Below are 59,150 nucleotides of genomic sequence, written 5' to 3' on the forward strand. Positions count from 1 at the left end.
AATTTTCACACAGTGCCAGGTAGGTTTGAATGTTATTTTTTTCCCTTAATAAATGAAAAAATAAATGGAATCATAGTTTAAAAAATTGCCTTCTGCATTCATACTCAGAGGAGCTTTTCTTAAAATCAAGGTTTGTTTAAAGAAACATTAAAGTGTTACAAATATACAAAAACGAAGAAATCAGGAAGTGAAAAATGTCTTATGAGCATATGGGCGCATATTTCGACCAATCTGAGAACTAAACATTAGGTTGTGTGTTGCTGCAAAACTTTTAGGTCATTTCAGTGGTCAAATCAATCTGTGGGCTGCATCTGACAATCATTGTTAAATTTCATTTGCTACGATTTCATTGTACCTGAAGGAAAATTCACTGATTAAAGTTTAAACTGTGGCTTCAGCAGTTTTGTGGTGCAGTTTGCTTTTTGTTTTTTTTGTTTTTTTTTTACCCTAGATTGGCTGGAAAATTCAGTGGGAAAAAAAAGGGAACTTGCATTGGGTTTTTTTAGGATCCAGTAATGAAATTTTCACTTTGAGCCAGGTTTGATGTCTTCTAAGCTTGGTTTCTTTTTGTTGAAGGAAAGTGTTTTCTGTGTGAGCAGCAGAGAGGCTTTCATCTGTTTTTCACTTACGACCAGGAAAAAATAGATTAGGTAAGTTACAAAGAGACAGCGACTTCTTTATTGACATTATGTTAATGATTGGAAGCATTTTGTTCTCCAGGTGACAAATGGAAGAAATTTGTTCTAAAGCTATTCACAAAGCTAATAATCTCAGATATCCCGAGAATCAAACAATGAAAGATGTTTTCTTTTCTTCAACCTAAAGTGCTTTTTTGCCTTCCCATACCTGGAAGCAGTATAACACAGAGTGGATGCTGTGGGAGAATTAATTAACTTTTTGGTGCACTATTTATAGCTGGGTAATTACAACAGTGTTCATCACATGGCCAGGTCAACCCAACAATCCGATCTATGACTGCATGACTGGAGCGTAAAGTGACATGGAGTTCTGCATGTGGAAGCTAAGAGGGAGCTTAGACAGAAAGCCTCTCGCTGGTGAAAAGGTCACGTCTCACATTTAACAGTAAACAGCCAAGATATTAAACTCTGTTATGAGTCACATTTGCAGTCTAGACACTTTTCATTAATTTGAATCGAAGTTTGAGACAAAACATTTGAATTTTTCGTCGTGCTATATTTGCAGCTCCAGAATTTATGAGAAACTGGAAGATTTAATCAAATAATGTAAGCCTTGAGATTTTATTATTGATACAGTTTATTTTGTTTTGTTTTGCCCCATAGTTAGCAGAAATTATTGGGAATAGAGCTGCGTGAATCTCAATTTTAAAACATCAAAATTGTCGAAAAAAAATAACAATAAATAAAAAATGACTGTTTAAAGCAAAACAGACCACATCTTTAATAAGAAGCATTCAGTATTTTGAGTCACTCATTTGTGGAATGAACTGTACTTTCACTCAAAGGGTACTCAAAACTGTAAACCTGGCAGGGAGTGTTGGTCTGCATGATCAGTGCCATTGTGGTCATAATTATTTTCACCTTTTTACAGAAAAACTACTCAATGTACAAAAGTGCAAAATCGGGCTCTGTTTCATGAAAAATAAACAGTTGTGAGTGTACACACTCTGAAGGTACACAGTAGTATTTTTTATTTAGTTTGTACTTTCCTCAGTCTTCAAAGAGACTACCCTCTACTGCACCATGGCATTTGTTTAAATGCTTCCGGTTTTTGTGAATGGGAAAAATGTATCAGGTGCACATTTGGAGCTGACAAGATACGTTCACAAAAACCCTCTGCTGAGGTGGGTGGTTGGCTTCCAAGTGTCAGACTTTAATGCCAGAGATACAGCTTTTCTGCTACTAGAAGCACATTTGGTTCTTTCACAGTCCTCGGGTAACCTCGTAACGATTTACAGGAGGAGACAACCCAAATCCAGGACACCAGGGGCAAGAAAAAGTCCAAAAATCCAAAGATTAATGATCACAGCAAGGGTCAAACACAAGATAACCAGAAGAGACAAGGGGAAAGCAGAAAGGGCACGTATTCTGAAAATCTGTGGACACAACAATGAAAACAAACTTGAAGGGGTTCTGGCTGAAGCATATAGGTCAGGGAGCTTGTATGTCCTTTTGCATGCAGATAAAGCCAAAAAAAAAAAAAAAAAAAAAACCCCAGAGAGAACCAAGAAATTACTAGAAGGCTTGAGTATAAGGAGTACAAGCATCTAGTTGGAGAGTCAGGTTTAAGTATACTGCCTTATAGTGACTCCATTACATAATAGGTTAAGGATGGTGTGCAAAAGTGACAGAAAACAAATCAGTTCAACTTAATTCAGTTGAATTCAATCTTCAGTTAGTTGTATTTATATAGTGCCAAATCACAGCTTCTCCTCAAGGTGCTTTATATTACAAGGTGAAGACAATAATGGAAAAAGTAAAGCAAAAACACATAAGAATTACAGATTTCAAAGTAAAACAGGAAATGATAACAGCAATCCAAAGCAAAAGTTAAACTTGGTTATGTCCAAACATTCCAGATTAAGCTCTGCATCATGTTAAAAAGTACCGACAGAGTTGTGTCCTTAGTGCTATTTAGAAACAAAAGCCAAAGGAGCCGACGTCATCACCGAGTCTAATTATTGTACGACATACAATCAGCTTTTCAGCTTCCTGCCCTGAAAACGTCCGTTTACTATTTGCATACAGAAAAAAGGGCTCTATGATACAAATATAAAACCAATAACTGAACCCAGTATTCTTCTTGCTGCTTTCTGTTCTGTTCTGTTTCTTTCCCTTCCATTCAAGTTTCACTCGCAACAACAGGTAACCTGGCTGTACATTTCATTCTAAATCTCTCCCACACACGCTACTTTGCATTTCAAACGCAGCGACTTTTTCCTCATAAATAAACACGACAGGTGGGTAGCAGGTGTGAAATGTCAGAGTAACAAGGCTCATGATCCGGTCAGTGCGGTGTGACGGCTGTCTTTCACGTGGAGGGATGAGCGGATCCGCGGCTCTGATTGGCCAGGCGCGCGCTCTCCAGAAGGCGCGCCGGGCTCTCTACTTGTCATTACGGTTGCACCGATTCACATGCCCACGAACACGGCTGGGCACGGCAGTGTGCCTATCTCCTCTCGGACTTGCACATTATTCAGACCAAAAGTGGCGGCTCGCACTATGGATGCTACTGTTTATGAGATCATATTTGGAGAGCTCGGGGACCTAAATTGTAGTTTAATAGAGGCTTTCCAGGACACTTTTTTGGCAAATGCTTCATTGTCATTGCTGAGCACTGATGGTAAGGCGGAATTGCTTCATTCTCCTTCCTCAGTATTGAGATGTTTTGCTGTTACATCTTAAAAATAGAAAGCTAAGCGTCGACCTTTATCTTTTATTTTATTTTCATTTATTATGTTTCCCCCCTAAAAGGTTTATATTGCAATGCCACAACCGATGAGATTGGAACCTGCTGGCCACGGAGCAGCACTGGCAGGATTGTAGAAAGACCTTGCCCTGAGTACATTAATGGGGTGAAGTACAACACAACGAGTAAGTCTTTCCATCGTGGAAAAAAGTTCCTTAACGTGTGGGAAACTGTGGAGCATTTTGTGGAAAATTATTTAGACAGTTGTGGAAAAAGAAATAGCGCAAAGCAAAAGAGCGCAACATTAGCAAGTGCGTTAATTACAGCAAGACTTCATGAAAAAAATGATTTGTGCTGCAAACAACCGCCCGTTAATATAAGCAATAACAAACAAATCCAGCAGCTTAATGATCTCTCATTTAGCCCACCGTCTTATGAATTTTCATTTCTACCCTAATTAGATAATTTTTCCACAGGCTTATTATTAGTACCCCCCCTGTGTTCACAAGTAAAGCGGCATAGACAGCGAATCAGTGATCATTATTAAACCTCCTGTTACAGGAACAGCTGCTTAAGAATGTGCGTGTGTGCTTTTCACTTAAAGGGCAAATACACCTAAGATCGCTCAAATCTCTGCTTCTGTAAGCTACTTACATGTATGTGAGGGCATCTCTTGGTTTGATTTTACTGGAGGGGGAATTTTGTTTGTTCCAATAGACAGCTGGACAATTTGGCATTGCACTGGTGTTCCAGTATCAGCAGAGAGAGTGTGTGTGCGAGAGAGCGAGCAAGGTGATCTGCTGTAAAATTGAGACTGACTGCCCATTAGAACTATTGTATAACTGTTATCATAGCAGCACCGTCTAGTGTCCAAAATAAGAGAGGATATGAAACAATGAAAGCCTCCATTGGGAGGAGGTTGCGGTGGATGGATGGGTCTACTAAACATTGGACCTTAATACTAGCCTGCTTTCTTTAAAAATCTCCTTATCTTAAACAGGTGTTCAGTATTCACATGCTCGACTTCTAACAGTTAGACTGGGGTTTGAGATTTGTCTGGTGTGACCAAACAATGGACTCTATGGACGCCTTCCACTTGGGCTGCATCATACAATATAAAACAGCATAATATACAAAACTTTTATGTGTAAAAAGTGTCATATTGTGATATCACTGCTATAGCAATGGTTATTGTGCAAATTCCTTATTGCGCAAAACAACAAGACACACCCAGACATTTAGTAAAAAGGGAGATATTTGAACATCTTCCAACAAAGCACAATACTTAGCAAAGTATTTTTCATCACTTGATGTGAAAACACACCATGAAATGCAAGGAGGCCCAAAAATGGTATAACTGAGCATCATTGTAGCACTCGCGGGCCTCACTCCCTATGACAGGAAGCACAAATGGTAGAAATTACCAGTGCTGCTTCATATTTTTTGGGCAAGTATATGTAATAATATGATGTCAATTGAAATGGTGGAAAAACAGGACATTAAGCAAATTGTTTGACCTAAGTAACAACATCCCAGGTAGAAAATGTTTTCAGCTTCAGTTTTATTGTGCTGGTTGCTGATTAGATACAAGTTACTTTAATAATTGCTTAAAAGTATCAAATAACTGTGTGTCCCCACAATCCAAATGCAAACCACCAAAATTTCCACTGAAACCACTAACCAGGCTCCTTTTACACTTACATTTGTCTTATGCTGCATCACTGAATATAATGCTGTGCCACTACTATTGCACTGTGATATTTCTGCTGCTGGGGGCACCTTGTTTCAGTAGAAGCACACTTTGAATGAGATCGTCTGTCATCGATGACAGCAGCTCATTGGAAATGAAGGACAGAAAATGTCCATTATTTTGTTTGCACAAATAAACAGTGCTGCAGGCAAGCTGCAATCTCAGATAAAACATTGTTGAGGATTATTTCTCTACATCATCAGAAATATAATTCTTGCAGATGTCTTTGAAATATCATGATACAATTTTTAGGCGCCCACCCCCGTCCCTACCTGCGTGTCACCCTGGATCACTCAGCTCCTGTAGGCTACTTATCTCCAAAATGCAACTCTAGTTCATAAGAGCTTGCGGAAATGACTTATCTGGTCAATTTCTTTGGGGGGAGGGTGGGTGTGGGATTTCAGAATAATACTTTTCATTTTGCTTCTGATTTCAACAATACGCTAAGAGGATGGTTTTAATCTGCTGGCTTGACAGGCTGAGCAGTTTCCAAACTAATCTGTGTCAGCCAACAGTTTAGCTAAGAGCTGAGAACAGCATATCACAACTCCGCCACCCAGCACTGTCACCTTATGTAACTCCTGTGTTAGTCATAAGGCTGATGAACTTGTTGCCGAGAAAACAGCACCATTCATTTCACAAAATAACCGACCTGCACCAAGTGTGAGTGTCCAGAGTGTCCATATCTGGACTTTTCATTTAACACTACTGTTATCTCTGTAATAGACTCAGGTGTAGTGTCATTACCCACCAAACCTCTGATACACACCCACAATCAACTGCTGTCTGATCACCTTTGATTCAACTTTGCTCTGCTGCTGCTTAGTATTAGCATTAAAGAAACTGATGGACATTATGAACAATGCTGGGCATCCTCTGCACACGGCCATAAACAATCAGAAGAGTCTGTTCAGTGACAGGTTGCTTCTCCCCAAGACAAGAACTAACAGACTTAAAAACTCCTTTGTCCCACACGCCATCAGACTGTTTAACTCCTCTCTGGAGGGGAGAGGGAGGGGAAACAGGAGGACAAAGGAGGGGGGAACAACTAAGCTGTAGTGCCTCTTCACCTCACTGTGCAATACCTTGTGCAATACTTTTTGTAAATAGTCAACAGTGCAATAGACTCAATACTTGAAATGTGCAATTCACTTGTATTTTTATTTTTTATTCCTATTTATTCTATTTATCCCCTTTGTATATTTTATTTTATTTATATTTGTCTCTGTATTTATATATGTGTGTGTGTGTGTGTGTGTGTATATATATATATATATATATATATATATATATATATATATATATAACAATTCTGTAACTGTAACTTCGGTCGTTGCTGTGCTTTTTGGAAGTCGAATTTCCCAGAGGAACCCACCCGAGGGATTAATAAAGTTCTATCTTATCTTATCTTATCTTATCTTAGCTGAACACGCCTGTTGGTTTGATCCACCAGTGTGAAAAGCATACCGAAAAGCATTGAGACACCTTGTCCAGTGAAGGTTTAGATAGCACCCTGGTGAGTCAATATTACATTTTTATCAGGCTCAGGTTTAGATATTGAGGCTGTAATATACTGACTGAACTGTGTGAAGAGTTTCCCGTTAGATAATAGGAGAAGTACAAAGAACTGTACAGCTGCAGTTTCCTGCATCACCCAGGAGTGAATGAATACAGCAATCAAACAGTAAATAAAATATTGTTTGAATGTTTGTCTCAAACATATGTGCAGTTCAGAAATTAGATAGAGGAGGTGACAGATTTTTCGCCCTTGCGCGAAAAAGTTGATGAGTAAGTTAATTACAGGGATTGGTTCTTGTGACAGCAGAGATTACAGGTTTTATTCTTTCACTGTCACCAACATTTGTAATTACATGGATTGTTATATTTTTAACACAGATCTGACATGTGACATGTGCAGCTAATACGCTTTGAAATGCTTGGATTATCTTAGCTATGTAAACAAATCTTTTTTTCTTCTTCCTGTCAAATCAGGAAATAGACTTTCAGTTTTTTAGGATGTCAAACATGCAACAATAAATGCATTGTTTTAAGTCAGACTATTAAAGAAGCCAAAGCAGAATATTTAACAAATTTCCCACGTGTGGGACTAATAAAGGTTATCTTATCTTAATAGATTGCGGTTCGACACAGCAGGGAGGCCATTACAAAACTCTTCACAACTGATAGCTTAACTGCAGGATTCTGCGTGTTTTCACAGCAAAGTGATGTGACACCAGAGACAATGTAGGTGATTATTCTCATCCTCCTAGGTCACATTAGCAGCCCTCATTTGCATTCAGGAAAAAAAATACAAATTTTAAACCACAAAATAGGTCAGACTAAGAATAGAAGTAGGCCCTAACATCCCATGAGCAGGTGTTAATTAAAACAATGCAAAAAAAAAAAAAAAAGAACTGTGAAAATGCAGCGCAGCAATTTGCAAACTGAAGCCAAACAAGATGTGTTTTAAGCCAATCACTTTGACCACATGCCTAGCAGCAGCCATTTGCCCAGCATATATCCAAGAGCCAGGTATTTCATGCTTCTATACAAGCCTGCATATTAGAAATGAATGACCCAGGATATTTTAAGGAGAATCCCTTGCGGTTTGTACTCCCAGTTGTTGAACAGTACAAGATATAAATGCCACATCTTGCTTGAAACCGTGTAGGTTTTCTGTGGTGCTTTCAAATGAGAAGCTGAGCAAGTGTAAAGTAAAAATGTTGCGATTCTTTTGCAAAAATTAGAAGTTTAAGAGGCTTAGCGGGGCAGTTCAGGTAAGTAGCTATAAATTCTTTTCCATTTCATCTGGCTTGTATAAATATTAATGTCTGCGCAGAGTGACTTAAGAGCATTTATGCATTTTTAAACTTTCCTCTGTTCATGTTTTTTTTCTTGCAGCGCATTTATTCGTTCCTCTGGTTTACATGAAATGAAAATCGCCACCGTTGGGCCACAGTTGTTAGATACGGTGTGCTTTCTAACGACTATATGATGTGCTCTCTATCAAGCCTCAGGCAAAACAAGCAGTCCAAAGCAGTACTGAAGAGTGGCACTAGTGCTGAAGTTTTAGTTTTGGAAGATAAATAAAAAATGTGTGACCTGTATGCTTTCTCTGTTCACCCAGAGCACAACTTTAATTATTCAGTGAATCGCTCATATTGTTCTTGTAAATTCACCTCCTCCCAGTGAGTGTGTGTTCATTCTCACATAGGCGACATCCTGTTAGCACATAATGTACCATCCTAGTCAACACAAATCAAAATCAGGGCAGCTGTTTCTACAATAGAGCTCTATTGATTCTCTTATCAGGATTAATAAAGTCTGAGACATATCAGTGCTGCTCTGTGTATCTGGTTCAGACTGACAGTGGAGAGAGTGAAGCTGATGTAGTGTTGCATGTTGGGGGATACAGCTTGTCTCTTTATTTTAAATCACAGCTAATTCTGTACCTCGCCTTCTGGAGGCAAACATGACACTAATATAAGGTGGTGGATAAATATAGACAGGCATTGTTAGTAATTGTGAAACTGGTATTAGCACAGTTTTTTTTGTAGATGTTCCCTATTAAAAATTGTTTAAGAGCCTATGGTGGACTGGTTGTGTGACGAGGAATGTGTAAAAGAAATCCTGCCTTATTTGTCAAAACCTTACTCACTGCACAGCATGACCAAATGACTCGCTGAAGTTTAATGACAGTTCAAATGGCTATAATGGCTGTTTTGCATCTTCTTGTCTGTGAGCTGTCATGTCCCCACTCAGAGGAGAATTAATATGAAACTCATTTTCCTTCCTCCTAAAGCTCTGAGAAGAAATTGGAGAAAATTACATGTAGACAGTCAACGCTCATTGTTGCATTCACTTGTTTAGGTGTTCCCAAATCACAAAATGTCTTATTGTGACACTTATCTTACTGATGCAATCTACCTCATGTGCATTTTCTAATGCCGAGAAACATGCACATGCGTCTGCCACAACTTGTGCTATTTTTTCTTTGCTCGATCTAATGACGGCACCACAGGTCTCTGCAAAATACCTCTCCTACTGCGAATTCTAGCCCTTTGAAACCTTTGATCCCCTTCTCCACGGTGAGACTGAGTAAGAGGTTCAATCAGCAAATTCAGGACAGTATGTGTTGCAAACATTTCACTAGCCATTGCACACCAAGACCCAGAGGGGGTCCAATCAGCACCAGCCTTCGCTGGCTGCACTCACCACAGATGACACACTAAAGTACCGGAGACATTTTGAAGCTACCAAATAACACAAATATCTGCAAAGCATGTCATGATTATTTATTATGGTTTATTTTCTTTTCATTCCTACTTCTGTGTTCACTCGTAAATCCAAGTCCTCCTTCCAAACATTTTCATTTTATCATTTCAGACCAAATGACACATTTACATCCATATGTCCTGAAAACTGCATTCGTTTTAGTGTTGCACTTGTGTCTCGATAGATGCCTCAAATTAATTTTCCACCCTCATCCTCCCCACTCTATCTCAAAGTGGCGTTTTCACACATCCAAACTCAGACCATGGACCGCCTTTCTTGTTAAAAAAGTCTTAAAATCTCAGTACCTGTTAACAGAGGTAACAGTTTTCTTTTTTTTTTTTTTTTTTTTTTTGGCCTGTCCCGTTTGGCTCTTTTGCCCTCAGAATTGTTGTCTAAAGGCAAAGAAAGATGCCCAACGGATTTACTTTACCAAACTGACCATCCCAGCCTTGCCGTAATGGTCCATTTGATTCACCTTTTATTGTTTATTTTATTTTCACTTACTGAATACGGGACAGACTTGACTGGGGGAAAGAAGGGGAGAAAGAAAGAGGGAAAGAGAAACAGCTGAGAAGAGGGACGGGGGAGAAGGGCAAAAGACAAAAACCAACAGAACGGGCAGAGAAAAAAAAATTCATATATCAATCACCTGGATCACCTGCTGAGAAAGAAAAAAGAAAGCAAGCAGAAGAGAACAAGAGTAATAGAATAAACAACATCACAATGATATATGGGAATATGACAGTAAATACTAAATGTTAAACATTATTGTGCAGCACATAAGATCAACAGAACACAGTGTGCTTTGAGGTAGGAGCCAAAAAGGGTGTAGTTTGTGGGTGTGATCACCCGTGTGTACACCTGTGAGCATGGACGCGCTTGTTTTTTGTTTTTTTAAAAGGTTCCTTCATGTAATAATCTGCTAGAGGGTGTGGGGGGGCCACAGCCCCGTTCTCCAGGGCATGAAGCAGGTGTGGAGGAGATCAAAACTCCAGACATCCAGAGGCCCCCAGAACACAAGAGACCAAGGAAGACCAACAGAGGGGCAGCTGCGCCACTGTCCCGGAAAGAGCTGAGGAGAGTCCCAGATGAGGGCTCACTCAGCAGCCGCGGAGCAGAAGCCAGGGGGAGTTGCAGTGACGCGCCCGTGAGCTCCGCCGGCAGCCAGCTGCGCCTGAGTGACCGAGCCCCAGGCCGAGAGGCCGGGGGCACCCCACCTCCGAAGTGGCCCGAGCGAGCCCCAGGCTCCAGGCCCCGATAAGCGGCCGCCAAGGAGTGAGCCGGTGTGTACCTGGACGCCCATCCCCGGACACAAAGAACCACCAACGCACCGATGTCTGAGGGGGTCCGCCACTGGCAGGGGAAGTGGTGGTAGGGGGAGATAGGCCTCCAAACCTTGGAGGGCCTGAGATGTCCCCAGAGAGGTGGCGCCTGACACCCAACCTGACATATAGACACAGACATACAGGCACACACAGATACAAACATCCATTCCCCCCCTCATGCTCTCATATGCACTTACTCCACACTCAACCAACGTGGAGACAGACATAAAGAGACGTTGTACACACGATCACACTCCCCAAGCGTACTCTACAAACCGGGTCTAGGTGCCCTCGCCCCTGGAGGGGGGAACTGCACTCAGACCCAGGTGGTGTTTCCCTTTTCCCTGCGGTGGGGGGAGGCAGACCGCCCCGACTCCGCAGCAGCAGGAAGGCTCCACACTCCAGACCGCAGTCGGACAGCCAACTCCTCCTCCTAGCCCCCCTGCTCCAGCAGGTCGCAGAGAACGGGGGTGAGAGAAGACTCCAAACCTCCCTCCACCCGCTCATTGTAGTGTTGATGCATGTGTGTTCTAAGGTGCATTTAAAACCCAGGAGGGCATGGAGCTACCTGCCAGAGAGCAGCAGGTAAGCGCATGGTCCCTCCTGCTAGCCCTCAATGTCTACGTGTATTTAAAATTGAGAGGTGGGCAACGATGCCAGGGGTGGGGTGTACACCCTGATGGTACTTTGGACTCCGTGTATCGTGCCCACCCCCAAGATCCTATATGTATGTGTAATGAGAGTGTGAGTAATGTGAATGTCCAAGTTGTGGGATAAAATTGAGGCAGAGGCAGCCAGAAGGGGACAGAGGGGGGGGTAGCCTCCTCTGCACCCTGGTGACATACCCCTACTCCAAGGCCCTGCATGTGTGGGTGGTTGTGGTGGAGCGGGAAGAGGGAGGCAGCTGGAGATGGGGAGGGAAGGAAGGGAGGGGCAAGTGACCCCTCCCTGGGGCCAGCTCCCCCGCTGACCCCAGTAGGCACCCCCATACTCCGCGACCCGCCAGGGAAAGGGGGCCCAGGCCCATCCAGACCGGGCCCAGTGCAGCAGCGCCGCCCGGCCCCACAGAGCCCGGGACAGTCCACCCAACCCCACCACAGAGAAAACTGCACCCACCCCACCATCCACTCATCTTCCAGACTACATAAGACAATAAACACCCAGGCTGAGATCTTCCTCCACCTCTCCTGTATCTCCCCCTCCTGCAGAGGGAGCTCCTGAGGAGAGGAAAGCTCCTGCAAGATGTGACAATCTCCCCCACCAGTTGAAGAGCCCCCCAGGTGGCTCGACGCACCGGCGGCACCCTGCTCCAGGGCTGGGCCCCCATGCACCCACCCGCCCACAACCCCGGCAACACACCAACCAGGACCCAAGCCCCCGAGGCCCAGTCCGGGTCCCAGCCCAGAGACGGAGCGCCCCCAGAACCTCACGCCCATCCCGGACCCACCCAGGGCCAGCCAGGCTACCAGGTCAGTAACCCACGTCCGTCAGCACAGACCCTCCCCTAGCCCCGCTGCACGCAGCCGCGAGGAAACAGTCACCAGAGAGCCAACAGAGCCCCTAACCGGACATGACCGCTACCCCGGGTTGAGCCCCCCAAGGAAGATGCCTCCGGGGAACCCCCCGACGCCCTAAGCCTGTCCCTACCCCCACACCAATCACAACAGTGAAGGCGGGACCAAACTATGACCCCCCACCCCCACTAGGTGATGGAGCTGATCAAAGGAGCCCAGAGCAATTGATCTAATGTGGTGGCAGAGGCTGTATCAAGACTAATGTAATCTAATAGATAATTTCTATATTGGTTAGAATTAAGATTATTTTTATTTTTCCAGTTCATGAGGACTGTTTTCTTGGCTATGCATAGGGCAGTGAAAACCATATGGGCGATATTCTTTTCTGAAGTGACATTATCTAAGCTGCCCAACAAACACACTAAGGGGGAAGTTGGAATGTTACATTTCAGACACTTCGATAAGTCTTCACATATCTCGCGCCAAAACTTCTGAACTGGTGGACAGAACCAAAGAGCGTGGATATAATTGTCCGGTGAATTGGTTTGGCAGTGTGAGCAGTTGTTGGTAGACGTAAAGCCCATCTTGAACATCCGATGACCTGTATAGTGTACTCTATGTAATATTTTGTATTGAATTAATTGAAGACTGGGATTTCTAATTAGATGAAAGGTTTTTAAGCAAATCTGAGACCAGAAGTTTAGGTCTAAGTTAACTGATAAATCCGCTTCCCATTTTGCAATAGGAAGTGATATTGATTCATCTGTTTTAGAAAGCATTCTGTATATTTTGGATAGTAATTTGGGGGGTTTAAGAGTAAGAAATTGAACCACACACTAAATTTCTTTTTTACTATGGATTTAATTTGTTGATATTCTAAAAATCTTTTCTTGTTGATCCCATATTGTGTAACTAGTCCGTCAAATGAAATAAATTCTGTTCCTTCTAGTATATGTTCTAAATATTTGATTCCTTTATCACTCCAATCTGAAAAGTTTATCATATTATTGTTTTGTAATATGTCAGGGTTGTTCCAGATAGGTGTACGTTTGCATGGGATTAATGAAGACGCCGTCAATTTTAGAAACTCCCACCATGCTGTCAGAGAAGAGCTGATGTTGATGCTTTTAAAGCATTCATGTTGTTGGATGTTTGAGCTGATAAATGGTAGTTCTGAGATCTCTAGATTATTGCAGAGTGCTTGTTCTACATCTAGCCAAGGTTCATCTAAGAGGGTGTGTTTTAGCCATCCTGAGATAAACTGAAGCCTGTTGGCTAAGAAGTAGTGCTGAAAGTTAGGCAGTTCTAGTCCTCCTTTATCCTTGGTCTTTTGTAGTGTTTTTAAGCTTATACGTGGGGGTTTATTTTTCCAAAGGAATTTGGACATACATGAATCTAGAGATCTGAACCAATCTTGTGGCGGTTTAGTTGGGATCATTGAGAATAAATAATTTATTTTTGGTAAGACCATCATTTTTATAGCGGCAACCCTTCCCATGAGTGATATGGGTAGACATTTCCATCTAGCCAGATCATCTTCTACCTTCTTTAAAAGTGGGATATGGTTTAATTTAGTTAGATCTGCAAGCTTGGGAGAAACATTAATACCTAAATATTTTATATTTCCCGATTGCAGTGGTGTAGAAGAGGAATTATGGAAGGAGCAATTAATCGGTAGGACTGTAGATTTTGACCAGTTAATTGAGTAATCTGATATTCTTGCAAAAGAGTTTATCAATTCAATCACCCCAGAGATATTGGTTTGTGAATTTTGGAGAAAGAGTAACACATCATCCGCATAAAGGCTGATTTTATGTTCCACGTTCTTGCATTTTATGCCCTTAATTACTGAATTCTGTCTAATTGCTGCTGCTAGTGGTTCAATAAAAATTGCAAATAGTGAAGGGGAGAGTGGGCATCCCTGCCTGGTGCCCCTCAAGAGACAGAAGCTGGAGGATGTCTGGTCATTTGTTCTAACACAAGCTGTTGGGGAATTATATAATATTTTTAACCAGTTTATGAAAGAGGATCCAAAACCAAATTTGTGTAAAGTTGCAAATAGAAATTTCCAGTTAACTCTGTCAAATGCTTTTTCTGCGTCTAAAGAGAATATTGTAGTTTCTAGGTTTTTACTGTATGAGTAGTCTATCATATTAAGTAATCTACGTGTATTTGTTGATGAGTGCCTACCTTTTATGAAACCAGTTTGGTCAGGATGAATTAAGAGGGGGGTTATTTTCTCCAGTCTCTTTGAGAGAGCTTTGCAGATTATTTTAAGGTCTACATTTATAAGGGATATTGGACGATAGCTTGAGGGATATACAGGGTCTTTGCCTGGTTTTAGCAGGAGATTAATGTTTGCAGAATTCATATAACAGTTTTCTCAGTTGTATACCACTGAGACTCCTGCAGTGCAGCTGCCACCCATGAAGAATTGTCAGTTAACCTTGCATCCTTCTTACTGTCTCCTCCTGGAGATGCATCTCCCTGTTGTTCATAACTGTCATCACACTCTGAATTGCGAGCCAGCTTTTGTTCGTTACTTACTATTTTGAGCCGTGCATGCGTACGTGCAAGAATAACTAGCTACTGGGGTATCAGGGATGTTCATTTTTGGATTCTTATTTTACCGTTGCTGTCCAAAGTGAGAAAATGACCATATGTCTGAAATCAAAGAGAAGAGTGCAGCACTGCTGAATACATCAAAGGAAAATCGGTCACATATCTCATATCTGGGGCTGCATTTTACAAATTTCCTCGATGTTAAATCCCCCAGGACTGAGGCGGGGATAACACATATGTGCTTAATACCATATGTTTACACCTTTGATTCATATAGGACTAAGGTTCATAAATACCTTTATCTTTTTTTAAAAAATTTAGCTAAAGCTTCATATTGAAGTGTGAAAATCTTTTGGCTTGACAGAATATTTTTTTCTCCCCACAAATCAAAACATGTGGTTAATTTTTTTTTTTTTTTACAAGAAAACAAAAAACATAATAAAAATATTGAAACAGTAAAAAAGACATTATTCTATTCATCATAGCTTTTTTCTATATTGACACCAATATATATAATCTTAATCTAAGCTTAATATTTCAAAATTGTAAACACTGTATTGTGGGACCAAGAGCAATAGTGTTTCCTCCAAAACATATTGGATTTTATACTAAATCAGCCTCAACATTAAAGCAAATACACCCACACGTGGTTGAAACAGCTGTTACCTGTCAGCGCTGCATGCTGGCAGCAGATCCTTCTGGTCCTATTTATGGCTGTGCAATTAATCAAATTTTTATTTGAATTACAATTTTACCTTCCGCTGATTATTAATGTGAGGTAGCCTGTGTGTAATGATGTTGAATACCTCTGATTTCAGTATTGAACAAAGCAACTGTCGTGGTTTTTGCCATAACAGTCATATAGTTTGCAGGCTTCATCATAACGGAAATTTCTGAGTAAATGCCTTGAGCTCTTTTGTTTTGTTTCTTGAGGCAGTCCTAATTAGTTTTTGCAAATTGTGGTGTGCAGTGGGAAAGCACCTTCTGTCACGGAGCGGTGTTGCAGCGTTTGGTGCGGGTGCTTGGTCCGCATCAGTGTTTCGCTTGCTGATGAATGTCAACAACCAGAACATTGCACTGTTACAAGATTATAAATGGGATTTAATTCAACTGTCAGTGATTTTACTGTTGTGACTGTTCTGTGCACAGTTTTGCGTGTGGAAAACAGAGACCGAAGAGTTAAAACTCAAAGACTACAGGACCAAGACTCGATTGTGGCAACGGTCAGACTGAAAAGCCATTTTGTTATTTCACTGAGCAGCTATAAACAAGTCTTTGGTAAGGTTGTGGCCATCCTTGCATACTTTTCATTTTTGTACTGTGGGGTAATGTTCTCACTATCCTCCTCATGCCGTCTCTGTTTCCCGGAGGGACATAGTCTTAGTACGTGGGTTTTTGCTAATTTTCTCTCACCAGCTGGCTTCAGTGCAGCTGCTGAGGGTTGAAAGTTTGACAGCAAACAGGCACAAAAATTTTGCATTTGCAGTTACAGCTAATATGTCAAGAGGGCATGGAGAGAAGAAGGAAAGCTTAAGAGCCACAGCTGTAAGTAAAAGATTACCCGGTATCTCTTCCTCGGGCTCTGCTGACTTGTCTGCTTCAGTGGTCATTACTCAAGGCTTTTTAAGCTATTCAGTCGTCCTTGCTAAACAAGAGGAGACACCCTGACAACCCTACCCAATCTCTCTTTCATAGCAAATGTTCATTGTGTGGTACTTATAAGGCATGCCCAGTGAAGCTACTACTCGTGATTTTATGAAAGCTGAAAGTTGATTGTGTTTACTTACTTACTTATCGTCAAATTCTAGCACTCTAGCAAAACCTCTCTGGTCTCCACTTCTCAGATGTGAGTATTTGCTGGTTTCCTCAGTCTTCTGATGTTTAACTGATTAGTTCTGCCCTTTTCCCAGCAATAAACAGCCACAAATAATAATGCTCACCAGCCTTTGACATGTTCTCAAACAGAAGTGGTCAGATGCTTCCTTTATTTTTCTCTTCCCATAACCTTCCAAATCTGTATATTCAGTTATGAAGCTAAAAAAACAAACAAATGGAAATCTTCACTTGAAGGAATGGTAATGGTTGTAGGCGCTCTGTCTCCCTCCTGGTGCGTGTGTGAAAATTAAACAAAATCTGTCCTCTTCTCTCATGTTGAACTGAGAAAAGTCGGTTCTTTAAACTTTAAAGTCGGACTGAAAAAATGATCCCAAGCACTGAGCACATTTGAAAAGAACATATGGTACGGGGAATAAACAAGTTAGACTTAATACTCACCACATTCAGTATGCACCGATGTGATCATTCTCATTAGCTCGTTTCTGAAATTCATTGAAGCGTCTAAAGTGAAGTAGAGTGGCAGTCATAGATTCTCTCTTCCTCCCTTCATAAGGGATTCATTCTTCAGCTTGTCAGTACTGTGTACAATCTACTTGTTCGACATGATGAACCTTACAGAAGTGCTCAGTAACCTTCAGCTGCCTGCTATTACCTACTCCGAGGTCTTTGTTTTGCTTCGCCTTAAAACTAAATGAGCTGTTCGTCATGCAGAAACTTTATAAGCTTGCTCAGCTACTGTTTCCCTCTTAGAAACCGTGTTATCTGACCAGGTCGCCAAGCCAGTGAAGCAGCTGATTTGTTACAGACAGCTAATAAATAGAAAGTATTAACCTCTGATGATGATGGGCGACACTGCAATAAAACAAGCACCAAAATAAGCACTACTTTTTCTCTCATTTGTCATACATGTCAGCAGCTCCAAGCAATCTGAACTTGGGGACAATTGAAATTATTGACAAGAACTAAAGATGCCAATAATGCCTTGACAGAACAATGCAGATTTTGATTAATAAAAGAAAACAGACCATTTCTTTCACTAGCAGGACTGAGCGTTCATAGGCTGCGTACGCCTGTTATTAGGCACAATAGGGCTTAATGGTAAAAGCTAATATTAACCTGCAAATGTTCATAAATGTAAACTCAGATAACTGTATCACCAGCATCATTATTCATTGGATCTGGGTGGGGCTGAAAAAACAGAGCAAATACATGAAATATATTTTAAAGTTCTGTCTGGACTAAAGTAGGAGACTGAGCAACCTTTCCATACAAAACTTAACAAATGTTGGTTTTCTGTTTGCATATTTCTGTTTCTTCACGATGAAATATACAGTAAAGTGCAAAAGTCTTGAGCCCGCAGTACAGAAATGATGGCAAACACACTGCCAGTGCAGTAAAAGTATACCTGGATACAAAAACACAGACACACACAATGGAAATACTGTTACTCGTGGATTAGCCTACCGAGAGCCCAGATCTTAACATTGCTGAAACAGTGTGGGATCATCGTGACAGAGAACAGAACAAAAGGCAGCCAAGATCCAAAGAAGAGCTTTGAAGGAATAGTTTCTAAAGGACATTCAGACTACTTAAAGAAATTACAAGAAATCTGCCTAAGAGAGTTCAGGCTGTGCTGAAGAATACTTGAAAGTAATATTTTTTGGTATGTCCACCTGTTCATACCAAAATATTCCCTTTTGAGCCTTATACACTGTATTTCCATGACCACACACACGTTTCAATAAATCATTTCACCTCAATTCCTGCTTTTTCTGACAGAATATGAAGACATGAGTACTGTACATGCATATAGTTTTTGATTCTATTATAGGTAATGTACTAATGGAGTGAGTAATTATATATTAAAGTAATTATATACTTATTAGAACATTGCAAAAGTCATGATATACTGGAATGAGCATGTTTGAGACCAAGAGTTTCCTTTAAATTCCTTTAAATATCCTTTGAATTCATATAATTTCTGGATTGAAATGAGGCCATTTGTTATAAACATGTTCTGTACAGATTGTTAGCATTTAGTGATTATTTCGTGATGTATCCAACCCACATCTATCTAAGACGCAAAGCAAATCTGCCTTTTTTGTTTTAATACAATGAGCAGTGAAGGGTTTTATAGACTGATTTCAGTGTTTCCCCCCCCCCCCAAATAATTCTATAAACTGTATAAATTGTAAATGAGACTTTATGGCCTATATAGAATAATCAGATAACGTTGTTAGATTTTTATGACAAATCATTGCCCAAACGTTGGCTTTTTACTAAATGAAGTCGAACTTTATGAAACTCAAATTTGATCTTTGCAAGTGAACTTTTAAAGAAAGACATTCCTGCTCTGTGTATTCATCATGGATGTAGAGTAAAGACATCAAAGCCAAAGCTTTTAGAGTAGCCCCATATGTCTTTTGTTGATTAGCTCAGTGGGGCTTGTGTGGTTAGGTGGCCCATGAGGCTGCTCCACGTCCCGGTCTTTCTGAGAGTTTTCTCTCTGTAAACCTAGTGAAGCGTTTCTGCAGCCACATCTCCAGCTGTTGTCAGCTGTAGGAGGAAGAGCATGACACTAAGGCTTAAAGTCACTCTGAGAAAACACCAAGGCTACAGTGGGATTTTCGACTCAGACAGATTCCCTGCGCTAAATTTAAACATCCATGTGTTAATGGCTTTAGTACATATTTACACAAGTTGTTTTTCTTATCCATGGTGGCTGTGTTCTCAAGATCTATGTTGCATTTAAGCTATAAGATCTGTTGTACAGTAGAAATGGATGACTAATTTTGTCAGCAGAAATATGTCAGGAACACTTCTGCACAAGCCTGTGTGCAGCACAACTGTGCATGAGCTACTGCTTCCCTTCGGCTGTTCCCTTTATAGAAGTCATGAGTGTGCGTAGATTTCACACGAGTCTGATTATAAAACAGAGATATTCACCGCAGTCTGCTAAATGGGTGTTTGATTTATAAACTTTAAAAGTTTGCATTTATTTTTCATTTTAACAGTGGCAACATCTAATTTTTTTGTTCGGTAAAAGATATGATATAATACTTGAACGCAAACACTGTTTTTTTATCAAGCTGGTGACAGGCCTTGCACTAAGGTGTTGATTACTGGTAGACATAAATGCATGTGAAAACAACAAAAAAGCTCAGTGCTTAATGGCACCAAAAGGGCCTTGTCTGCGAAATGAGTTTAAATACTTTGTGATGTATCCTTGACTTTGATCTAACAAAGTCTGGGCTTTTAGTAATGTCGTAGAATGAATCACCCAGAGATTTATTTCAGGTAATCCAGCCTCAGAGTGTGCTGATAATGCCAGAGAGACTGTTTTGATTTGAAAAGGATCAGCACCTCTGACAAAATGTATAACAGAGTTAATGTGACAAGGACGAGACAGTAGGTTTTTGGAAAGTTGTTTAGCTGCCATGTTGTCTTTGATCAAACTGAGGTCAACGAAGGGCTTCGGAACAGCTGCATTTTAATGCTGACATGTCAGTGTTGACGGGTTGGGCTCACTGGAGACATTTTATGATCTGAACCACCAGTGATCTGGGTCAAATATAATATTTTGGAAGCTGGAGTCAGTAAAATATTTTTTAAAATAAAAATAATTACTTTTTTTTAAGGCAGAGAATGCTTGCTTCCTGCTTTCATCAGCACAAGTCAATCACAAGTGTATTCTCTGTGTGTTTTGGGCTGACATACCATTTAGGCCAACTCCTTGTGGCAGACATGTGATCAAAAGGAAAAAAAATGCCCTTTGAAAAGGACTCATTTGCAAGAGAAAAAGGGCTAGGTCAGTCGCTGACACATAAAAAAAGCACATGTGATGCTATCCCAAAAAAGGAAACCGTCCTGACAATGTTAAACAAGCAACCTAAAAACTCACATTATAAAACAGCTGCAGACAAATAGTGTAAATACATATGAAAATAATACTATGAAGCCATTTTCGCAGTTATATAGCATCTGTTTAAAACCATGTCCTTGTAAAAGCTTACAATATTAGAGAAAGAACCCCACAGATCCAGAGATACCCTGTGTCCAAGCATTAAGATGATAAGAATTTCTGGAACCAAAAGGCAGGACAAACATACTCAGGTTGGCAGTGACTCAAAACAAGCTTTTAGTGCGAATGCTCAAGTAGCTGTATGTGGATGCGATGGCTCTTTGGAGAAAGAGCGTGCAGGCTCAGAGAGCAGAGAGGCAGACAGAGGATTGATGGCAGCGGCAGATAGTGTGTGGTGTGGCAGCCTGAGTGAGAGTGGGCAGGTGACTCTCCCGTCACTCCTCCGTTGCTGTAGATAAACTGACGAGCGGAAGCTTGGGTGGGCAGGCAGGGAATGCGTTTGTAAGTCTAACCATCGCAGAGTTCAATTGGTTCCAACCAAAAGACATACTCAGAGTACAAGGCCTTAGCATAACTACCACAGCAGCAGTCAGAAAGCTGAAACGAGCAATGACTGCAGACAAGGGCATACTGCACAAAATTGAGCGCTTGAACCACAGGTGTGCACACTGATTGGAGTGGATCCAGGAGAGTGGGAGATGGAGGGCGCCGCATAAACCCTTACAAACACAGATGCAACACAGCAGAGATGGAAAATAAAACACGAGTCAAAAAGAAGAGGGGAGAAAAAAAAGGACACATGGGGGGAAAGCAATGGCTACAAAGACAGCATGACAAATTAAGATACTGCAATATATGACTTTCAGTAAGCAAGAGCAGTAGTTGTGTTAGATAGTAAGAGCTCACACATGCTGGAGGATTAACTTTTACAGAGACATAAAATAATGATTTTTGTAATTATCAGTGCTGTTAATTGAGGTCAGCTGCGGCATAAACCGAACAAGGGTGGTGGTCTAATAAAATTGTTAAGCTCTGCGGGAATTTAACAAAAACCTCAACTAACTGAATGAAATCAGTCATGTGGTTCAGAAAGTAAGTTTCCCAATGCAACTCTAGTAAGAGTGAGTGAGTGAAACATAACTTTAACTAAGAGAAAAACACATTTTAGAGTAAAATGTGTTTATTTTACTGTAGTTTTACTGTGGCATCATATCGCTGCTGAACCACAAAGCGTAGATGCAAAGAAGCCGTTTATTCAGCAGGATTTTGAAAATCCAAAGCAACAGAATGAGTGATGTCACCCTTTTGTTCCAGTCAGAGTTTCTTTTTCAAAACGACGAGACTTACAGTACTTAATGAATTTATTAGGCCACCTGTCATAAAAATAAGGAAGCACAAATATTTTAGAAATCTCTCAAATTATTTATCAGGCAATTAACAAACTGAATTAATGTCTTTCTACCCAAACTTGAGCCGGCACACTGAATTCATCCGAGAAGTCAGAAATTAATTAATGATAAATAGTGGAACACTAAGACCGTTTTTTCTGTTTAGAAATCCAAGCAAATGACTGTAATTTGTCATCTTAATCAAAGAATAATAATAGGTTTTACTATTTTTCCCCGCTTTTAAAAAAATAGGGAATTTGAAAAATCATTGATAATAGCAATGATAATAATTTAGCACTAAAAACATAATTTTGAATAAAGAGCTTGCACATACTGCTGGATTAACTGTTACATTGATAAATACCAATACAGTTCATGTAGGAATTAATTTATGGAATTTTCCCACCTAGTAATTCTAGTAAGAGTGAGTCACCACCAAGACCAGCCCGATTTTAAAAGATAAATGCAACAGAATGAGCCTTTTTATCTCACCCGAGTTCTTCTTTTTCAAAACTAAGTAAGACGTATATACACATATATGTCTTGCAGAGGCCCATAGTGGCCACAGTTTAGTATAAACATTAAACTGGGACCACCGTTTACTTAGAATCATTTATTGGACTAACTGGCTGGTAAATAATTCATTCATTTTCTTTAATTCTCTTGAGTTTATGTCCTTGCCTGTTCTCGGACGTAGATGTCTGTAACATGGCAGCTTTGCTCTAGTTCCTGCTGCTTGAATAAAATATCAAAGTGCAATGAGCTATGATATTCCCATGTTATTGTATGGCCTAGTTTATTCCATCTACCCAGCTCATGAAATCAAATTTCATATGGCTCGAAGTAAAAGCTGCTGTAACTGGCTCAGGTGCATGGCTTTAATGTGATGCGTTCACTCAGTTTTTAGATATCGTAGCCTTTCAATTTCACTATATTTTGAAACCTATCCACATAAAAAACCTCAGATTTAGTGACTATTTCTCAAAACGGCAGAAAAAAGTGGGTAATTTTTGATAACCTATAAAGAGCGGCTTGGTCTTTTGAGGAGGCGTAAAAGTCGTATCAAGTTTTTCTTTTCTTTTTTAACCCAACCACCTGGGATAAGTGGAAGTCAGAGCAATCAAACACCACAAAAAGAAAGACAGCCTTGTGCAAACACTAAGTGAAATATTCCTGTTTATTGTCGCTTCACAGTTGGTATAGCACAGCTGACAGCACAACCCACAGATAAAAGAAACAGGTCAAGTTTAGCTGAAGTGAAAAGGCACTGATTTGTTCTTTGGATTAGGTGTTTTTTTTTGCCAGATTTATCTTACAATTTCAATCAAGATCAAGCAATATTTAGTCTTTTTAATCATCTATCTGAACATTTATGCAGGAATGACCAATCCAGACTAAATTTAAGCGCTCTTTTCCTCATTTAGAGCTTCCAATTTTTCTAATCTTTGAACAGCCGTACAGTGTTTGTTTGCATGCCTCCAAGAAAGAGGACTGGCAGAGTGGCTAGCTGAAGAGGTGGGCATTGTTGGCAAAGACTATATCAGTTGGAAGTTGCACGTTTCTTCCATGTTCTTGTGCGTCTTTACCCCCAGTGGAGCGTGGTCAGTGTTAAGTCGCTTACAGCATTGTTAGCACCTCACATGGAAGCTTTTAATCCTCCTCCCAAACTCACAGAATGAGTCATTTAGAGATTTTTTTTAACTGCGTGAATGTAATACCCTGTAAGGATAATGCGAAGAAAAAAGCCTCATCATGCCCACTGCACAGATGGTTTGTCAGAAATGTGCTCTCCCTGCACCAGTGCTTTGAATTAGTCCTGCCTCAGTGGTGTAGCTCACAGGGAGAAATCCACAACCTGCTCCCCTTCCTCTGTTTCTTCACCTTCGCTGATTGATTCGCAAACACAGTAGGATACTTGGAAAGTAACTGGAAAGTACTTTGTGCTGCAGTTATAATAATAGCTTAGCTTACTTGAAGGCGTCACGTCCTATTAAAATGGATATTAAGTTAATGAGATTTTAAAATATGTGTTTTTTTTCCACACAGATTAAAAATAATGAATCAAAAGTGCCTTGAGGAATTTTGTCTGTTAATACCTTTAAGTAATACAGTCATCCTGTTAATGTCATCATACTGACTTTTAGCTTTATTCGCCTAAACTGAGACACCTGTGATTACTCTTCTTTTGTAATAAATGTGAAAAAATGTTTTTAATACCTTATTTATTTGCTGCTCAGTAGCAGCCACAGATTGAAATAAAAATAATTTGCTGTTCTATTTTTGTTAATTCAACAAGCTTAAATTTACTTCCCTGAGAACCATTGCAGTAGCTCAGTAAGACAATTTGCAAACTGCAAGTAATGAGTGAAGTGGTTATGGTGACACTACACTACACATCAAAGTCTCGGCATGTTTTTAAAATATCTTGGCGTTGTGCTTCACAGACATGTGGTGATGCAGTATTTAATCAGTATTTAATTCAAAAGAGTGTCTTTTCTACTCTGAGCACTACAAGCCACATTCACGTTGCACTCTTTTCTATGCCTTTAAAGTGGCTTTCACACCCACAGCTGGATGCCTAGGTGGAAAACTGAACCACTGACCTTATGATTGCTAGATGGACCTGAGTGCAAGACGAGCACGACCACACCTGACATTTCTAATTCTGCAGTTCAGTTTAAACTGCTATAATCTTCCTTTTCTCTCTACTATTATAAAAAATACAATCCACTTGTATTTTTATTTTTATTCCTATTTATTCTATTTATCCCCTTCGTATATTTTATTTTATTTATATATGTCTCTGTATTTATATATATGTGTGCGTGTGTATATAATATTCTGTAACTCTAACTTCTGTCGGTGCTGTGCTTTTGGAAACTGAATTTCCCACAGGAACCCACCCGAGGGATTAATAAAGTTTTATCTTATCTTATCTTATCTTATCTTACTAAAATGATCCTTTTCAGCTATTTTATGCATGTTGCCTCCAAATGAATGCAATGTGTTGAAGTAATGCTCCTGTTAGAGATCCTTGCCGTCTTCACTGCTTGTAAAAACAACAAATTTAAAAAAAAATGCAGGTTCTCTCATTTGTTTGAATCAAACTTTAAACCCTGCAGACATGGAACCTTAAATGCACCGGGACTTTGCTGAATGCCACATGGCACTTGATCAATAAACACACTGAGGCAGTTTCACACGATGAATATGGTTTTAGAATACATAAAAAAAACAAACTAATTCACGGTGTCGTATACCACAGAGTCAGTTGTTTTATTGGTTTCACTGAATTGCCACTATGCCTGCACAAGTCGATCCCTCTCACATGGCTGAGAACTAGGATTTTCCCTCATGAAGAGCACAAAACATTCTGCAGTCACGACGTGTCGCCATCAGTCAAGTGAAGAGCTTAAACCAAGCTCATTTTAAATCTTATTTCTCCTTGTCTTGTGTAGCTGCCACAAGCAGTTTTGTGGTCTCTGCTGTCAAAACTGTCACATTATATAACATTAAATTGAATGCAAAGGATATTACTCTGTTCCTGCCACTGCTTCAAAAATTGAGGTGGACGTTGTCCTCGCTTTTTATTTTGTTGTTGACAAGAATGTTTGAATTAAGATGGGTTAATGTGAATGTTGCGGTTTACAGTTGGGTATGATATCAGTTTTCTAAACGTTCAGAGGAATGCATTTATTCATTCAACAATGCTTATTTTCAGGACAATATCAAAACCTTGCAGGATAATAAGTTACATTAATGATTGCATGGATTTGGAAAACTGCACAAATTAGTTAAATAAAGGAATAAAATTGATTAAATGAATACTTTAATTGGCCATCATAATAATACAAAGGCAGAAACATGCTGCTGTGTTCCCCCCTGCCCTCTATACATTTCCTAGTGTTAAAGAGATAACAAGAACCCACTGAATGCACAAGGAAGAACTTCAAAATGGAAAATGCAGTTCAAAGTTGATTATGGGGAGCGGGTTTTAAGAGATATGCAAATAAACTGACAGAGTAAGAGGCTTTGCATTTCCCCCTATGAATAAAAATTTGTATTGCTAAATTGGTATTCTGGGTGAGAGTCAGACGGATAGTAGTGCTCAACTTTGAACTGAGCTCTGAAGAAATTACAAGGATGGTTTAGCTTACCTACTTGGAAAACACTTTACTGTAACAGCAAATCACTGGTTTATGCCTGCTCTTGACTTAGCTGATTGCAGTGCTTTGGAATAATGAATATGCAAGATCTGTATTTATCTTTATAGCTCAACGTGCATTTTAAAACAATATGTTTGCGAGAATGCCAAAGCTTTACCATTTTCTCTTTTCTTGCAGGGAGCGCTTACAGGGAATGTATGGATAACGGAACATGGGCGCTGAAGAGTAATTACTCCAACTGTGAACCCATTTTGGAGGAGAAGGTAGGTGACTGTAGGCGGGAGTAAATCCTGCAGTTCTTCAGAAAAACACTCATCATCGTCAGAAAAATTGCAATCGGATGCAACAATGAAAAAGAACCAAACAGAACCGTATGTCCCTTTATGATGCGGTGCGGTTAAACCCCCCCCACTTTAAAACATGTTCTTTTTGAGCAGTATTGTCTGTGTCTTTGTAAACAAAGCCGGAGGACAAACTGCAGGAGCGATGCACTGTATGTAGCAAGTTTTGGCCTGATTACCTCGTACTGTGGCTCCGATTCTGTGTCTTGCTCTATATTCTTAGATAATTTTAAGCCAAGACTGAAGTATGTCAATGACATTTGCTTTTTATAATCATAGTTAAATCTCAGTACAATGAAGCCTGGATTGAGTAGCAGCTGAAATGATGTAGAGACAGCCCTCTCATACAAATTATGTTCTTGTTATCATTCAAATTCAAAAATCTTGGACTAAAATTATTTAACTGCAGCCTAAGGGAAACGTATTTGCTCCACCAATGTTGGGATCATTAGGTCTCTCAATAATGTTTGCAAATGGAACAGTTTAAAAGACAAAAAACCTACTTTCATTCAAGCATAGAATACTTTGCTAACTGCTTCATTAAAGAGGAATGATTATTTGCATCAGTAATGTAAAAGCTTGGCTTTGAATGCACTTTGCATGCCACTGCCTCTTGGTTCCTCTACTATTGTCACGACCTAAGCATGTAATTACTTGTGACGACCTATTAGTGCACTGAACATGTATTAACATCTAAAATTTGCAGGGAAAAGGCACTCTTGTTGTTAAACTGCATGCACTAGATAGGTTCTTCCACTGTGTTTATACATTGCTTTGTCTTTGTTTCTATTATGCAGCTGTAACAATAAAGAAGTAATTCATGGGCTGTCTTTTCAGAGAAAATATCCGATGCATTATAAAATAGCGCTGATCATCAACTACTTAGGCCATTGCATCTCTGTGGGAGCTCTTGTCGTGGCCTTCATTCTCTTCTTGTGCTTAAGGCAAGTACAAAAATAGTGCATATTTGAAACGTGTCCTGTATGCACCTCATGGAAGACAATCAGTGAAATCCACATCATACTCACACTGCTTATCATTAACTTGCTTATGTCAGATGAATAGAACTCTGCAGCTCAGCCGCGATGGAGCACTCGGGCACGGAAGGGCCTAATGTGCGTTTCCCAACACTTGTGTTTGAAGTTGTATCTCTTTTCATATCCTGGCTTCAAAACACACACACACACACACACACACACACACACACACACACACACACACACACACACACACACACACACACACACGATATATCAGTTATGACAAAAGAGGGCAAACACCAGCATCCTGAGATACTTTGTGTACTGAGGTTAGATCAATATGGGCTTCTGAAAGCAAATACCGATTATTTCATGGAGACTAAAATAGTTATTGTCTTCTGAGGTTAAATCTCCCTAGACTTCACAGAGAAATCAGCAACTATTTCTCCACATATATATTTATTCTTGGCCATTTCGGGAAATGCATTTGAAGAATCACCTGCAACTATAAGTCAGTGCTAAATCTTGTACAAAGATTAACTTTCAGCAGTGTTTTAAAGCTGAAGATGTCTACATTTTAAAAAAAAGTAAAACCCTAATTTGCATGAAAGTGCCTGTTCCCTGAGTCATAACTGTGTCAAATCTGAGCACACAAACATTATACATGCATTTTTAGAGTTAGCACACTTTTAGTTTATCATGAAGTTTTATGTAGTTCGAAACTAATCTCGTAATAATTGCCTGCAAACAGGAACTGGCAACTGGAAAAAAATTGATTGGCCTAAAAAAGGCTCAGTTTTCACACACTGACTGCAATTACAGAACTGCCAGAAAATTGATCAAAGGTGTAAAAGCCAATAACCGGGCAAACCATTGCAGCGGCTTCATCCCAAGTATAAACTTATTCTGTCAATAGTCCAGCCTATAATGTCATCTCACTGTGAATAAACTGTCCTTTACTTTTAAACTTTTGACACTTACACAATGATGCAGGAGAGCACAAAAGAAGCAGAAAAAAGTGCCTTGTGAAATTTTAAGACATTCTCTAAACACATATCAGGAGGCTGTCAAGGCCTTGAGAAACAAATGCTTTATTTATTTCTCCTTACTCCAGCAGATGAAGGATCCTGTTCAGCACTATCAGTTTTGTCCTTAACCACACTGCCTCTATCTTTCCAAGTCGTTCTCCTGCATTGTGCGACAGCTTTCTAAATTTTTTCTTCATACGATCTCACTTCTTAGAATTAATGCTGCATTGTACAACTGGTTCAAAATGCTGACTTCTGACAGGTACACAGAAGCACAGTCAGAAGCACAGTCGTATTTAGCCCTGTCTTAAAACGCAACACTGGCTTCCTGAGACATACAGGTTGAATTTCAAAATATTGTGGCTCACATATAAGAGGTTGAATGGGCTCGCTCCAGGTTATCTATCAGACATTTTACAGTCCTACATCCCATGCCACTCACTAATAGGGCATAGGATGTAACGATATATATCGGATGATGATATAAAAACGTCTATCGTTTCATTTGACGCTATCGTTTGTTTCGTGGTGTCGCAAAATAAACTGTTTACGGCAATATTTTTTTATGGTTTTGATGGTCACTGTAGTGGCTATGTTAATTTCTTAAAGTTCTCTCTTTCTCTTATATTTAATATAACCACACTGTGGACGGACAAGCGCCTGTTTTTATGCGTTGTCATTAGCAACAATGACGGTAACACCATCGCGTGTCCGCTTGTTTATGTTCCACATAAACCTTTCACAATAAAGCTCAAGATCCTGTTGAGACTTTTCAAAATAAGCTGAATCACGTGAAAGAGCAGATTATTTACTGATGAGAAGTAAAAAAGATCCACCAGGTGCTAAAAAATAAACCTTAGACTCAAACGTTAGAGCAGGCGTTTCCCCGCAGCACGCCGTGTAATAAATACTCACAAAGAAAACAGCGGCTGTTACAACTTATGCCTAAAAATGTATAGTTTCATGCATCGGTTAAAACACTCGACTCCAGGTACGCAACGCGCAGCTGGAAACACTTAAGGCAAGATGAGCTGCCCGAGATTCACAGAATTTACAGAAAATGTTACATTTGTGTGATTTATATCGTTATCGGACGATAGAATTCTTATATTGGGATATGAGATTTTGGTCATATCGCACAGCCCTACTCACTTATGTCCGCTGATTAACGTCTTACAGTAATTGGCTTGTGCAGATCACCCTGCAGTCTTACGGTGTGTTCACACCGAACGCGATGGACGCGAATAGAGCGTCAGGTTTACATGTAAAGTCAATGGAAAGGCGCGATGACGCGCGATTGCGGGTCCCGCGAAAATTCGGAAGCAGATTTGCGTCGCGAAAACGCCAAAACGCGTGAAACGCGCGTCAGTGTAGCGCGTCAGGCGCGTTTGACGCGCGAAACGCGCGTCAGTGTAGCGCGTCTGGCGCGTTTGACGCGCGAATAAAACCACGCGCGTGAGTTTTTGTGTTGCACTTTGTGCATACGCGCGTTTCGCGTCTACCGCTCGAGTTGGAAAAATCTGAACTCCAGCGTCAAATCGCGCCGCGACAACCAATCAGGAGCCTGGTGACGTGGCTGTTACCTAGGTCAAAGGGGCAGATCCAGCCAAAGCCCTTCATTCTTCATTCAGTATGGAGGAAAAGCTGATCAGCGCCGTGGCTAACCACCCCGAGCTATATGATGCCAGCTCCTATTTCTACCGAGACAGGAATAAAAAGGACCTAGCTTGGAGACACATAAGTGAGGAGATCGGGCAACCTGGTAAGTTCATTCCTTCTTCTTTTTAATTTTCAGACTGACCCGATGAAGCCGTGCAAAAGCTAGCAAGCGCGCCTACTGTCCCGCGATTTTCCCACTGTTGTACAAATACCTTTCCGCTAACCAGATAATGCGTTTATTCAGAGGACATCTGCAGGAGAAAGTGGAAGAGCCTCAGGGACACATATAATAAGGAGAAGAGGTCAGAGAAGGAGAAGAGGAGTGGGTCTGCAGCAGGATCGGGGAGGAGATGGAAGTTCTTCGCGGTCATGGGGTTTCTGGACCCCTTCCTCACCCCGCGGGAGACCAGCGGTAATATGGTGCGGACCGTGGAGAACTTCTCCCCCGAGGACCAGGGACAGCCCGAAGAGGCAGCAGGGGAGTGTCAGTCAGAAGGTATGTTTACAATTAATTAATGTAGGCAGTTAATTTATGCGTGTTGTCATACAGGAATATATTTTGTTTATTAATAAACAGTATAAAGTAGTCCCGCTGTTCATCCGTCACTGCCTCGCCTTTTCGCTGATTTTTTTTATTGCACCGTACAGCTTTCAACGATGCGCATTGCATTCTGCAGCCCAAATGACAAATCTCCTCCGTGTCGTGTCTCCTGCGCTTGCCAAACTTATCATGTTTGGTTTTGATAACCATCACTTCAAATAGAAAAAAACAGCACAAAAACACTCATAACTATGACCCTCATTCGGAAATAGACACCTGCACCGGGAGCAAAAAAGGCGCACAAAAGTGGCGCCGCAGACGGAGAAAAAGCGCGGCATAATACTTTTACGTTTTAAAATCGACAAAGGTTTGCACTTTGAGAATCAACTTGTGAGAACTGTGACTACTGTTCATGTGCTGCAATAAATGGGAGACCACTGTATATAATAATAAGTATATAATAATATAATATTCTCTATGACCATTGTCTTCAACCTGTTAACATTTAATATTGTCTTGATAGAGTCAAGTTATCATGCAGCAGAGTCCTCCCCTGTTGCTTCTCCTGACTCCCCAGTCCCTGGTCCCTCCACTCCTGCTGCTGCACCCACAGGTATGAACATCAAGCACTGATAGCTTTTTACTTGCTTGGATTCCCTTGTGATCACCTTTACTAAATATCTACAACCAATCTGTTCATATCCTGGTTTTTTTCAATTTTGAAAATGACAATCTAGTAGCAGCCTTCTCATTTCTTTGTGGTGTTTTGTTCTGTTTTTTACAGGCCCACAGAGGAGGAGAGCTCGAAGGCGGTCGAGGGAAGGGTCCCAGGATGGTCCATCGGCGGTGGAGCTGGCTATCCTGGAGTCCCTAAAGAGGCCACGCCCGTCTGCAACAGAGTGTTTCCTCCTCGGCCTTGTTCCTGCTCTGGAGAGCATGCCGCCTCAGACACGAGAATTCGTGAAATTCCAAATTCATAAATTAGTTTTTGACAACAGCACAGCTGTGCTAAATTTGGAAACATTGGACCCTAATGATCAGTAGTTTTCTGATGAGGCAGCAGCTCTCCAGGGCAGAAACAATGTTCTTATTCTTCTCCTCCTTCTCCCCTGAGGCTCTTCCACTCCAAGCTGGGTCCTTTTTATTCCTGTCTCTCTGTAAATAGTTAAATTTCATATATTTATGTTGAATCTTTTTATTACTGAATTTATATATTTTATCAAATAAACATTTATAATGACAAATGTCTCTGTTCTACTACACAGCAAATATTGGCACCCGACTTGACACAAGTAGAATTTATTTCATATTATACTAATGACAAAATATACTGATACAGTGGGATGCAAAAGTTTGGGCAACCTTGTTAATAGCCATCATTGTCCTGTACAAATCGTTATTTGTCACAATTTAAATTGTCAGTTAAATACATCATATAGGAGACACACACAGTGATATTTGAGAAGTGAAATGCAGTTCACTGGATTTACAGAAAGTGTGCAATAACTTTACACTAAATAAAGCAGGTGCATATATTGGCAACACATAAAAAGAGAAATAACATAAATATGTAGTGTATATCAATGTGTGTGTCTCCTATATGATATATGTAATTGACATTTTTTACTGTAACCGATTCATACAGGAAAATAATGACTATTAATAAGGTTGCTCAAACTTTTGCATCACACTGGTTATAGGAACATAGTGAAGACAAGTTACTTAAGAGAATAAAGAGAGGTTAGGTTATTTTGGAGTAGAGATCCATTTATTAAGAAAATTTTAAAAAGGAGAAAGTTCCCTTGTAGTTGTGGAACATGGATCCTGAGTTGGGGGGTGCCTTCGTCTGGACGTGCTTCCCATCCAGAGCTCCACAACAGAGGGGGAAGTCCCAGCGCTCCTGGAATCCCTCTGCGATGGACCGCCAGTCTTCAGTTGAAGGCACAGCCGTGAAATCGTCCACTAGACAGTCCCAGATGGCCGTCGCTACCTGGGGGATGATCTGGCTCACCATACCTATGACACCACAGCCATGCTATCATTCAACCACTGATAACAGCATAAATCGAATTAAATTAAATCGGGACTTGATGAGACCATCTGAGTATCACTAGAAATATTATAAACAGTACCAGTTTGCTATCGGTAAACACCGAGAGCATTCACTGTTAGCATAGCACATCCATGTTAGCAGTGTATAAACGATACACTGCTAACATGGATGTGCTATGCCATCAGTAAACGCCGACAGCATTCACTGTTAGCATAGCACATCCATGTTAGCAGTGTATAAACGATAGTTTATACACGCCGACAGCATTCACTGTTATAGCACATCCATGTTAGCAGTGTATACACGATACACTGCTAACATGGATGTGCTATGCCATCAGTAAACGCCGACAGCATTCACTGTTAGCATAGCACATCCATGTTAGCAGTGTATAAACGATAGTTTATACACGCCGACAGCATTCACTGTTATAGCACATCCATGTTAGCAGTGTATACACGATACACTGCTAACATGGATGTGCTATGCCATCAGTAAACGCCGACAGCATTCACTGTTAGCATAGCACATCCATGTTAGCAGTGTATAAATGGATGGTTTAGCATATATTAGCACAGGTATCAATAAAGGACTACCGTATTGACCACTTTTACTAACCTCAGGCAGACGGACAGGCGCTCTGCAGGTGGGATTGAGCGCCTGTAATTGGTGTCTAGGCGGGCGATTCTGGGACCGACGCGGGAAAGCAGGTCCTCAAACTGGCCGGGTGACAGACGATGATATCGCTGGAATCTGCCGTCATCCAGGCGCAGCTCCTGGAGCAAATGGTGAAACTCACCAAACTGCTCACGCGCCTGGAGGACTTGATGGACCCGGGTACGGCGAGGACGTCTTTTACGCTGCTGCTCTGCTCTCCACAGTACATAGAGAAGGGAGACTCTCTCTTGAAGCGCTAGCTCGATAGCTGCCATCTTGCAAAACCAGGTCTGGCACAACTCCCTCCCACATTCCTCCCACATTTCCGGTTCACGCGCGTCACGCGCGTCAAAATATCATATTTTGACGCGCGATGGATTTTTCTTGGACACGCGTTGAGACGCGAATGTACACGCGTCAAATTAGGGGCGTTTGGGGCGTTTTATTCGCGTTTTATTCGCGTCCATCGCGTCCATCGCGTTCGGTGTGTTCACACCGAACGCGATGGACGCGAATAAAACGCCCCAAACGCCCCTAATTTGACGCGTGTACATTCGCGTCTCAACGCGTGTCCAAGAAAAATCCATCGCGCGTCAAAATATGATATTTTGACGCGCGTGACGCGCGTGAACCGGAAATGTGGGAGGAATGTGGGAGGGAGTTGTGCCAGACCTGGTTTTGCAAGATGGCAGCTATCGAGCTAGCGCTTCAAGAGAGAGTCTCCCTTCTCTATGTACTGTGGAGAGCAGAGCAGCAGCGTAAAAGACGTCCTCGCCGTACCCGGGTCCATCAAGTCCTCCAGGCGCGTGAGCAGTTTGGTGAGTTTCACCATTTGCTCCAGGAGCTGCGCCTGGATGACGGCAGATTCCAGCGATATCATCGTCTGTCACCCGGCCAGTTTGAGGACCTGCTTTCCCGCGTCGGTCCCAGAATCGCCCGCCTAGACACCAATTACAGGCGCTCAATCCCACCTGCAGAGCGCCTGTCCGTCTGCCTGAGGTTAGTAAAAGTGGTCAATACGGTAGTCCTTTATTGATACCTGTGCTAATATATGCTAAACCATCCATTTATACACTGCTAACATGGATGTGCTATGCTAACAGTGAATGCTGTCGGCGTTTACTGATGGCATAGCACATCCATGTTAGCAGTGTATCGTGTATACACTGCTAACATGGATGTGCTATAACAGTGAATGCTGTCGGCGTGTATAAACTATCGTTTATACACTGCTAACATGGATGTGCTATGCTAACAGTGAATGCTGTCGGCGTTTACTGATGGCATAGCACATCCATGTTAGCAGTGTATCGTGTATACACTGCTAACATGGATGTGCTATAACAGTGAATGCTGTCGGCGTGTATAAACTATCGTTTATACACTGCTAACATGGATGTGCTATGCTAACAGTGAATGCTGTCGGCGTTTACTGATGGCATAGCACATCCATGTTAGCAGTGTATCGTGTATACACTGCTAACATGGATGTGCTATAACAGTGAATGCTGTCGGCGTGTATAAACTATCGTTTATACACTGCTAACATGGATGTGCTATGCTAACAGTGAATGCTGTCGGCGTTTACTGATGGCATAGCACATCCATGTTAGCAGTGTATCGTTTATACACTGCTAACATGGATGTGCTATGCTAACAGTGAATGCTCTCGGTGTTTACCGATAGCAAACTGGTACTGTTTATAATATTTCTAGTGATACTCAGATGGTCTCATCAAGTCCCGATTTAATTTAATTCGATTTATGCTGTTATCAGTGGTTGAATGATAGCATGGCTGTGGTGTCATAGGTATGGTGAGCCAGATCATCCCCCAGGTAGCGACGGCCATCTGGGACTGTCTAGTGGACGATTTCACGGCTGTGCCTTCAACTGAAGACTGGCGGTCCATCGCAGAGGGATTCCAGGAGCGCTGGGACTTCCCCCTCTGTTGTGGAGCTCTGGATGGGAAGCACGTCCAGACGAAGGCACCCCCCAACTCAGGATCCATGTTCCACAACTACAAGGGAACTTTCTCCTTTTTAAAATTTTCTTAATAAATGGATCTCTACTCCAAAATAACCTAACCTCTCTTTATTCTCTTAAGTAACTTGTCTTCACTATGTTCCTATAACCAGTGTGATGCAAAAGTTTGAGCAACCTTATTAATAGTCATTATTTTCCTGTATGAATCGGTTACAGTAAAAAATGTCAATTACATATATCATATAGGAGACACACACATTGATATACACTACATATTTATGTTATTTCTCTTTTTATGTGTTGCCAATATATGCACCTGCTTTATTTAGTGTAAAGTTATTGCACACTTTCTGTAAATCCAGTGAACTGCATTTCACTTCTCAAATATCACTGTGTGTGTCTCCTATATGATGTATTTAACTGACAATTTAAATTGTGACAAATAACGATTTGTACAGGACAATGATGGCTATTAACAAGGTTGCCCAAACTTTTGCATCCCACTGTATCAGTATATTTTGTCATTAGTATAATATGAAATAAATTCTACTTGTGTCAAGTCGGGTGCCAATATTTGCTGTGTAGTAGAACAGAGACATTTGTCATTATAAATGTTTATTTGATAAAATATATAAATTCAGTAATAAAAAGATTCAACATAAATATATGAAATTTAACTATTTACAGAGAGACAGGAATAAAAAGGACCCAGCTTGGAGTGGAAGAGCCTCAGGGGAGAAGGAGGAGAAGAATAAGAACATTGTTTCTGCCCTGGAGAGCTGCTGCCTCATCAGAAAACTACTGATCATTAGGGTCCAATGTTTCCAAATTTAGCACAGCTGTGCTGTTGTCAAAAACGAATTTATGAATTTGGAATTTCACGAATTCTCGTGTCTGAGGCGGCATGCTCTCCAGAGCAGGAACAAGGCCGAGGAGGAAACACTCTGTTGCAGACGGGCGTGGCCTCTTTAGGGACTCCAGGATAGCCAGCTCCACCGCCGATGGACCATCCTGGGACCCTTCCCTCGACCGCCTTCGAGCTCTCCTCCTCTGTGGGCCTGTAAAAAACAGAACAAAACACCACAAAGAAATGAGAAGGCTGCTACTAGATTGTCATTTTCAAAATTGAAAAAAACCAGGATATGAACAGATTGGTTGTAGATATTTAGTAAAGGTGATCACAAGGGAATCCAAGCAAGTAAAAAGCTATCAGTGCTTGATGTTCATACCTGTGGGTGCAGCAGCAGGAGTGGAGGGACCAGGGACTGGGGAGTCAGGAGAAGCAACAGGGGAGGACTCTGCTGCATGATAACTTGACTCTATCAAGACAATATTAAATGTTAACAGGTTGAAGACAATGGTCATAGAGAATATTATATTATTATATACTTATTATTATATACAGTGGTCTCCCATTTATTGCAGCACATGAACAGTAGTCACAGTTCTCACAAGTTGATTCTCAAAGTGCAAACCTTTGTCGATTTTAAAACGTAAAAGTATTATGCCGCGCTTTTTCTCCGTCTGCGGCGCCACTTTTGTGCGCCTTTTTTGCTCCCGGTGCAGGTGTCTATTTCCGAATGAGGGTCATAGTTATGAGTGTTTTTGTGCTGTTTTTTTCTATTTGAAGTGATGGTTATCAAAACCAAACATGATAAGTTTGGCAAGCGCAGGAGACACGACACGGAGGAGATTTGTCATTTGGGCTGCAGAATGCAATGCGCATCGTTGAAAGCTGTACGGTGCAATAAAAAAAATCAGCGAAAAGGCGAGGCAGTGACGGATGAACAGCGGGACTACTTTATACTGTTTATTAATAAACAAAATATATTCCTGTATGACAACACGCATAAATTAACTGCCTACATTAATTAATTGTAAACATACCTTCTGACTGACACTCCCCTGCTGCCTCTTCGGGCTGTCCCTGGTCCTCGGGGGAGAAGTTCTCCACGGTCCGCACCATATTACCGCTGGTCTCCCGCGGGGTGAGGAAGGGGTCCAGAAACCCCATGACCGCGAAGAACTTCCATCTCCTCCCCGATCCTGCTGCAGACCCACTCCTCTTCTCCTTCTCTGACCTCTTCTCCTTATTATATGTGTCCCTGAGGCTCTTCCACTTTCTCCTGCAGATGTCCTCTGAATAAACGCATTATCTGGTTAGCGGAAAGGTATTTGTACAACAGTGGGAAAATCGCGGGACAGTAGGCGCGCTTGCTAGCTTTTGCACGGCTTCATCGGGTCAGTCTGAAAATTAAAAAGAAGAAGGAATGAACTTACCAGGTTGCCCGATCTCCTCACTTATGTGTCTCCAAGCTAGGTCCTTTTTATTCCTGTCTCGGTAGAAATAGGAGCTGGCATCATATAGCTCGGGGTGGTTAGCCACGGCGCTGATCAGCTTTTCCTCCATACTGAATGAAGAATGAAGGGCTTTGGCTGGATCTGCCCCTTTGACCTAGGTAACAGCCACGTCACCAGGCTCCTGATTGGTTGTCGCGGCGCGATTTGACGCTGGAGTTCAGATTTTTCCAACTCGAGCGGTAGACGCGAAACGCGCGTATGCACAAAGTGCAACACAAAAACTCACGCGCGTGGTTTTATTCGCGCGTCAAACGCGCCAGACGCGCTACACTGACGCGCGTTTCGCGCGTCAAACGCGCCTGACGCGCTACACTGACGCGCGTTTCACGCGTTTTGGCGTTTTCGCGACGCAAATCTGCTTCCGAATTTTCGCGGGACCCGCAATCGCGCGTCATCGCGCCTTTCCATTGACTTTACATGTAAACCTGACGCTCTATTCGCGTCCATCGCGTTCGGTGTGAACACACCGTTAGTCGCAGCCTTGGAATTGTCTCTGTTTCTGGATTAGATCATTTTCCTCAGTAACCCAATCCAACTGAAAACCTACATCTTCTCATTAGCTTTTCTTTTCAGCTCAAATTACTGTAGTTTTAATTTATTGTGCCATTTTCATTCATTAATTTCATTGATTTAGTAGCTTAAATAATTATATTTTATTTCTTGTTCTTAAATCATTTTGTATTGTTTCTGTGATAGCACGTTGGTTCATGTGTCGTGTGCTTAAACGGTCTAGATGCAGTAATTAAACTGACCTGACTTGAGTTTGTTTTTCAAAACATCTTAATCAGCCGTCTGCGTTTGGCTTATTGTTTTAGGAGCATACGATGTCTTCGAAACATCATCCACTGGAACTTAATCACCACCTTTATACTGAGGAATGTTATGTGGTTTTTGCTTCAGCTGATTGACCACAATATCCATGAGAGCAATGAGGTAACAGTAGTGATGTGTTATGGGGTTTGAAAGTATCACTGAGGTGTTAATTTACCAATACAAAGTCTTTAAAATCTTTTCTGAATTCTTTTTTTTCAGCCTTGGTGTCGCTTAATAACGACTATATACAACTACTTTGTGGTGACAAACTTTTTCTGGATGTTTGTTGAAGGATGCTACCTTCACACAGCCATTGTAATGACATATTCAACTGATAAGCTGAGAAAGTGGGTCTTCCTGTTTATCGGCTGGTGTAAGTATGATTGTTATCAATGCATTTGTCATGCTATATTCAGCTCAAGGCATTTTTTTATGAAACACATTTCATACTCTATGGAAAAACCATAGTGCTTTATAAACTCTATTCAAAGCATAAACAGGCTGAATATACAGACTTTAGTTTAATAAAATGGTAAAATGAAACAAAATAAGACAAAGTATTATTAGGTGACATTACCTTTACCTTAAGCCAAGCTATCATCTGTTTGGACACAATGAACATAAGCTTGCCTTTGATGAACCAATACTTTTAAATGAGTGGATTGTGTAAAATGCACCATTTCAAAGGCCTTGAATAAATCTAAAAACAGGGCACAGCAATGATATTTCTATCCACTGTGTTATTAAAATCTGTCACTGTATTTATAGAAGTTTTTTTTTTTCCATTTTACTATACTCTGATCTCTCTAAAAACTAGCTGATAAGGTTATAAGACATTTCTTTAGAAGATTAAAGTACAGCAGAAAAAAAATTGGAAAGCGGCTCGTACGAATGTCAAATATTTATTTATTTGTGTTATTGATTCTTGAAGGACATACATAATCAGGTAATCATTAAATCAGCAACCAGGGCACACATGCATTTAAACATGTAGACATGATCAAGACGGCCTGCTGAAGTTCAAACCAAGCATCAGAATGGGGAAGAAAGGTGATTTAAGCGACTTTGAACATAGCTGGGATTTTTTAATAAATCCTCTTGAGAATTTACAGAGAACGATTAAAAAAACAAAAAAACAAAACAAAACAAAAAACAGTTCCCTGGGTGAAAATACCTCTTTGATATCAGAGGTCAGAGGAGAATGGAAAGACTGCTGCAAGCTAGTGGAAAGGCAGCAGTAACCACTCATTACAACCAAGAAGAGCATCTCTGAATGCACAGCTCTTCAGACCTTGCAGCCACGTCAGAAGATCAGACTTGGCGCCACTCCTGCCAGCTAAGAACAGGAAAGTGAGGCTCCAATTCACACAGGCTCACCGAAATTGTACAACAGAAGATTGGAAAAATGTTGTCTGGCCTAATGACTCTCAATATTTTCTGCAGCACTGTCAGAATGGTGGAAACAGCATGAACAGAGGTGGCAATGTGATGATAAAATACTAGTATATAAGTATACAATTTTTATGTAAATTGAAATAATCCTTAAATGTACTCAGCTTGAATCAGTTAAAGAGAACATGAGCAGAAAAAAAGAAGGAAAATGAAAAATAGCTCTGTTTTTTGTTGCCTACATTGTAGAGGGTAACTTTGCCTCTAACGAGGAACATGAGTAGCGAAGAGGTTAAAGTGGGATTCAGCAGGTGAGGGAACCCTAATATTAGTTGTGGTTCAGCGTGGGGAAAAAGAATCGCAGCTCACAATAATTTCTATTGAGAGCTCCAGTAGGTTTTCTTAATGTAGCGGCTGTGATCAGCTGATCTAAATCCACCACAGTGCAGCAAGTTAACCAGTTTATCCTGCACTAACCTGCAGAGTATTTTCATGCAACCTTTAACCTCCTAAGACCTAAACTCTTCCACGGCATGCATTTTTTTTTTACCTTGTTTTTCTTTTTATGAAAAATGAGAGCCGCATATGAGGATATTCATTTAAAATTTTGATAGAACAGTAGCAGTATAATGTCCTCATAAGTGGATATCAGGCCCTTGTAGAGCAAAACTGTATTTTGGTCTAAATAACCCAAAATGTGATGTCCACATATGTGGATGCCAGGTCCTAGGAGGTTAAATAGCACAGTTAGTCTTGCTCAGTTTGTTTTGCAGCATGTTTCACAATATGAAAAAAAAAAAACATGTCGCATTTACAGACCTGTACATACCTGATTAAAAAATTTGAAAACTTGCATATCCAATTTATCAAACACTACTGAGCAGTCCTTACCTTTAAATCTAACCTCTGTTCTTCATCTCCTGTCCCGCCTTTCTTATCTTTCTCTGAGTGACGTTAGCGCTCTTTCTTTTCTCTCCCTGTGAAATACAGCAGCTGGACCTTCAGCTAGAAAAAAAACTGCGAAATAAACTGAACACAGACAGTTTGTTTGTTAAGCTGATAGAAACACTGCATTTGAAATTACCTGCCACAGTGACAAAACGTCACTCCTTTAATACTCGCTTGTCTTCTGTAGAGCTGACTATGGCACACGTTTGGTTTTGTTGTGTGTGTGATGCTGTTATGTCAGTATGAACCAAAGGCTTTGAGGAATTCAACCTTGTTCGATCTATGCCATGAAATATTAAGGCAGTTTTAAAGGCAAAATTGGATCCAACATGGCGCTAGCAAGCTGTAACTAACAGAGTGACTGGTGAATGTGCTCAAAATTAGAAAAAGAACAGTTTGTCAAACAATACATTTACTCAAAAGGAGAATTTCACTTTTCTTGCATTAATTGAAAACCAGGTTGTGACAAAACACTGTTATCAGGCGTTATTGTTTGAACTGAACATGTGCCCGAGAGTACAATCACTTCTCCAGTGAAGAGGAGGGAAACTCTTTAGTGGTTCATATCCGAGATAAGACTTTAACTTAATGAAAGAACCGGCATGCAGCGTGCTTGACTTTGAGTCCTGAATATACAGCAGATATCCCATCATGACCCTATAAATGATCTCACCTTGACTGATAAATCAAGCATATTATATGCTGTACAGAGCCAACATCATCAGGGACAGAAATACACAAAGTATTCTGCTCGCATGCTTCCCGGAAACACTGAGATTTTCTCCTTCTGTTTATGTAATGGACATAGTGTGCTCAGCAGAAAGAAAAAACCCCTCATACTTTACTTCAAACTAGGTCATGAGAAAATGAGTTAATGGAGCTTTGTGAGCACAAGATTAAAATATGAAGTCTTATCAGCAGATGTAGAGAGTAGATGACGGTGAATGACAGATGGATGATATTATTGGGAAGCTAATGTTAGCTTTGAAATAGAAATAAAAAAAAGATCTCACACATATTCATCAGATTTTTAATTCTCTAATATGATTTTAATAAGAATATAATAGTAAGTACTGGCAGCTTGTCTCAAAAAGATTAGATTAGCAGAGTAGTTCCTATTTGCAGGTCCACTCATCCACTCCACCTCCATATATAAAGTATTATCCATTTAAGTCGTTAATTTCATATTAACAATCATAGAGTATGTACAATATAATATATGCTTTATTTTAAATGGGGTTATTGCAGGTGCTTTCTCATTGGGTTTCATTTGGAGAGGCTTCTAATTAATTTCATTAGGAGGTGATAGAAGTGGGGCGCATGAAATCTGTCCGCTACCACAGGTCTGATGAGCTGGGATCAAAACTGCTTTTGATGTGTGTTTTATTTAAAGTGATTTTACTGATACTTTTCAGATTTACGAACATTTCGTCCGATTTGTGGACATTTTCCTCCTGCAAAGCTGTTATATGTTACATGTAACGAAAAATTTGATGAAAAACAGTCTGAAGACAGCTAATAAAATTAGTATGCTCTGAACGGTGATTGCATTCACGTTTGATTGATACGGTCAGTGCAGTTGCTCTTTTCTGGAGAGGTCAATGCTTTTTATAAGAAATCTCAGCCTATTCAAGCACACTTGGTCTTACTTTGTCAGGCCTGGCACCTAACACGCTGATTTGACACGTTAACGCATGGCCTTTATTCAGCAGTGACTGATTTTAGAGGTATGGTGAACTGGTCCTTTTTTGTTTTATTAAAGCAGTTAAAAAAGATTGTTTTGATTTGTGTTGTTTGTTTTATATGTGAAAAACCTTCTATTTACTTTGTCAAAGCATCAACATCAAAACTTTTTCCAGATATACATTACATGCTGGACTAGGGGAAGCAGTTGTGATTCATGAGTTATATGGTTTGACTCTGAAGCCCCTTTTGGCAGAGATTATGCTACTGTTGCCGTTACTCTATAACCCTTGAGGGCAGTAAAAATTGGAGCATGTTCTGTTTTAACTTGATTCTTTGTAGTTGAAGCGTGTTAGTTTGTTATCCCCTCCCCCTCCCCATGGCTGTGCATGTAACAAAACAAAAACCGAAAAGCAAAGAAAAAAAAAAACAATCTTTGATTTTTGTCTTTATTATTCTGACCTTCTTTCTTCAATTCCATGAAAAAAAAAATCTGTTTACCAAATACGTTTTATTTTATTTCCACTTACACGACTCTTCCTTGTTACTCCAGGTATTCCGTGTCCTATAATTGTGGCTTGGGCCATAGGAAAGCTGTATTATGAAAATGAACAGTAAGAAATCCCCTAATAATTTGTGGCCACATAATTAGAATGTTTTCTGGATAATTTCTTTAATTAACGGTACGTTTCTTCTTCTTTTCCTGTCAACAGATGCTGGTTTGGTAAAGAACCTGGAAAATACATGGACTACATTTACCAGGGACCTGTTATTCTTGTGCTTTTGGTGAGCTACAACAAAGAAAACGGACTGTAAATTTATTGCCATTAATTTGACATTATTTGCTAATTAACATAGAAAATCTGCCCTATACTGATTTTTTTTTTTTTGCATTTCTGTGCAGTGACTAGATTAGAAAGTCACAAAAGCAGTACAGTGCAAAAGTACTGAGCCCCTCACTTTTGAATATTTTGTGCAGCCATTTATTGAAATGTGCAAACATGGAACATTTTTGGTGTGACCACCTTTATTCTTCAACACAGCCTGAGCTCTCTTCGGCAAGCTTTCCAGCAATTCCTTTAAGCAGCCTTCAGGCTCGAAAAAGAACTTTTACAATACCAGCAAGCTTCAAAGGCAGCACGACCAGCTGGTCATACCAACATATTGACTTTCAAGTATTCTTCAGGACAGTCTGGACTCTCTTAGACAAGCTTTTTTTGTAATTTCTTTAAGTAGTCTTCAGAATTAGGCTTCTTTGAAGGACATCAAAAGCTTTTCTTTGGATGTTGTGTTTTGTTCTGTTCTCCATGAAGATGATCCTACACTTTTTCAACAATGTTGTGGTCTCAGCTCTGTGGAGGCCAATCCATGACTAATAGTATTCCACTGTGTTTTTCTATCCAGGTAAGACTTTAGTATATAGTTTGTTTGAAATACAAAAAAACCCCAAGCTGTTGCCAATCAGATGCTTTAGATATGATATTACATAGTTAATCAATATCAATTAATTTCACTTTTCTGCATTTTTGATTCCATATGAAAAATACAGCCCCAAAGCAGGACACAGCTTCATGTTTTTACATATGGACAGTGGTCAGCATTAAGTGAACTGACAAACAAAAAGCATCCCACTGAAAATGGTCAGGTGCAAGGACTGGACTGAAAATGAATTAAAAAGGACTCAATGTCCAAAGAAAAACTTCTGACTCCTTTGAAGCTAAATATAAAGAAATGAGGGATGACTCATGACTTTTGCACAGAACTGTAGTCTTAAGGGTTTCCAAACAAAAGACTTCTGAAAATAAGAAATTGATTTCACATAAATGTTTGTGCTTATGTAAGTCCTTAGCAACATGTAATATGATTAATCACTGTCTTGTTAAGGAAGATTATATGCTGTGACGAGTGTTACTTCTTCTCTCCCAGCTCAACACTGACTGAGCTGTCTGATATTTTCCCCTCTGTATAATATAAGTCATTAGCACAGCATTTTAAAGTAATAATTTCCTTATGTCTTCTTCTTCTAGATAAACTTTGTTTTCCTCTTCAATATAGTTCGAATTCTTATGACCAAACTAAGAGCTTCAACCACATCAGAAACAATACAGTACAGGTGAGTTGATTCTGTTGGTAACTGCATATAAATTTAGGAGCAGTACACTTTGTCTTCCTTCTTTCAAGGACATTAAGGAGTGTTTCAGAAGAAGCACATTTTTAGAGTGATTAGACTCATTTAAACCTTTATCATCAGCATCAGACCTCATTTCATACAAATCTAAGAGCGTTAATATCCTATCAGTGAACAGATGTTTGGTGATCAAAGGGTCCGGTGTTAATGATAATTAAATCAAACTGCTATTAAGGAAGAAATCTGTTATTGTGGTTGTGACTTTTGCCTTATGACTTTAAGGCTAAGTATTGGAAATTTTGTGGGAAAAGAAACTAACTTCACTAAAAAACTGTGCTGTGATTTGGTGTCTTGTGAAATTTGGATGGTAGAGTCATAGACCACATGAAAGCATCCATCCAACCTTGTATGAATGGTTCAGGCTTTTGGTGGTGCTGTGATGGTGTATGGGGGATATTTTCTTGACATACACTGGGCCCTGTTGTACTACATGATCATCATTTAAACACTGACCACCTCCATCCCTTCATGACTACAGTGTACCCATCATCTGACGGCACAAAGCTCAAATCATCTCCAAGTGGTTTCTTCGACATGACAATAAATTCACTTCGCAAATGCCAAATGTCGCCACATGTCAATTCAACAGTGCACCTTTCGGATCTGGTGAATGGGAGGTTCACATCATGAATGTGCAGCTGACAAATCTACAGCAACTGCGAGATGCCGTCATGTTAAAACGGATCAAAGTCTCTGAGGAATGTTTGAGGAACCTTATTCAAACTATGCCACAAAGGATTAATGCAGTTCTAAAGGCAAACAGGGGTCCAACACAGGTCTAACCTGGTAACCAGTGTGCTTAATAAAGTATATAATAATAATAATATAAGCCTGAAACAAAATAAGTATATTGTCTTGTCTTGTAACTTATTACAGGACACTGCAAAAGTACTACAAATGTGCTTCTTACCCATAAAATAAAGATTCAAGACAAACGCCTCAACCTTAGTGAACTCAGTTGCAATACTTCATGCAAGAAGTTCTTTCATTTACACGCACTAGTAACAGTTAAAGGGGAAAAACCTTGGGTTTGTCTGATTCTGTGTGCCTGAGAAGAGAGCAGAGATTTAGCGTGCGCTTGAGAGGCACGAGCTGAGTGCATACCTGAATTATGCTGTTAGGTTGTAGATCTGGAATGGCTGAAATTGCTAAAAGAGTGAGCTTGTTTACCTACCTGCTGTTACTGTGTCAAGTGTGTTTTTCTCCAGTGGGGATTATTTCAAGCGCACAGAGTGTTTTCAGTGTCACGGCTCAGACAATCTGAGTGTAGTCTTTTCAGGCTGGGGCTGGATTGCTGGTGGTTGTTGTGAGCCATACAAATTTAAGCAAATGAAGCACAGGGGTTTCAAGCTGAACTTCTTGACCTTAAAAAAACCGATTGTTTTAAAATGAAAATTATAATCAGTAAGGGCAAAGAAAGGTTTGTGGTCATCCCTAAATTATGGGACTGTCATAGCTCATATTAAAAGTCCCCACCATGGTCTTTTCTGTTATTCCTTGAATTAGGTTTGGCTGTTGCCCTTATGATCTTGAATCTTTTTCTCACGTGAGTGCTTTCAGAGTTTTCCCTGTCTGAGCCTGTGTGTATTTTGTTCTGCAAGTATTGGTTTTTTTTGTCCTTCTTTCTTTTACTTGCCCTTTTGTTTTCCTCATGTGGCTTTATGTGTTTTCACTTTCTTTTTCCACCCTGATTTGATTGATTTCTCCTGTGTCTTATTATCCCTCTCCCTAGTCCGTATAGGCGTTGTTACATCTCTCGCCTGTTCTCGAGACTCCCTTGTTTTCTGCTGCCTCCCTGTGTTTTGGATTGCTCCTGTTGGGTTTTAGATTCCATGGATTTGGATTCATTTGAGTTTTTCCATCACACTTCACACTGCTTTTGGTTGTCTATGAGTTCTAGATTAAGGTTTCTAGTTTATCCATCCACTTGCCAGTGCCTGCTGTGTCTGCTTATTGGATCCTCTTGTGAACATTTCAAAGTATGGGACAGTTTGAGCTTTATTTTGAAAAACAAATTCAGAGAGCCGAAGCAAAATTGGCTTGGACGTGCTCAGAGGAGGCGTAGTGGACATGTTGGACATGTGACAGGACCACAGAGGAGGTTTATGGATGCAGTGGAGGAGGACATAAATCATCCACATTTTCATCTATAGATGTGATGGCTTATTGTTGCATTGCAAAACCAAGAAAGCTAAACTTTGCTCTTATTCACACTGTCAAAATTATTACAGAAGAGCTAGAATTATATGTGACATACATATTTTTGCTACCCCTGAAAAGGGGCCCATCTTCCAATCTGAAACATCCATGTGGTGGAGGGTGACATTTTTATTTTTATCCCTGTCTGCCGCTGACACAGAGTCATGCATTTTCCAGAATCCACTGGGCTGACATTCAAGGCTCAATTTTTGCAATTCTATAAATGAGACTCCAACTCTGTCTTCACAGAAAAGCCGTGAAAGCAACACTAGTCTTGCTACCTCTGCTCGGCATCACCTACATGCTCTTCTTTGTGAATCCGGGGGAGGATGACATCTCGCAAATTGTGTTCATCTATTTCAACTCCTTTCTACAGTCTTTTCAGGTGAGATTATGATTAATAATACAGTGTGACAGTGGCCAGAGTTTGAAAGCTCACACTCACTGCCCACAAAGCTAAAAATATGAATCATTCTGATTTCTTAATGTGTTTTTATCTCAGAGTTGTATCGCTACTTTAAAGAGCGACTTGTCAGGTTCTAAGGCTTCTTGTGGGAAGATGATTTGAAGTAGCATCCTGGCTGCGCTTACACACAACATGGCCCTCCTACCTCATGTTCAGTGCTCTCAGCTGTCAGGAATAACAGAGCCATGTGGGCATGATTTCTGCTCTGTGGCTATTATTTATTTATTTATTTATTTATCTCCTGTGCTTAAATGTAGGGCTGAGTAGGGGGAGGGGGGGTTCGAGTAGAGCTTTAAAAATTCTATATTTTGCTTTGGAAATTTGTTTTGCCTTTTCTTTATAATGATTGCGTCTAATTACAGTGCCATTACATAATACAGGCACATTTTCTGCTTCTAATTCTAATGTGTCTTATTTTGCAGGGGTTCTTTGTGTCAGTGTTTTACTGCTTTCTAAACGGAGAGGTGAGTCACTGGAGTTTAGCAAAACGCCCGTTATTTATGATGTTAATTTTACTGTCAATGTCTTTGGGGTTTTTTCTTTGATACACAAGCTTAATAAAACCATAAATTGATAGCCTTAATTCGTTTTAATATTGTTTTTCTAACTTGCCTCCAAGTTAACATTTTTATGTTCAACCAGGGGGAGGATCAAGTAGCTGTAATAGAAAAGAAAATGCCAAAGAGTTTCCGTGCAGTCAGTGAAATAACAGCATAGAAAACTTTTATGAGGCTGTCTCATTTTTGCCTGATTGAAATAAAAGCAAATTACCAAAACTCCAGCTGGTTGAAAGTCATTAACGCCATTATGATTACACATAAATTGTGATAAATTGTGATAGAAAAAAAATGAAGGACTCTCTTGCTGCGCGCTCTCATCCCTAAAATTATTGAAACTCGGGGGTAAAGAGTTTGTTAATTTAATGACGTGATGTGAAGAAATTGAGTCATCCTATTTGAACAGATATTAATTGCAATTTAAGACTCTGAGTGGCAAACAACAAAACGAAAAAAGCAATTGTGTGACTTTAGGCCACATTACAAACGACTGCTGTAAAGCGGTCCTTATTTAAAAAATGAAAAATTAGGAGGCTTGACTTAACTATTGCTATTTATTATATGATTTTGCTAGTATAGTGCATAAAAACCACCCAGCTCTGTCACAGCTTGTTGTTTTCCGATTTTGGTTTTTGTCCATATGGACATTCTGGCTTCCTGTCTTTGTCTGGCTTTAGTATCATTTTTAGAAAAAGAAATAGTGCATAAATATGTAGAACACTTTTCAAACCACAGCTACAAAATGCTCCACTAATATAAAACAAAATACAAAATGACAAATACCACAAATATAGAAATGTCATCAAAACTTACGCTCCCTTTTTATGTGAGCTGTCAGGGTGGGTGTGACACTTTAATATAACCCCTGATTTGGCTTCATTAGTTGGAAGGAAATTTGGAGCTATCCAGCTTTTTATTGCCGAAAGACGGACAGGGATCTGAGAATGGTCAGTATAGTTTATATATCATCTGACATAAATAGAGCTTAACACAAGTAGAATCAAGACTAATGAGAGACTAATAGATCTATTTGCAGGACTCAAACTGAAATTGATTCAATTGGCTACTGACGTGGTTCATAAGACAAAAATATCCAGTACCAGGGGATCCAATTATTAATTTCTTCTGCAGTGGTCAAAGTCAAACTGTGTTATGTTTACTACTGTCAGTTATCTAGACACAGAACAAGTGTTAATTGAAAGAATTTGTGTCAAAACATCCTTTTTCTGTCATAACGCTGTGTGAGGCAGGCAGGAATAGGACCCAAAAACGCAGAACACACATGCAGGGCTGAACTCACTTTACTGCTGGATTCAGAAACTAAGCTAACTGAAAAACGAAACAAAACAAAACTGGAATGACACTAAGAAACTAAACAGCCAGAATACACAGCCAGAGGAATGAGGGAGATCAAGAAGAGGCCGGAGGAGACACAGGCATATACACACCAGGATTAAGGGCAGAGAGGAAACACCTGGGAAACACGGCTGGACATAATCTAACTGACGAGACAACAGTGGCGTGTCTAAAAAATTTTTGTTGGGGGGGCCAGGTAGGGGCACAGATTTGGAGAAGGGTGGCAGATTTAATTGGCAGATAATGTTTAAAAAAAAAATTCTACCAACCATTAACCATAATTCAATAATCCTATAAACCTAATAACCAAATGCACTTTTAACTCTTATTAGAATGAGATTTTAACCACTACGGTGCAAAGTTTTTAGATACTGCGTTGATAAAGTACAAGAGATACAATCAGTGCTTTGTCAGTGTTTACTCAGCATTCAAGGACAGCAATATTTGCATAGTATTTTTACTGACATATACTGCACATATGTTTTGGGCAAAAACATTTTTGAATATTAAAATACGAACATTTGTAGCAAACAATTGACAAATTAGCCAGTTCCAATGTAAAACTTTCTCTGCCTGTTAAAAAAAGAAGATAATCTTCTCACAAACTGGTGTTTGATTTTGAAACAGGAAAAAAAGTGGAGAAACAACTGAAAAGACTAATATTTGAATAAAACTTTCTATGCTGCCTTATGGTAAACTTTGGTAATATTGATAAAGAACAACACTGGCTGATGATGAAATACATTCAGCTGGCATGGTGACACTGCCAGTATAACCTGCAGGGCTGGACTGGGACAGAAAATCGGGCATTTTGACTACAGACCGACCCACCAGGTATTAAAGCCATAAAGCCTTTGAATGAAAACAAACCCTGTTGTGACAGTGATGTACAGTCTTTTTGGTATATGTATGATTTCTATACATTTTACGTCAGATAAAAACTTTGGTTGTAAGATTTAGATAATTATTTAATAAAAGCTAGATATTTTAAATGAGAATAAGAAAGAAAAGTATTTCTTTGTGCCCCCTTTCCCTGTTAATGCCCTACCTGGCCCCCTGGCAAAACTTTGCTAGACCTGCCCCTGCACAGTTACCAGCTGTCAGCTACATAAAAAAGGATCCTGGTGGGTGGTCTTCACGTTTCCCTCTCACCAGATATCCAAACCGACATCATGACCAGCAGCTTTATAGCTGTGGCTCCAGCAAACATCAGCTGATACTAGAAATTAATATTAAATAAATTCTAACAACAGCTGATCAAGCTTAAACTTGCTGCTGTTGTTTAGCGCAACATCTGCTGGTTTCGTCTTTCTGGCGCAAAGTGGGCGATAAACAAACAAGAGAGAAAAGCCGATCAGCTGATCATCGATCAGTTTCATGATTGAAGTAGCAACAGGAGAGGCAGGATGAGAGAAGAGGCAGCTGTGCAGCGTAAAGACAGAATAAATCCAGCTTTGTGTCTTTTTCCATTCTAGCTGAAGTTCGGGACAAACTGCGTCTCTTCTCAGCTCAATACGAAACGTGTAATATTTTCTCTGAATGAGGGACCATTCCATTTTTTTAAGGAGCCGTTGGCAACTCTACTAACTAACCTTATGAATAAAATAAAGTTCACTATCAGTAACATCATAGCACCCACCCAGCTGTATAAAAACTCCGTCAAACTGGCTAGAACGCAGTATGAGTTATTGCAACTGTCAGCACAACGAAAATAAACTCCACCTAAACTTAGTTCATATCTGACCCAGATAGACTGCAGGTCATAACTTCTTACCTGAAGTTCAGTTCACCTGACACTCGGACTGGCGGCTGCTTCGGGTCTCTCCTCCTGCCTCCCCTTCCCTCATCCACCTGTTGCCTCTGTGGAAGCCCCGCCATAGCCACCACCAAACAACGAGTTATTTCTACACATCGACCTGCATCTGGCCAATCCACCACCTCTCATTGTTCATGCCGTTACAAAAAAAATAAAAAATAAGTCAAATAAGCCCGATGGCCAGTCCAGCTATGTTAACCTGCAACCAAATCTGCAGCTCCATACAGCAATGTTATGACTTAGATTACATCTTATAACTCATAACTCTTATGTTAGCTCCCCTCTGTAGCATACTGTCTGAAATATTCCACGGCTGCAATAATTCTTTAAGTGTTATTTTTTTCCTTGGTATTCTAATTTCACCGAAGTTTACTAAACTCAACAAACTTAATATTACTTACCGGGACATTTATTCTGTCCTCATTTTCTTTCACCGAAAAATTGTTTCCTGCAGTGCGTCTTTCTGCTTGGCTCTCCTACCTTTGCTATGCTAACGTGATGCGCATAGCGCAGAAGCCGATGCTGCATTCACTTACACTCGGATATCTGAGCTTCACCGTGAAAACATAATCGGACATTTGATATTTGATTGAATTTTATTGTTTTGCCTTTGGGGTGGCACCTGGGGTGGTCAGTCTGGTTGGGAGGGTGGCCTGTGCCCCCCCAGGCCACCCCGCTGGACACGCCATTGCGAGACAAGGGAACCAAAACTGAACAAGATGCACACAGGACAAGAGACTGTCAGAATAAAACAAGAAACATGCACTGAGCCGCAGACTGACTGAATACAGGGAACAGAGGGAGGAGAAAGAGACGAGTAGGTAGACACAGACAGGGGGCAAGAGAGTGAGAGCAACCAGTCAGACACACAGAGACATGACTGGGAAACAGGCGAATAAACAGGGAGACAAGAGAGACTTCACAGGGAGGCACAAATAACTAACACAGGAGATTCTGGGGAGGATGCACACAGACCGAGACAAACGGGACACGAAAGGGAACAAAACTTGATGTACGAAGAAATAACCCCAGGGCTCTCAAACTGAACATAATAATCACAAATACTCCATGAAGAAAGAACAAGAGCAAACAATGCAAAACAAAATGCCTCATGAAGCCAAACAAACTCAAAACACTAGGTCAACGACCCAGGTCCATGACAGTTTCAGATACTGGGTCAATTATAGACCGGCAAGCCATTGAAATCAAATGAAACATTACGTCCTTCAAGTCTAAAGGATGCATTTATTTATATAGTGAGGCATAGTGTTAGCATGTTTAGTAGGAAATTTGAAGCGTTGACTTAAGTCAGTGGTGTCCAACTCCAGGCCTGAAGGGACAATGTCCTGCAGGTTTTAGATGTGTCCTTGATCCAACACAGCAGATTTAAATGGCTAAATGACCTCCTCAACATGTCTTGAAGTTCTCCAGAGGCCTGGGAATGAACTAATCATTTGATTCAGGTGTTTTGACCCAGGGTGAGATCTAAAACCTGCAGGACACCGGCCCTTCAGGCCTGGAGTTGGACACCCCTGACTTAAAGGTATACTGATTGAGTTGATTATCTTGAGTTGAGGTAACGTGGTTGTAATTTTGTAGCAAGGATTTTGCTTTTTGAGACTTTTGGATTAATATTGATGTTATCTGGAATTGTTGAGGCTCTTTAGTCAAAGATCTTGAATTGATCAAAGCAAACAGAAACACTGAGGCATATGCATCATTGTGATGGAAAGAAAGATTCCTGAATAAAACTCTGTTGGAGGATTTCATAATGAGAGGGACCGCATTTTCCGCTCTTAACCCAAATGAATCAATCAGATGCTTTCTGGCAGCCAAACCATGAAACACTTGAGGGAAGATGAACAACTTTAATAATTGACTGACACTTTTCGGCTTGTGGCCTTCATCAGGGCCTTCATCAGGCCACATCTTCCCTCAAGTGTTGCTGGAGTTCCTGCATTGTGAATTCTTTCATCCTCTCCATGCACCTTGGAAGTAGGTGAAGTTGTGCCAGAAATATTTGCAGCCAAACCATGAAACAAATTAGTAAGTCATGTTGTTACAAGTGCACAGTCAAGTTTCAACATTTTGGGGATAGACATAAATATGCGTAGTGTTGTTTTTCTTAGTTTACTGTACCCATATTAATTAAACTGGCTTTTCTTCAGTGGTCTGGTGGAATGAGTCAGGAGGATTGTGTTGGGACTCTTGATTGAGCCGATAGTGAAGCCAAAATGCTGTGTAACTCTTCACAAGTGAAGTAGACGTATAACTTCTGAGAAAGAAACCTTTTTTTTCCAGGGCAAAGTTGCCAGGCCTTTTAAGCAGTTTCACTCAATGATTTGATGCATGCAATTTTTATGTTCTGGGGGACCATTGAAATTCCCATTCTTTTAAATGGGGTCTTTAAAATAAGTGCCCAAATAACTGCCTAAAAGTGTTAAGAAGATGTCAAGTCCTAGCAAGTGGCAGGACCTGCATCAAAAAACATTGACTGCAGTCATTAAAATTAATGTGAGTGTGGAAAACTTTGTACCTGACTTGGATTCAAAGGACTGAATACGGACACGGGGAGGTGGATGAGCAGCAGAGACAGAAATTAGGTTTTGTGGCCAAATATGCTGAAATCACCATTTATTTGATTTTAAAATATAACGCCAGATCATGGTGGAAGGTTGTGAAGGTGACTTTTATTAAGAATCACATTCAGAAATTTTTAATAAAAGAAAAACCTATAAATCGAGACAAAAGGACAACAGACGGGGAGTATAACGATTATGTCACGTTTGATCGTAATCGAGAGGAAACAGAAATTAAATCAGTATAATAATGGGGTTTAATTTATACATAAAGACACACATTGTGGGAACAGAGCCCTTTAAATTATTGGCAAAAAAGTTATATTTTTTTAATATAACATTTTTACCTGAATATTATTTTTCATTAGTTAGTTAATTAGTTAATGTGTTTACGGTCTCATAGTCTACCGTTAAAGTCATACATTTACAGTCATGAGAAAATCAGAGTTTTAACAGGACTCATTATAATCTTGTTAAAAACTTAGCACACCCTTACTGCTTCCACAGGAATGCAGTGGGTATTGTAAGTAGCAGCCAGGTGCTGCTAATCAAATGCACTCGATCAGCTGCTCATCAACAAGTGTGACAACCTCTTTGGTGACAGAAACAGCAAAAAATCCAAGAACCACATCGCAGACTCTACAGGATTTAGTTAGCATGTTAAGTGTTAAAGTTCATGAAAGTATAATTAGAAGAAAAACGAGCAAGCACGGTTTGTTTAAAAGGGTTGTCAGGAGAAAGCATCTCCAAAATCACATGGCAGGAACGCTTAGGTTTGCAAAAAAAAAAAAAAAAGGTTTGCAAAGTTGCAACTGAACAAACCACAAAACGTCTGGAACAATGTCCTTTGGACATGTGAGGCCAAAGTAGGGATGTTTCGCCATAAAGCACAGTACCATGTGTGGAGGAACCCAAACACAGCAAATCAGCACAAACACCTGAGACCAACTGTCAGCACCGTGTTGGAGGGCTGATGATTTCGGCTGTTTTTTGCTGTTACAGGACCTGGGTACCTTGCGGTCACTGAGTCGACCACAAACTCCTCTGTATACCAAAGTACTCTTTCAAATGTGAAGCCATTTGTCCAATAGCTAAATCAGCAGCAAATCTATAACAGAATCTGAAAAAGAAAAGAGTCAAAGTGTTATAATGCCAAAGTCAAGACCTAAACGTGACTGAAATGATGGAGCAGGACCTTAAGAGAGCTGTGCATAAACAAATGCCTACAAACCTCAATGAACTGAAGTGTTGTAAAGAAGTGTGGGTTCTTCCAGAGACTGGAAGTCATACAGAAAACAATACTTCAAGTTAAGGAGCGCTAAAGGTGCTTTCTACAAGCTGAACTGAATAATGGAGTTTCACAGGACAGCACAGAATCTTCTAAAACAATTATTTATTCACATGGCTCTATCTTTACATTAAACAATTAAAATGACTTCCCAAAATGTTGTATAATATCTTAAAAAATAATTTGAAGTTTATTGTAATATTCTTTTATTCTCTATATATCTTGTTATCGTTGTAGGTTCGCTCAGCAGTAAGAAAACGGTGGCACCGCTGGCAGGACAACCACGCTCTTCGAGTTCGAGTGGCACGAGCCATGTCTATCCCGACCTCTCCGACCAGGATCAGCTTCCACAGCATCAAACAGACCACAGCCGTGTGACCACAGAAACACGCAATCTCCATACTGATTCCTCCAGCAAGGTCGCTGTTTGTCCGGTATGACTAAGGAGTCATGCGATTTATTTTGCCTGGTGACAAAAGTTCATTTTAACTGCACAAAAATGACATGAAGTTCTCGTTATAAGGTACCGTTCGGGATGTAGACGGGCTGGGTTTTTTCGAAACAACGAAATGGTTCAATGGTCACATTACATCAGGTTTGACCCTATAATTTTAGTGTTGTTACTGGTTATGAGTACTTGAAATTTGACTGACCATGACGCATTCATATGTTGCCAAAACTGCCATTTGTATCTATTATGATAAAAATGCTAAACTGCTCTTTGAATTACCTGCTCTTTATCAGCAGCTTAATTTGACAGAAAGAAGCTTTTTGGTAAGGAAGAAAACAGAAAACAGCACAGAGTAAAAACAAAATAATAAAAAATGAGTCATAACACTCTGAAGTGAAAACAATTTAACGTACAGTCATCAACTGCTTTTTTTAAACTAAAACACAATCTCAACACATGATGTTTTGGTTAATGTGAGATGTGGCTATTTTATACAAACAAGCCATTGTTAAGAAGCTTTTATAATGTGTCTTTTTTTTAAATCATTTTTCTTCTTTCTTTTTTACATCTTTCTTACTGTTGTAAACATTGGTAAATACTTTTTTCCCCTCTTTGTTCTGAGGATTTGATTTTACAACTATTTTTATTTCCTTTTGTTAGACTTGGTCTTATTTTTTTGTTGCTTTTTTTTTTTTACTGTGCAAGGAAGGTGTTGACATAAAGAGCAATTTAACGTATTATGTGTTTGAACTCCCCGAGAGCGATAAATGAGCGTTCCCAACTTAGAGTTCTCTTGCAGACGAGGAAAGGTATGATTATATATACATTATTTTATGGAGCCAAGTGATTCTCATTTATGTAATCTGTTAAGTGCTGCGCATGGATTTGTCATGCAGGCACAGTGGAAGCAGATTAAATTCTTTTGGCTTTACGAAATCCTTGTGGCTTCCTTATAATCAGTGTCACATACTAAGCTTCTGGGTCAAAGGAAGAGGAGCTTGACAATATGAGGACCGATCCTTTTCCTAAACCCTTGCTCTGGTGAGATCAACCTTCTGCTTGCCTGTAACCCCGGCTCTTACACCTCCTAAGGCTGCTCACCCAATAGTAATTTAAACAGCCATGTATGGACAGATAATAATAAGGGAGGAAACGTTTGTTATGAAAAGGTTTATCGATCAATTACAGCAAGCTTACATTTTGATGCACATATTCCCTTCTGTGTTGATAGATTAGCTACACATCTGTTAAATAAAAACTGTCTGACATTTGATGGGTGGCAAAATCAGCACCCCTCATTTCTGTTTGATGTGTGTTTTGTGTGGATTTAACAATAACGCTTAATACTGTGATACTCCAGAGGGGTCATTAAGAAGATTTTGCAAGCTTCGGACAGAAAGTGAATGACCTTCCCATGTTTTATTTATTTATTACGTTTATGTATTTATTTCAGATTATATTTGCATTGATATCGGGGTTTGTATTTAAAAGTGTCGCATAAAACATCCAGAATTTATTTCAAAAACTGAACCCATGTGAAGATGGTGTACATAACACAAAATATTTAATCACATCTTGATGTAAAAAAAGTATTTTGTAAACTTTTGCTACATTACAACATCTGTTTCTGTTGATCTTAGTTCATTTTTGCTGTTGCTGCTTGATGACGCTTGATGTTAGCTGGTAAATACTGATCACCTCTCATTATTTACCCATTAATATATAACTCTGATCAAGGGCGTCATAAGTTAGCCATGACATTGCGCATCCTCCCAAGACTTCAATATGTTACATACATACAAGGTGTACCACATTACATTACAACTGTGACGTATTTTCATAAAGAAACTTTTTTTAAACAAATGTGAATAAAATATAAATAAAACTATATTTTATTTGAACTCACCAAAGAGAGAAACCATGTTTACTGACATACTGACTTTTTAACTGCCTATGTATTTCTATTATTTCCACTGGACTTTGTCGACCAAATCTTGTTTATTTTGTACATCGTTTGTTGTACATGATGTGTATTCAGTGCTGTTTGATGTCAGACATAATTTTATAAAAACTCTTTGTTGAACAACCCAGGTTGCCTTATAAACAAAAGAAAAAAAAGTTTTGTGAAAATGAAGCCGTTGTCTCTGTAAATCATGTATCTTTGTGTTACTTGTATACACTTGGACTGTATGTGTGAAAAAATGATTTTGATTAAAATTTTACTTTAAATTATATAACACACTATATATTTTGGAGGGGGGCATTTCAGTGCATTGGGTCCATACAGTTTGAAAATCTTACAAAAGTCACAGATTGCACTAATAGAATCTGTTCAGCTGATTCATTTGCTGTGTATCTCCCTCACCTCCAGGCACTTAAAATAAAATAAATACAGCAGTTTTATAATGATCCAATCTCATACTTATTTTTCTGATAGACTGAACGACTGCTGCTTCACTGGCATTTCCTGATCTGAAATTGTAGTTTTTACTCACAGAATGGAAGACACACTCAGAGAGCACTTGCTAGACACTGTTTCATACACTTCAGGCTTGACTGGAGTGAAATGGAGCAGAAACTACAGCCTATCCCCAGAACCCTCAGGATTTGAGTTATACATCCCCAAACAATCGGCCGGGACTCTGATGTAGCCCAATCAAGCCTTATTGTGACAATTAATGTTTCTAATGGTTTCCAGCATTGCAAAAGATAGACAATGCTATCAGATTCTTCAGTATCATGCCAGACGTGTGCAGCACATCTGCACAGCATCATGGATTATTTGCCCTGAACTCCCATGTGTCTGCATTAAACTGCATTCCACATTGCATCAACTAAAAATAAATAACCAGCATGACAACAAAAGGCTGCCACTAAGCCTCGAATTTCAAAATAAACCCATCTGTAATATAATATTTATATCTTAAGCTCAGATAAACTAATAAATGACCTCGCTTAATGAAGTATCTCCCATCACTTAATTATTGCTGCTTTAAGCCAAAACTCCTGCAAAGGTCACCCTGCTGATTTTATGCATAAAGGTAAGTTAATAGCAATTCCCACAGGCAGCATCCTTCAGCCTGGCTGTAAAGGAACTTTATTAAGTTTGCGTTTTCAACTTCAGACTTCAAGACTACAAATTTCTAAAAGATGGTGTGCATCACATGTGCACATAGAGGGTGGAGTAAACCTTAAAAACACATTTACCAGCCTGGTGGGGCTAAGAAAACAATGTTTTTGGTGGTATTTGCCTTCAAGGTTTTCTGGCAGAGAAATTCTCGACAGAGAGGATATATTTTAATCCAATCCCTAATATTATTCTAAGCCTTACCAAGTAGTTTTGTTGCTTAAAAATAACCAACAGCACCTGGAAACTGAAAACATTACAAAAGAAATTAAAGCTCTCTGTCAATAAGCCGTAAAGGGAAGCTACTCCCACTGGCAGTTGCTCACATCTTCACCACTGGCAAAACAGTTCTTACTGGTTGACTTGAAATGAGTCAGAACCACTGTGCCAGCACATTAATGTCTTCAGCCACACCGGATTTATAGCTCTGCTTTAATGTTACTTTGTGATGATGGGCCTAATCAGCATTGAGTCAACTCAGTTAGCAAGGGGTTTAATGTAAATTATGCTCTCTGGCTTTAAAACTCTTGGTAAACCTTAAGGGTGAATGGCATTAAAATATATAAACTGTTTTCTTCCAGGAGTTTTGTTATTAAACGGAATTAATGTGGAAATTATTCCA

General features: G+C 40.0%; 3 protein-coding genes across 3 annotated transcripts; 2 read left to right on the plus strand and 1 right to left on the minus strand.

The window, feature by feature from the left end:
* The first annotated feature begins 3,110 nt into the window (after positions 1-3,110).
* crhr2 (corticotropin releasing hormone receptor 2) lies at positions 3,111-57,794 on the plus strand. The gene is made up of 12 exons (XM_086272598.1): positions 3,111-3,321; positions 3,453-3,572; positions 26,243-26,328; positions 27,244-27,350; positions 38,484-38,601; positions 38,701-38,854; positions 43,055-43,115; positions 43,215-43,287; positions 44,529-44,614; positions 47,138-47,273; positions 47,777-47,818; positions 55,188-57,794. Exons 1-12 carry the CDS (start codon positions 3,114-3,116, stop codon positions 55,326-55,328), a joined length of 1,332 nt encoding a protein of 443 aa, XP_086128724.1. The 5' UTR covers positions 3,111-3,113; the 3' UTR covers positions 55,329-57,794.
* Positions 29,835-32,253, plus strand: LOC147308287 (uncharacterized). Its single transcript, XM_086272600.1, has 4 exons — positions 29,835-30,176; positions 30,318-30,569; positions 31,138-31,227; positions 31,399-32,253. The coding sequence occupies exons 1-4, from the start codon at positions 30,047-30,049 to the stop codon at positions 31,656-31,658; spliced, it is 732 nt and encodes a 243-aa protein (XP_086128726.1). The 5' UTR covers positions 29,835-30,046; the 3' UTR covers positions 31,659-32,253.
* Positions 35,509-37,931, minus strand: LOC147308288 (uncharacterized). Its single transcript, XM_086272601.1, has 4 exons — positions 37,588-37,931; positions 37,195-37,446; positions 36,537-36,626; positions 35,509-36,365 (listed from the first exon to the last, which is right to left on the minus strand). The coding sequence occupies exons 1-4, from the start codon at positions 37,715-37,717 to the stop codon at positions 36,106-36,108; spliced, it is 732 nt and encodes a 243-aa protein (XP_086128727.1). The 5' UTR covers positions 37,718-37,931; the 3' UTR covers positions 35,509-36,105.
* Positions 57,795-59,150: the final 1,356 nt, after the last annotated feature.

The sequence above is a fragment of the Aulonocara sp. 'chitande type north' Nkhata Bay genome, linkage group LG18 (assembly GCF_057382095.1).
Source record: "Aulonocara sp. 'chitande type north' Nkhata Bay isolate Kocher_YH1m ecotype deep benthic linkage group LG18, A_spYH_male_GT1.1, whole genome shotgun sequence".
In the NCBI taxonomy this organism is placed as follows: domain Eukaryota; kingdom Metazoa; phylum Chordata; class Actinopteri; order Cichliformes; family Cichlidae; genus Aulonocara; species Aulonocara sp. 'chitande type north' Nkhata Bay.

Bases quoted from the DNA above. Each gene is read 5' to 3' on its own strand.
- crhr2 (XM_086272598.1), top strand. From the start codon at position 3,114: ATGCCCACGAACACGGCTGGGCACGGCAGTGTGCCTATCTCCTCTCGG. The intron at 3,573-26,242 runs GTAAGTCTTTCC...CTTTTCTTGCAG, and splicing joins GGTGAAGTACAACACAACGA to GGAGCGCTTACAGGGAATGT. The intron at 44,615-47,137 runs GTGAGTTGATTC...CTGTCTTCACAG, and splicing joins TCAGAAACAATACAGTACAG to AAAAGCCGTGAAAGCAACAC.
- LOC147308287 (XM_086272600.1), top strand. From the start codon at position 30,047: ATGGAGGAAAAGCTGATCAGCGCCGTGGCTAACCACCCCGAGCTATAT. The intron at 30,177-30,317 runs GTAAGTTCATTC...GCGTTTATTCAG, and splicing joins TGAGGAGATCGGGCAACCTG to AGGACATCTGCAGGAGAAAG. The intron at 30,570-31,137 runs GTATGTTTACAA...TTGTCTTGATAG, and splicing joins AGGGGAGTGTCAGTCAGAAG to AGTCAAGTTATCATGCAGCA.
- LOC147308288 (XM_086272601.1), bottom strand. From the start codon at position 37,717: ATGGAGGAAAAGCTGATCAGCGCCGTGGCTAACCACCCCGAGCTATAT. The intron at 37,447-37,587 runs GTAAGTTCATTC...GCGTTTATTCAG, and splicing joins TGAGGAGATCGGGCAACCTG to AGGACATCTGCAGGAGAAAG. The intron at 36,627-37,194 runs GTATGTTTACAA...TTGTCTTGATAG, and splicing joins AGGGGAGTGTCAGTCAGAAG to AGTCAAGTTATCATGCAGCA.